This window comes from Neofelis nebulosa, chromosome 6 (genome assembly GCF_028018385.1).
Source record: "Neofelis nebulosa isolate mNeoNeb1 chromosome 6, mNeoNeb1.pri, whole genome shotgun sequence".
Classification (NCBI taxonomy): domain Eukaryota; kingdom Metazoa; phylum Chordata; class Mammalia; order Carnivora; family Felidae; genus Neofelis; species Neofelis nebulosa.
This window is the reverse complement of record NC_080787.1, coordinates 48,893,280-48,965,368: the sequence shown is the minus strand read 5'-3', so window position 1 is coordinate 48,965,368 and position 72,089 is coordinate 48,893,280. Positions and strand designations below refer to the sequence as shown.

General features: G+C 41.3%; 1 protein-coding gene across 5 annotated transcripts; it reads right to left on the bottom strand.

The window, feature by feature from the left end:
* Positions 1–46,589: 46,589 nt before the first annotated feature.
* Positions 46,590–71,514, bottom strand: LOC131514318 (adhesion G protein-coupled receptor F4-like). Of its 5 annotated transcripts, none has more exons than XM_058734198.1 (11): positions 71,256–71,514; positions 70,056–70,346; positions 62,926–63,023; positions 61,683–61,737; positions 58,805–58,956; positions 57,778–58,029; positions 55,539–56,918; positions 53,068–53,140; positions 52,625–52,684; positions 51,538–51,594; positions 46,590–47,002 (listed from the first exon to the last, which is right to left on the bottom strand). In XM_058734198.1, the coding sequence occupies exons 3-10, from the start codon at positions 62,998–63,000 to the stop codon at positions 51,563–51,565; spliced, it is 2,079 nt and encodes a 692-aa protein (XP_058590181.1). In that variant the 5' UTR covers positions 63,001–63,023; positions 70,056–70,346; positions 71,256–71,514; the 3' UTR covers positions 46,590–47,002; positions 51,538–51,562. The 5 variants fall into 5 exon arrangements, with proteins under 5 accessions (XP_058590181.1, XP_058590182.1, XP_058590178.1 ...); XM_058734199.1 differs by having other exon boundaries at positions 70,307–70,346; XM_058734195.1 differs by having other exon boundaries at positions 62,914–63,023; positions 71,256–71,513.
* Positions 71,515–72,089: the final 575 nt, after the last annotated feature.

Here is a 72,089-nt window from a genome sequence, read left to right as displayed (position 1 = left end):
CTTGCCTGCTTCCTAGGAAGCATTCCCCCCAAAAAAGCATATTGAGTTAACAATAATAATAATTTAACATTTCATACTATGTAATACACCAGGGTCCTCATTTCCATTCAACCCGATCTCTAAACCTTCACTGCTGACATCTACATATTGTACGTACATTATAAACTCATGGTCGGAACGCAAGGACCTGAGTGGTTAGGTTTTATGTGAAGAATTTTACTCTAATTGCCTTCTGCTGATTCATCTAATGTGCAAAATGGAAGTTAGCATTTGGTGTGCGACAACTTCCTTAATTTACAACCGTAGACCCCAAGACAATTATTAGCATGATGTCATGGGGGAAGCATTCCTGGAAAGTGATGTTACTCATTCTCATCACCAATTTACATTTAAAGGTTGAAATCTCAAGCTCATCATTATAGATATACTTCCCAAGGCAATCACCTTGGGATGTATTGACTTTGCCCTGTTCTCATTCATTCTCAAGTAATTCTTTTCTCCTAAATAAACTACTCAGAGTCCAGAGGGACATTTACTTACTTTTATTGTGGCAGTATTTTTTACATTAAAAACCTAAGATCCCATTAGCTGTTTGGTCTCTGTTGGTTCTGAGACAAATTCCAATATGTGGGTAGGAGGGTGACTTCCCCCACCACGTCACCAAGCAATCCACCAGATACCGACAAGGTGCCTTACAATTCAAACCAATTCTGTTAGTATCTATCCAGAAACAGTATCAGATTCCACAGGTAACGTGTCGCTCCTACAAGACTGCTGCTCCCCCATTGCCCCCCGCAACCTCAGAGGCCAGTTGAAAGCCAGGTTGTTATCTGCATGTGGGACCAACCCACAGCAAACTGGAAATCCCAACAAGGGGTAGTCCTGCTCAGGTTGGGTTAATTTGCTAGAGCCGCTCATAAAACTATGAGAGATATTTTACTTACTAGTCACCGTTTTATCATAAAAGGAAATAACAGCCAGATGGAAGAGATGCGCCTGTGCAAGGTATGGGGTGAGGGCACGGAGTTTCCATGCTCTCCCACAGCTCGCCACGCTCCCCAAATGTGCACGTGTTCACCAACCAGGAAACTCTCCAAATCCTGTCCTTTTGGAGTTTTGTGGAAGCTTCATGACATGGGCATGGTTGATGAAACACTGGTCATTCGCGGGGTGCCTGGATGATTCAGTCGGGTGAGCGTATGACTTCGGCTCAGGTCATGGTCTCACGGTTGGTGAGTTCGAGCCCCGCGTCGGGCTCTGTGCTGACAGCTCCGAGCCTGCTTCTGATTCTGTCTCCTCTCTCTGCCCCTCCCCACTTGTGCTCCACCTCTCTGTCTCTCAAAAATAAATAAATGTAAAAAAAAAAAAAAAAAAAAATTTATTTTAAAAAAAATTTTTTTTTTCCTCAACTTTTTTTTTTTTTTTTTTTTTTTGGGACAGAGAGAGACAGAGCATGAACGGGGCAGGGTCAAAGAGAGAGGGAGACACAGAATCGGAAACAGGCTCCAGGCTCCGAGCCATCAGCCCAGAGCCTGACGCGGGGCTCGAACTCACAGACCGCGAGATCGTGACCTGGCTGAAGTCGGAAGCTTAACCGACTGCGCCACCCAGGCGCCCCCCAAAAAAAAAAATTTAAACACCGGTCATTCGGGGCCACTCTCCTCTCCTGAGGCGGGGAGGGGGTTAAGACTGGTCGCTCCACTGGCAACCAGCCCCAAACCCTAAGTCAAGTCCAAAAGCCACTTAATTAACATTACAAAAGATATCTTTACTTGCTCTCATTACTTAGGAAATTCCAAGGTTTTTAGGAACTCTGAGCCACAAATAGGAATGAAGACCAAGTATATGTTTCTTATTTTAAATCACAATCAGAGGTCACAATTACCATTTCAATGAGAATCCAGTTAAATGAAGCTCTGGGTCCTTTTCATACCAGTTTATCTGGTATTCTTTTGGAACTAAAATATAAATTAATTTATTAAAGGAACTATACCTTCCTATTAAATTTCTTTTTTTCTAGTTATTATTCTGAACTGTAGAGATCATTTTTATCACTCTTTTGCAAGCTCACCACCCTTCCAAAAAAAGGGTAACCCATAAATCCAACAGGAGATAAATGATTAAACTATGGTACACCAATATCATGGAATACTGGGGGCTATTAATTGGTATTTATGAAAACAGGATACTTGCATGAAGAAATGCTTCGGATGTAATATTATACATACAAATTAAGCTTTTCAAGCTTAATAAATGCTCATATGTCACAAATACATAAATGAAACTTTGTGGAAGCAAATGTAAAAGGTTGATTCTAGGTGGTAAAATTATGGGTGTTTTTTTTTTTTTTTTCTATTCGTGTTCTATTTTCCAAATATCTTATACTCTCCTATTGATTTTTAAATCAAAGAAAATACTTGGTGCCCCGGTGGCTCAGTCGGTTAAGCTTCCGACTCTTGGTTTCAGCTCAGGTCATGACCTCACAGCTCGTGAGATTGAGCCCCGCACTGGGGAGCGGAGCCTGCTTGGGATTCTTTCTCTCCCTCTCTCTCTCTGCCTCTCCCATGCTCGCTCTCTCTCTCTCTCTCTCTCAAAAAGTAAATAAATAAACTGAAAAAATGTTTTAAATAAAATGTTTTTTAAAATGAGGATGGAGATTTCAGATTATTATTCTGAGAAATCAGAAGAAAGTAATTTCTCCCAAAATGATCCCGATAATTCCCCAGTTCTTGCTGCATTGCTGTCTTCTGCTATATGGCCTCAAATGTGTTTTCCAGTTGATTCTCACCTCCTATTGAAAACCTATAGTGCAGTCACCAGGTATCTCACCGCTTGGTAATTACTGACCCTTTTGTGCCTCTAAGCTTTCGCACATGTAGTTTGGTCTAGAGTTCTTTCTACCATTACCCTTATAATCCTACATGACATTCAAGAGCTACCTCCTTCATGAAACCCCTTCAGCTTGCCCAGCTGGAGATGTCTTTCCCCAGTCTTTATAACTTCCTGTGCATTGCCGCCTCTATGCCTCACTTTTTGCTTGCGCATTTTTCCTATGCCTTCCCCCCATTTCTCCCTCGTCGACCCTCGCACATCTAATGCACTGATCGTGGCAGTGAGTTTGTTCTGGGAGAAAGGCTGCTAGAAGAGTGACCCAGCAAGCTGACTTCTTTCTTAATGTGTAAGATGGTCCTACTTTGTTGAGGAGTAATGTGCTTATTCCAGGTGGAGGAAAACAGGTTGAAGTTACTCGGAATGAAATCAGTAACAGCAAAACCCATATGATTGTCTCAGGCTCCGTTGTTCATGGGGGAAAATCCAGAGCCCAGGCTGTGAAGCAAGAAGAAGCTCGCCGGAGCCCTCCTTCAGATTCTCAGGCTGCAAATTTCGGGAGCGTGTCGCCCTGATCTGCCACTCTTGCTTCTTCTCACCAACGCTGCTCTTTACCTCCAATTCTCTGAGGACTCTTTCCAGTGTCTGTTCCATCACAATCTGCTCTGTTTCTGTTGACCATTTCCAACTCCTCCCCTTCGTTCTGTCTGTCTCCAGCATTGATGACTGCCTCATTTCTTAGCCCCTGACAGTCTGCAGCAAAAAGTTTCCTCAGGTGATGCAACTCTTTCAGCCAGTTTTAAGTCATCAGGCTCTAAGTGGTTTTGTGCCCTCAAAAGGTAACCCTTAGCTTTGAACTTTGCATCTGTTCCCTTGAGGGGCAGTTCTCAGGTCCCATAGAACCTGAATCTGGAAACATTCAAAATGACATTTCCTAACTGACTTCTTCTAAGAACCTGGACCAATCTCCCAAATAAAATATATATCCCTTCACTCACACTTCCAGGAATCAGACCCAGTTCTTCCACAAGAACCCTTCCCCTCTCCTGTATGTATGCATCTTAATTCTTCTAGTTTCCAGGAACATGACCTGAGCCCAACATGCCCTTTCTATGTTTCTCTCTTCTTCTCCCAAGCCCTCTGGGGTTTCCAAGGAGAAATAAAATACCTGAGGTCCTGCTGTTACATTCTAGGGTTCTTGAAGCAGCAATGTAAATTCAGCCCTACAAATGTTCAAGGCCATCTGGAATATAGACAGCAATTGGGCTTCTAGAAGTTTGAGGCCGCTGTACATTGACAATATAAGAAATTAAAAAGGCAAATATTTGGAGTGGAAAAAAAATCCTAACCCTTCCTGAAGTTTCCTAACATGTAGAAATCAATTATTTATTTGCTTTTGAAATTAAGGACTAAATCATATTTTTAAAAGCTTACAGAAATGATGACACTGGGGGCGCCTGGGTGGCGCAGTCGGTTAAGCGTCCGACTTCAGCCAGGTCACGATCTCGCGGTCCGTGAGTTCGAGCCCCGCGTCAGGCTCTGGGCTGATGGCTCGGAGCTTGGAGCCTGTTTCCAATTCTGTGTGTCTCCCTCTCTCTCTGCCCCTTCCCCGTTCATGCTCTGTCTCTCTCTGTCCCAAAAATAAAATAAAAACCGTTGAAAAAAAAAAATTAAAAAAAAAAAAAAAAAAAAAAAAAAAAAAAGAAATGATGACACTGGATTCCAGGTACTTAGAAGTTCATTGTACTATTGTCTCTACTTTTTTCATATATTTAAAATTTTCTAGAATAAAAAAGTTTATATATGTGTATATTCACATACACATATACACACATAACTACTTATTTAAGAAAATTGGACGTCAAAGAATCTATCACGATGAAATATGAGAAATAGAAAAAAATTTATGCATATGTATGTTCATCATAGCATTACTTCAAATAATAAAAAAAGTAGAAAAAATCTAATTGGGCACATTCATACTCTGCAATTAGTAAGATATGTAGTAGCATATTATTTAATGAAACAAAAAAATATTTGATATATTGCTAAATTTAAATGAGTCAGATTATAAAAAGTATATATGGGATTCCATTTAGTCAAAAACCACGATATGTATATAGCAGAGATAATGACTACATGGATAGATAGATAGATAAATAGATAGTCAGCTCAGACTGTCATGACAAAATATTATAGACTGAGTGGGTAGCTTAAACAACAGAAATTGATTTTCCACAGTTTTGTGAGGCTGGAAATCTGAGATCAGGTTGTCCCAGCATGGTCAGGTTCTGGTGAGAATTCTCTTCCTGGCTTGCAAGCAGCTGCCTTCTCACTGTGTCATCACATGACAGGAAGAGAGACAGAAAGCTCTCTGGCATCTCCCTTAGAAGGGCACTAATCCCCTCAGACTGAGGTCCCGCCCTTATCACTTTACCTCCCAAAGGCCTCTGTCCAAATGCCATCACGTTGGGGATTAAGGCATCACATATATATTTTGGGTGGACACAAACATTTAGTCCTTGGAATACACGAATGTTAAAAGTAATTATCTGGAAGATGAATGACTTATTTTAATATTTTCTGAGTCTTCTACAGTGGCTACAACAAATAATGTATCCTTTATATAATCAAGAGGGAAAAAATCTATAGCAAGTGCTATTTTCTGTGGCTTAGAAAGGCTTTTGCTTCCAGCCATAAAGGTTTAACGTAGAGAAAACCAAATCTCCTACTGAGAATAACTAGAGACGTTTATCAAATACAAAAAAAAGAAGAAGAAGAAGAAGAAGAAGAAGAAGAAGAAGAAGAAGAAGAAGAAGAAGAAAGAAAGAAAGAAAGAAGAAAACTCTGAATGCAAGTATCAAAATGCTACCCAGACAGCCAGGATTTTATAGGCAGAGATCAAACCTTCTTCAATGTTTTTCCCTTCAAGGTATTTGCTGGTTCATAAGCAATACAGGCAAAGAGACAGAAGCTGAGCAAAACTTGGATAATAGAAGAAAATCTGAGTAGACTTTCCAGTGGTTGAAAAGACATATTTCGAGCTCAGGGCTACCAATTCAATCAGAACTTGAGCAACCAAAATGCTATAGAGAGGAAAATCTCAGAAAAGTGAACTTGACATCTATGGTCAACAAAGAGTACTTGCTAAGAGGCTGATAATCTCAGCACAACCATTGGCAATCTCATTGTGCCGAGCAGATAAAAACTGGAGTTTACATCTGTGCTTCCTTGAAGAGATAAACAATCCGAGGCTTCAGAAGGACTGCGTCCTAGAAATTAAGGTCTTTTAAAAAACCGAAATAAAACTTAGAATCAATTTAAGCCCTGGGTAAATTAAGATGATCTACTTTTTGGAAGTAGAAAATAAGCATCCAGAACCTCTGGAAGAAAGTAATCATCCAGAACCTCTACAATATTTCATACACAATAAAAAATCACCAGGCATACATATGCAGAGAAAAGAAAAGCCATAGGATAGATGATAAAAATACAGGGATACAGGATATTGGAATTAATGAACAGAGTCGTTTTTAAAAAACAACAACTGTGATTACATGTTCAAAATTTAATAACAAGATAAAGAACCAGAGAACTGGAATCAATAAGAAGAGGTATAAAATGGGAAGTTCTAGAACTGAAAATATAATAACTGAAATTACAAATTAAATAGATAGGGGCGCCTGGGTGGCTCAGTAGGTTAAGCGGCTGCCTTCGGCTCAGGTCATGATCTCATACTTTGTGGGTTCGAACCCCACATCAGGCTCTCTGCTGTCTGCTCGGAGCCCGCTTGGGATCCTCTGTCCCCCTTTCTGTCTGCCCCTCCCTCACTTGTTCTCTCTCTCTCTCTTTCTCTCTCAAAAATAAGTAAATAAAAATTTATAAAAAAATAAATGCAATAAAGAGCAAATTAGATACTAATATTGCCTCAAATATTTAAAACTGACAGAATTAAAGGGAAAAAATAAAGTTTCCCAATCATAGTGAAAGATCTTAGCATACTCTCTATTTTTTTTATTTTTTAAAGGTTTTTTTAAATTTCTTTTTAATGTGTATTTATTTTTGAGACAGAGAGAGAGAGCATGAATGGGGGGGGGGGTCAGAGAGAGAGGGAGACACAGAATCTGAAGCAGGCTCCAGGTTCTGAGCTGTCAGCACAGAGCCCGACGTGGGGCTCGAACTCACGGACCGTGAGATCATGACCTGAGCCGAAGTCGGACACTTAACCGGCTGAGCCACCCAGGCGCCCCAGCATACTCTCTATTTTTGATAGAACATGCAAAAAAATATATAGAACAACTTAGAATTGTGCTGTCCAATTTATTAACCATGAGCCACCTGTGTCCATTGAACACTTGAAATGTGGCTAGTATAGGTATTTATCCAAGGGATACCGGTATGCTGTTTCAAAGGGGCATATGCACCCCAGTGTTTGTAGCAGCACTATCAACAATAGCCAAAGTATGGCAAGAGCCCAAATGTCCATCGATGGATGAATGGATAAAGAAGATGTGGTATATATACACAATGGAGTATTACTCGGCAATCAAAAAGAACGAAATCTTGCCATTTGCAAATATGTGGATGGAACTAGAAGGTATTATGCTAAGCAAAATTAGTCAGAGAAAGACAAATATCATATGACTTCACTCATATGAGGGCTTTAAGACACAGAACAGATGAACACAAGGGAAGGGAAGCAAAAATAATATAAAAACAAGGAGGGGGACAAAACCTAAGAGAAATATGGAGAACAAACAGAGGATTACTGGAGGGTTTGTGAGGGGGGGGATGGGCTTAAATGGGTAAGAGGCATTAAGGAATCTACTCCTGAAATCATTGTTGCACTATATGCTAACTGACTTGGATGTAAATTAAAAAAAAAAAAGAAAGAAAGAAAGAAAGAAATGTGGCTAGTATAACTGAAGAATTGAATTTTTCATTCTATATATGATTTGAAATAATTTAATACAAGTTTTATAACCAAACGATGATAATTTTTGTTGTTGTTAAATACAATTGTGTTTTGGTAAAGCTGCATTTCACCTTTAACTTGCATTAAGCAAGATATTATTGCTGTATATAGTAAATGTGTCAGGTATTTGGTTCACTTCTAGTATAATACGTGAAGATATTGATAGAGTTGGGGTCAATGAATTGGTTAAGTTCAAATGATGGTTTTCTGTAGGCCAATGTAACATTTTAATGTGTTTATTTGAATATTTGATGGAGACAGTAATAATTATTATAGATTGCATCAGTAATTAGTTATAATGTAATTAAATTATTTTTTACTTTAAAAAAGTCAGCAAGAACAACTTTTTAATTTAAAATTAAGGCATCTTACAGGAGCGTCTGGGTGGCTCAGTCAGTTAAGCATCTGACTTTGGCTCAGGTCATGATCTCGTGGTTCATGGGTTCGAGCCCCACATGGGGCTCTGTGCTGACAGCTCAGAGCCTGGAGCCTGCTTCCAATTCTGTGTCTCCCTCTCTCTCTGCTCCTCTCCCACTCATGCTCTGTCTCTCTGTCTCTCAAAAATAAATAAACATTAAAAATTTTTTTAAATAAATAAAATTAAGGCATCTCACAGATGAATAAATGACTGTAGATGCAGAAACCAATGTTATAACTAATACAGTAACTTTTTTAAAAATGGGAAAACAGATGCTGCAAATTTCACAATAAATGGCAATTTTAACTTTTTATGACAGAACAAAGGAAAAAAGCTGTTCGTTGGATTTAAAAAAATGTTTAAAGATAAAGTGAAGATATTAAGAGACATGTTCAGCATTATATAAGAAGTTCACTTTCAACAGTCAAAAAAGAATTGGCAAAATTAGCCACTTGAAATCAGAATTGAATGTCCAATAAAAAGTGTTAAACGATTTTTAATAGGAGCTAGACTTGTAACTTTGTCCAGCTATCAAGCAGCTGAGATTTTGCACAAAATAGAAAATCATTTATAGAGAAATGAGAAAATAAAAATTTTAAATATGGAAATTTAGCTAGAAAGCTATTTACACAAAGTAAAAGATCTTTGATTAAGCCACCAAACCATTGCCCATAAAATACAAGACCATAAAATGCAAACACTTTTCTTTAGCTTTAGATGAGTGATACAACTCATATATAACAGACTCTGCCCAATTAATGTTTGGGCATGTATTGTCTCAAAGGACTTTCCAATTAAAAAAAAAAAAAAGTTGGAAATTCGCAGCCTAAAATTCTGTACTGATGGCATAGATATCCTTTTTTCTTAAAATGTTTTTAAATGTTTTATTTATTTTTGAGAGAGAGAGAGAGAGAGAGAGAGACAGAAAGTGAGCCAGGGAGGAGCAGAGAGAGAGGGAGACAGTAGATCTGAAGCAGCTCTGCTCTGACAGAAGAAAATCCAATGCGGGGCTCGAACCCACGAACTGTGAGATCATGACCTGAGCCGAAGTTGAATGGTTCACTGACTGAGCTACCTGGTCACCCCAATATTCTGAAATCTTTTACATCTGTCAAAGAAAATTTTCAATTCAGTTTTTAAAAATTAGTTTCTGCCAGGGCAGATAGTGCTCAGTAACTTTAGATCAAAAATCCATCTTTATTGGAATTTTAAAGAAGAGATTCACGCTTTCTTCACTTATTCATTTTAATAGCATACATATTGAAAATATTTGTGCTCACCTTTCTGAAAGAGTCTCTATGATGCATACAAGTTGTTAAAATTGTTCAGGGTGTATATATATATATATATATATATATGTGCAAATGGTAGGATTCATTTATGACCTACTGAAAGAAATAAAAGACAATGAATTTAATTATCTTGTGTTCTTTGCCAATGTTCATTGTGGAACACAAATGTTGATTGTATGATTAACTCTAATTCAAGATTTCCTTGAAACAAAAGGAATGCCTTTCAAATATCCCATAGTCAAAGACAAAGATTTAGGAGTGTGATTTATGTTTTCTCACTGATATCACACTGCATATGAATGAGCTAAATTTTCAGGTTTCAACGGAAGAAACAGCTTATTGTAATCTAGCTAAATAAGGTATGATCATCTCTGTTAGTATCACAACTTTACATGATACGAGTCACTAATAGTTTTACACATTTTTCTAACATGAATTAACATATAGAAGTTTTAATTGTAGGGGCGCCTGGGTGGCGCAGTCGGTTATGCGTCCGACTTCAGCCAGGTCACGATCTCGCAGTCCGTGAGTTCGAGCCCCGCATCAGGCTCTGGGCTGATGGCTCGGAGCCTGGAGCCTGTTTCCGATTCTGTGTCTCCCTCTCTCTCTGCCCCTCCCCCGTTCATGCTCTGTCTCTCTCTGTCCCAAAAATAAATAAAAAACGTTGAAAAAAAATTAAAAAAAAAAAAAAAAAGAAGTTTTAATTGTAATCAACACTGTTATATAAATTGGCTGCAAACACTAAAGAAAATTTGAATGATGCTTTCCTGGTGTTGATAAATTTTAAATTGCTTTTCAACTTTAGCAATATGCCTTTGAACTAATACTAATATTACTGAGCTGTCAGAAAAGTTAGTAAATTACTTATGAAACTTGAAAAGATACAGTTTTGAAAATTATATACTTTTACCTCAAAAGTTAAATCAAATATTCTAAAACAGATAAGCCAGTTTTGTTGAAATTAATATAAATATGAAAGAAAAATTATTTTTTGGCACTTAATTAAGGTATTGAAAACTTTTAAGTTTGGCTGGAACAACCTAGATATGTGAGTCTGTATCCATTTATTAAATAGTAAATTTGTGAAATCTAAATAAGGATCAAAATCTAGCACTTGCATTGAAATGTGCTATAAATATCAATATACATCAAATTGGAGGATAAATATGAAAAAAATCTCATTAATTTTATACTAATTACACATTTAAATTATGATGTTTTGACTATATTACATTAAATAAAATATATAATTGAAATCAATTTCACCTATTATTTTGTTTTGCAATGTGCTTACTAGAAAATTTAAAATAAGAATTATAAAGAACTTATCAAACTCAACACCCAAAAAACAAACAACCCAGTTAAGAAATGGACAGAAGACATGAATATACACTTTCCCAAAGAAGACATCCAGATGGCTAACAGACATAAAAAAATGTCCAGCATCACTCATCATTAGGGAAATACAAATCAAAACCATGATGAGATACCACCTCACATATCAGAATGACTAAAATTAACAACACAACACAAGAAGCAACAGGTGTTGGTGAGAATGTGGAAAAAGGGGAACCCTCTTACACAATAGGTGGGAATGCAAACTGGTGCAGACACTCTGGAGAACAGTATGGAGGTTCCTCAAAAAACTAAAAATAGAACTACCTTATGATCCAGCAATTGCACTATTAGGTATTTACCCAAAGGGTGCAAAAATACAGATTTGAAGGGGTACATGCACCCCAATGTTTATAGCAGCATTATCAACAATAGCCAATTACGGAGAGAGCCCAAATGTCCACTGACTGATGAATAAAGATGCGGTATATATACATATGTATATACACATGTATATATGTATATACATGTGTGTATATGTGTGTGTGTGTATATATACGTATATACACACACATGTATATACGTATATATATATACATATATACGTATATACATGTGTGTGTATATATATATGTGTGTGTGTATATATATATATATATATATATAATGGAATATTACACAACCATAAAAAGAATGAAATCTTGCCATTTGCAATGACATGGATAGAGCTCTAATGTACTATGCTAAGCAAAATAAGTCAATCAGAGAAAGACAAATATCATATGATTTCACTTATATGTGGAATTAAAGAAACAGAACAGATGAACATATGGCAGGGGCAGGAGAAGATAAGAAAAGGAAACAAACCACAACGGACTCTTAATGATAGGGAATAAACTGAGGATTGATGGAGGGAGGCGGGTGGGAGATAGGCTACATGGGTGATGGGTATTAAGGAAGGCACTTGCTGTAATGAGCACTGGGTGTTGTATGTAAGTGATAAATCTCTGAATTCTGCTTCTGAAACCAATATTGCACTATGTTAACTAAAATAAAAAATTAAGAATTATACACGTGGGCCACATCATATTTCTATAAGGACTGTGCTAACATAGATTTGAATAGCAAGAATGACCAACTTCACCTAATTAACATGTATAGAAGACCGCATTCACCTGCAGAACCCACAGATTTTCACGTGCATTACTAAAATTTATCATACACTGGGCCCTCACGCTAGTCTCAATAATTTTCCAGAACTGGAATTACCGGAAGTATGTTCTAAAGCTTATGAGTATACTTGCTGTACATTTATTATAGTGGAGGAAAAAAAGACAGAGAAAAAAATACCCAATGCCAATATAACGCTCAAGGAAACAAAAATATGCCAGGTGGACATAGATTATGCCATCATTAAAATGGAAAGTATGAAGAGCATAATACAAAGTTACATATGAGAAATAAATTTTGCATAAGAACGGAACTCAAAGTAATACATATACCTACACATATGTAAACAGTACGTGTTTTTCAAATAAATATTATACAAAAGGAACTTAAAGGGTGTTTTTGATATTTTTTAGGGAAATTGTTAAAGACTATTTTAAACAATTTTTTAAAACATGTTTTTGATTAGGTTGGAAAAATGGGATCTTACCTAATGGTATTCCTGAATCACACAAAAACTGAAAGACACTATAGCATCATGAGCAGCTATAATTTAAATGTTAAATGTTCCAATTAGACATTTTTTAAGTTCAACTTAATTTCTAATTGACACTGGTGAGACTTCTGAAATGACCATTCAGTATTAATCTACAAAAACCAGAACTTTCTACCCCTGGAATATAATAATGGGATTTGCTCTGTAATAAATGCATTCACAAAGTATCACGATTCATAAATAGATAAAATATATTTTCTTTAATTTCTGGGTCAATTGGTGGATAGTTGAAAAGGATTTTCTTTTTTTTTTCCTTTTTTATTTCTTTTTTAAGAAAATAAAATAGACGCTACTTTTAGGGAAAAAAAATGAACCATTCAGGTTCATTTGGGTTCAATACATGCAGAGATAGGATAGGAAACAAGCCATTATAGAAACTGACACTTTCCTTTATATTTGCACGTTCAGTACTTGTTTCACAAAGACCAAGAATGTGTGAATATTGTCCACCAGTTGGCTGATTTAGAAGAGCTGTGCTCTACAAAGTCACTAGTAGCCTAAACTTTTAATTGGACGCTAAAAAAATATCACTTGCAGTAATCAGAAAGTTCAATATTATAAGTAAAAAGGATAATAAGCAAGAAGCCATCAAAAAGCTATATTTATTTAAAGGGAAAAGATTAAATTGGCTTACTAGGGAGAGTAAAGTGAATGTCAGTAAACGTCCCCAGAGAACAGGCTCCCATTAACGCATTGGAAGAGTCTTTGTAGCAAGAACCAAAGAACACTTTTCTTCTTTCCCTGTGACTTCAAGATGGCAAAGAACATGGATTTCTCTGTTTTCTAAATTTCCCTCCAGCTGTCCTTGCTCTATTATCCATATTTTTCTAGCCTTGTTTTTTTTATGTATATGTTTCTTTTATTATCTTCTTTAGACTACCTCAAATCCTTTGTGGAATAGTATGGTCAATTAATGAAGAAAAATTTCACAATAAGTGAGTTGAATATATATTAAATTTGCCTCTTTTCCTTACTGTCAAGAGCCTGTAAAATAAACTATTAATTCTGCTTCTCAGGAAACATTGTTCATTTTTTTCTCTTCTTATCTTGACTTATAACTTATGTTACAAGTTTAGAAATATGGTGATCATCACCATTATGGCTGATGCCTCCTCTTGGATTCATTCATTCAATTTGTATTCACAAAGATAAGATGCTTAATTGGAAGGTAGGATGCCATGGAGAGTGCTGTCCTGGCCACTGTCTTCTGTCCCGGGAGGGTGCCAGCACTATGGCCGACTGGCCCTATGCATATCCCTTACTCTTCACTCCTTTTGGGGGGCTAAGCATTAGGTAAAGAGGCGAGGGTAGGGGTGGGGATCATTGAATAGGCAGTCCTCACAGGTAGACTTACGGAATTGGAAAATGTATGCAGAAGAGTTGGCAAAGAATGGAATGAAGATATGCTCACCAGCACATCACAACTGTGGATATTGTGGACGTGGATGTGGAAAACTGAACCAGATTTCCAGTGAAAGAATGAAAAAAAAAAAAAAATCACAGGGGAGACAAGAATCATTGCTGTTGACTTTCAATCAGAAGATAATAAGTGGAGGGGCACCTGGGTGGCTCCGTGGGTTAAGCATCCGACTTCGGCTCAGGTCATGATCTTGCAGTTCAGAGTTTGAGCCCCTCCTCGGGCTCTGTGCTGACAGCTCAGTCTGGAGCCTGCTTCAGATTCTGTGTCTCCTTCTCTGCCCCTCCCCCACTCATGTGCACGTGCTCTCTCTCTCTCTCTCTCTCTCTCTGTCTTTCTCTCTCTTTCTCTCTTTCAAAAATAAATAAAAATTTTTAAAAGAAGATAATTAGTGGAGATTGGTGTTCCGGTCAAGAATGCAGGAATGTCATATGAGTGTTGTGAATATTTTTTGTATATTCCTAATTTGTATATTCCTAATTTTGTATATTCCTAATTTGTAATTCCTAAATAATAATAGTGTTTCTGTTTATAAAATGGCCTGATCAGTGCTGCCTGGCATAATAGAAAGATCTAAAGGGACAACTCCGAACATCTTTCTGCCAGGGATGTGTGGGTGGCTCAGGCAGTTGAGTGTCCGACTCCTGATTTTGGCTCAGGTCGTGGTCTCATGATTCCTGAGTTTGGGCCCTGCATCAGGCTCTGCGTCGATGGTGTGGAGCCTGCTTGGGATTCTCAGTCTTTCCCTCTCTCTCTCTCCCTCTCTCTCTCTTTCTCTCTGTTTCTCCCAAAATAAATAAACTTTAAAAAATAAGTATCATGTTTTTAAAAAATATCTCTGCTAATGGCATGTACCAGTTCCATTAATTACTATCTACTCCTCAACCAGGATATTGTAGACTTCTTTTCTCAGTGGTTCCAGGAAGAGCCAGAACATCTCTTTGCAGTGTGTCATGTCTTCCTTTATGCCCTCAAAATTGACTAAAAAAGCCACTTTGTAACCTCTCTTCGAAGGCATTTGTAAGTCTAGAATTAGTACAGTAATCCTGCGTTCCTGAATCAGCGGATACCTGGGCCAAGTTATCATAGGACCAGCACTCTCATCCGTACCTTATTGGATTTCCATACAACTTGCTATGAATTTGAACAACTCAGCATGGACTGTTTAGCTGAAGAAAGCCCAGCAGACAAAAGATTTGACAACTGCATCAGGCTAATTGGCAAGATGCCCCCACCTATGCTCATTCATTGAAAGGCACAAATGCTTCTCTTAAATCTTTGATGATCATCTTGATAGCCAATAACCCGGCTACAAACCATCCATTGAGAGGAGATCAGAAGTTACTTTTTGAGCTTCACATACCTATGCTGAATACTAGCTAGATTTTTTCCAAAGTGTAAAATATATCCTCATATCATTTATAATAGCAAGAGCAGTATAAATAAATGAATTAATATTAGCAAGAACAGCTTAATGCAAAGAGACATAATTACACCAAATCACAGGACCAGAGTCAGATATGAGACTGAAGCCCTGCCTAATGCGCTAAGGAGGCACCTCGGAGTCACATATAAAACTTAGTAACTTCATCAGATCTGAAATGTTAAAGATCATTTTTCATGTGTTTTCTCTGAAACATACTAAAGTCATGGCCAACTACTAATTTTTGTCTTTAATGCTTTAAAGTAATAGAAGCGGGTGGGCTGTCCTTTAAGATCCCTGTAAGGTTTTTTTTTTTTTAATTTTTTTTAACGTTTTTATTCATTTTTTTGAGACAGAGAGAGACAGAGCATGAACGGGGGAGGGACAGAGAGAGAGGGAGACACAGAATCTGAAACAGGCCCCGGGCTCTGAGCTGTCAGCACAGGGGCCCGATGCGGGGCTCAAACTCACGGACCGCGAGATCGTGACCTGGGCCGAAGTCGGCGCTCAACCAACTGAGCCACCCAGGCGCCCCATGTAAGGTTTTTTTTTAAACGATGCTCTATGAGGGACACCTGGGTGACTCAGTCGGTTGCGTGTGCAACTTCAGCTCAGGGCACGATCTCACATTTCATGAGTTCGAGCCCCACATTGGGTTCACTGCTATCAGCGCAGAGCCTGCTTCGGACCCTCTGTCCCCCTCTCTCTTTCCCCTCCCCCACTAGCAAAAATAAATAAAATTTTTTTTGGAAATGATGCCCGATGAAAGGGAGAGCTATTTTCAGATATCTGTCCATTTTCATCCCATTATGGTTAAGCAGTGTGACTATTGGGTGTTGCTGGGTTCCCTATGTTCTGGGTTGTTAAAGATCATTTGAAAATTCTTAACCACGTCAAAATGCAGAATTTAAAAAAATTAAATACTCTATTCGACAGTCCAAAGAAGGTGAATAGGCTACCATCTTAAAAATAAAATTGGAGGGGCGCCTGGGTGGCTCAGTCGGTTAAGCGGCTGACTTCGGCTCAGGTCATGATCTCACAGTCCGTGGGTTTGAGCCCCGCGTCAGGCTCTGTGCTGAAAGCTCAGAGCCTGGAGCCTGTTTCAGATTCTGTGTCTCCCTCTCTCTGACCCTCCCCCATTCATGCTCTGTCTCTCTCTGTCTCAAAAATAAATAAATGTCAAAAAAAATTTAAAAAAAAATAAATAAATAAAATAAAATTGGAAAATATCCTAAAATAGGAAAGTTTGACTTGCATTCTTGTTTGGTGGGCAGCGTGTACCCAAAATTGACTTTAAAAATATTTCCATTAACTTTTCATTAAAATAAGCATTTGAGGGAAGTTGATACGGCAGCTCTTTTCCTCAAAAGTAGTAACCTATTCCTTTTTGGAATAGCATCATGTTTAGGTCCATGTTAGTGTCCAGGACTCTTACTCAGTAAATCTTGGTGGCAACTTTGCCTAAAAGATCTTTAAGATTGAGGTCTGTGTAGGTAATAAAATATGACCAAAGCCTACAGAAGTAATTTAAATTAATTTTACATGTTCTCTTTCATGACAGAGAACAGCACTGGTTCTGTTATTTGTTAAATGAATAAATGATTTTTGATAGCTTTAATATTTCTTCCCTCAGTGCTGATTCCTTTTTTTTTTTTAATTTTTTTAATGTTTACTTATTTTTGAGAGGGAGACAGCAAGCCAGGGAGGGGCAGAGAGTGAGAGAGACACAGAATCTGAAGCAGGCTCCAGGCTCTGAGTTGTCAGCACAGAGCCTGATGTGAGGCTCGAACCCACAAACCGAGAGATCGTGACCTGAGCTGAAGTCAGACGCTCAACTCTCTGAGCCACCCAGCTACCCGCTTCACCGCTGATCCCTGAAGAAAGAAACTATTCTTTATATTTGATGGACTATTTTCAGAAAAATGTTAAATGTACAATAGTTGTCTAAAATTATATGTTTAGAAGGGAGTAGCTTAAATACTAGCTGTCAGAAGTCTGAAAAAGAGCAGAGGACTGACTGGGTCTGGAAAGCCAGGTCTGAAAATTGCTCATCACATTCTGAAGCTGTGAAGAAGAAATATTTCCACCCTGGATTACAAAATCCCATTTACAATTTTAAAATACACTTGAAACAAAGTGCTAATAAATAAATAAATAAATAAATAAATAAATAAATAAAAATGGCACTCTATAGTTTGCATACTTACATGGACTTAAACCTTCACAGAAGTAGCTAATGGCATGAGAAGAATTATAAAACACTCTCTTGTTCCTGACCCGTGAAACCCACTGAAATCTGCTTTCTAGTGACTAACACATAGTCTTACCAGAAGTTTAAATGTATGAAATTCTTGAAAGGTAGATGATTTGTAAAGATAAACAGGCCAAAATACCTATTGACCCTGGCAGCCATGGATAGTTCCACTGTGCCCCTGCTACAGAGAAGCAGTGTGCCTGAACACTCTCTTGTTTCTTGACTGTGTTAGTATCACTGACATGACATAGGCTACTTTCATAGCAGTAATGAGACTGTAGAATTAGCTACTAACTTCCTCTACCTTTTGACATTGATATCAGTAGGGTTTTTTTTCCCTTTATTGAGATATGCAAACATTGTACAAGTTTAAGCTATGCAACATGCAACATACAACTTGATGTAGACATCATTCGTTTTTTGACTGAAGATAATGTAACCAAAATCAGATAAACAACCAAAACATGGTAATGAACTAGGAATCAGACAGAGGTTCCACCTTCCAACCATGTGACTTTGGAGATGCTTTATGATGTCACTAAATCTCAGTTTCCTCAGAAGGAATTCAATAAAGACATTCCCTTTTGCTTTACTTCTTCAACAATGCAAAACTCCTGACGAAAACTTTTCTGAACTAGCAGGACATGAAGATTAATACATTTGCTAGCAGTTCTGTAAACATGTTAGAACAGAGAGTCAAATGATGTTTTACCTTCTGTGATAGACTAAATTCTAACTTCCCGAAGATGCCCATGTTCTAATCCCAAGAACCTGTGGATATGTTCTCCTACATGGCAGAAGAGACTTTGCAGATGCCATCACTAAGATAAAGGATTTTGAGGTGGGAAAAGTATCCTGGATTAACCAGGCAGAACCAATGTAAACACAAGTCTTCTTAGAAGAGGGGGACAAGAGGATCTGAGAAAGAGATGTAGTGACAGAAACAGATCAAAGACAAAAAGATCTGAAGACGCTGCACTCCAGCCATTGACGATGGAGGAAGGGGATGCCAACCAAGGGAGGCTTCAGGCAGCTCTAAGTGCTAGAAAAAGCAAGGAAACAATTTTCCCCTAGAGCATCCAGAAGGAAGGCAGCCCTGCTGACACTCTCATTTTAGGACTTCTAACATCCAAACTATAAGATCAGACATTTGTTTGATTTTAAGCCACTAAGGCCCTGGTAATTTGTTACAACAGCAATACATCTTTCAACATTAATTCCATTCAAATAATTCCACACAGGATGATGCAACATTCTACACAGCTGATGAGGGAAACAAAGGGGGAAAAAAAACATGTAGTTTAAATTAAATCCCCTTGGGGCGCCTGGGTGGCTCAGTCTCCGACTTCAGCTCAGGTCGTGATCTTGCAGTACACAAGTTCAAACCCTGCATCGGGATCTGTGCTGACAGCTCAGAGCCTGGAACCTTCTTTGGATTCTGTGTCTCCCTCTCTCTCTGCCCCTCCCCTGGTCGTTCTCTCTCTCTCTCTCTCTCTCTCTCTCTCTCTCTCTCTCTCTCTCAAAATAAAATAAGAAACATTTTTGCAAAATTTAAATTAAATCCGCTTACAGCTTGCAGCCCACTGATAATACCTGCAGCGGTAACATTCCTCAATGAGTTCACAGATGCCTTAATGCCTTAATGTTTACATTTCATTAAAAAATAGAAGCAACCTTATCTTGACAATAGCTACATTTTCAGGTTCCTGTAAGACCCTGCTTTCGGCATACAGAAATTCCTTGGAAACTAACATGATCTCTATCCCCACCCTCCATCCCTCCATTAACTTAAAAGTATATCATCAGTCCCTCCTCACAAGCCCAGTGCAGCTCCGTCTGCCCACGGGTCCTCCCGTGCTCTCATCAAGTCACGTTTTTGCACCAAAAATGTCTCAAGAATTCTTTCTTAGCCATTTGCTCACAAACCCCACTTCATAATTTCATCACTCGTGGTTAAGTTGTTGAAAGCAATTGGCAATATATGTCAACAGAGTGAAAATCTTTGCATTATTTGACTATTTGACCCAGGTGTACCACTTCTAGGACCCACCCCAAAGAAATAATCATAAATTTGGAAATTTTCATCATGGCATTATTTATAATTTTTTTAAAAATGGAAGTAACATAAATATTCAATGATGGGGTGTGGTTACATAAATGATGTAGCATGTAAATTGTATATGAAACATTATACAGCAATTTAAAATATATTCAAAGAAATGCTAATGACAGGAAAATAATTATGGATTATAAGAAACATAATAACAATACAAAATTTTTTTTAATTTTTTTTTTAACATTTATTTATTTTTGAGACATAGAGAGACAGAGCATGAACGGGGGAGGGTCAGAGAGAGAGGGAGACACAGAATCTGAAACAAGCTCCAGGCTCTGAACAGTCAGCACAGAGCCCAACGCGGGGCTCGAACTCACAGACCGCGAGATCGTGACCTGAGCCGAAGTTGGATGCTTAACCAACTGAGCCACCCAGGCGCCCCAACAATACACAATTTTTATGAAGAGTACATCCTCACAGCATCTTTAAGGAAATATCTGAATAGGAATAAAATGACAATCAGTAGAAAATACAATAAAATGTAGAAAATACAATAAAATGTAGAAAACAGTTATCCTCTAGCTGAGTAATTTTTATTTTTTAAATAAATATCTTTGTATATTTTCCAAATTTGCCATAATGAGCATGGATTACCTTTACAATTAGTAAAAATAAATGTAACATTATGTTGTCAACCCACGCCAGAATTCAATATGGAAACAGATGACTAATGAGAAAAGGACCCCCTGACATATAACAAAAGGAGCCAATCTGAAGGGAATCAAGGGGGTTCACTCCAACAGTAAACACCGGTCACAAACATCTCTCTGGAAAGAGGTTGTACACGTTCCTGACACCCCAGCTTCCACAGCTGTCATCTGCGGAATGGGCCTCTGGATTGCCGAGCTTCGGTAGCCAATAGGGCTTGCATTCGTGAGTCCCATTGGACTGTAATAAATAAAAAAGCGGTTCTAACTCCAGGCACGTACAAGCACTTGCGGAAGCCATGCCTGTAGGGCTCAGTGTAGAAGCAGCAGGCAAAAACACCAATCTCCCAATCTTTCCCTGAATGAGGTTTGAATGAGGTTGATTTACAGGCAGCTGCCTGAGGGTCCACTTCTAATCTAGCACGCATCATGGGGTTGGCCATGATTCTCTCCGGAGCCCAGAGGAGCCAGTGGACATGTCTACCACCTGCTCACTCCAACAATAAAACCAAGTTGCCAGTATCTCCCTTGAAGGAGCTTATTCACACACCTAGCACCCCAATTTTTACAACTGCTGCCCAAGGTACAGACCCCCAAATTACATAGCTCTGATAGCCAATGGGGCTTCCATTTGATTCTTCCGGGTCTGTAGCAAACAGAGAAGCAGTTTCTCAATAAAAGAAGGAGCACCTCCTGTGGCTATACACCGGGGCCAAGCCCAGAAGGAGCAGGCAAAAACACGAATCTCCCAGTTGCTTTCCGGAAGCAACTTAACTATCTACTTTTCCAGCTGCTGCCTGAGGGTGTGGCTTCTAATCAGCCTGCATTGAGGTGCTGATTGAGATCCTTCCCTTCGGAACACTGGCAGATCTTGACTTATTCCCAAATATGGGGAGCCACGAAGAACAAAGGATGTAGCTGGGACCATCACAAAAGTTTGAGAGACAACCAGGAACTCAGTCAGGGGTGACGGACAAGGTTCATCTCCTACATGAGACCAGTCTGTCAAGATTGAGAGAGGTGGCTGTTTTTGTCTAATGCTCAGAAACCGATGCAGTGAGTCAAGGAAAACACAGAAACAGGAGAATATGTTCCAAACAAAAGGCCAAGGTAAATCTCCAGAGACTAATCTCAATGAAATGGAGATAAATGATTCACTCAATAGAGAATTCGAAATAGTGAGCTAAAGACGTTCACCAAGGTCAGGAAAACAACGCATAAAAAAGTGATGATTTCAACAAAGAGAAAATATGAAAATGTACCAAACAGATATCATAGAGATGAAGAATACAAGAAATGAACTGAAAAATCCAATAGAAGGGTTCAACAGCAGAGCCGATGAAGTGGAAGAAAGGTCCAGCAAATTTGAAAACAGGGCAGTAGAATCCATCCAATCAAAGGAGGAGAAAAAAAAAGAATGAAAAAGAATGAAGGTAGCTTAAGGGACTTATGGTACACCATCAAGAGGACCAATACAGGCATATGTCACAGAAAGAGAAGAGAGATGGGGGGGGGGGGGGCAGAAAGCTGATTCAAACATATAATGGCTGAAACTTTCTTAACCTGAGGAAAGAAACAGACATCCAGATCCAGGAAGCACAGAGTTCCAAATAAGACGAATCTAAATATACTCATAACGTAATGCATTATAATTAAACTGCCAAACGTTAAAGACAAAGAGAGATATTTATTTATTTATTTATTTACTTACTTACTTATTTACTTATTTTTGAGAGAGAGAGGACAAACAAGGGAGAGGCAGAGAGAGAGGGAGACACAGAATCCAAAGCAGGCTCTAGGCTCTGAGCTATCAGCACAGAGCCCAACACAAGGCTCAAACTCAAGAACTGTGAGATCATGACCTGAGCAAGAGGGGGGGGTGTATAAAAATGTAGAGCTTTTGTGTGCTAAGTTAAGTTGTTACCAGTTTAAAATAGACTGTTATAACTATAAGGTGTTTTATGTAGTCCTCATGGTAAGCACAAAGCAAAAACTTATCATACATGCGCAAAAGATTAAAAAATTTAAAAATAAGTAATAAATAAATGAATAAATAAATAAATACTCTAAGGAGAAAGGAATCTAAGCATATGACTACAGAAGATAAATCACCAAGGAAAATAGCAAGAAAGGAACAAAGGAACGAGAAAACAATTAACTAAATGACAATTGTGATTTCATACATATCAATAATTACTTTAGATGTCAGTAGATTAAAGGGGGAAAAAAGAAAGAAGCAAATCATGAGAGACTGTTAAAGATAGAGAACATACTGAAGGTAGGGGGATGGGCTAGATGGATGACGGGCATTAAAGAAGGCACTTGTTGTGATGAACACTGGGTGTTGTACGTCAGTGATGAATCACTAAATTCTACTCCTGAAACCAGTATTGCACTCTATGTGAACTAACTATAATTTAAATAACAATTTGAAAAAAAATAATTTTTTAAGAACAGAAATTAAAATATACAAAACAGTCAATGGATTAAATTCTCCAGTCAAAAGACTTAGAGTGACTGAAATGGTTACAAACAAAAACGAAAACAAAACAAAAAACAAAAAACAAGACCCAAGTATACACCAATAAGAAATTTGCTTCCGTTTTATAGACACACATAGGCTTGAAGTGAAGGGATGGGAAAAGGTATTCTATGCAAATGGAAACCAAAACAAAGCAGAGGTAGCTATACTTCTACCGGGCAAAATAGACTTTAAGCCAAAAAAGAGATCATGATATAATGATAAGGGGTCAGTTCATCAACAGGATTTAGCAATTGTAAACATTTATGCATCCAACATTGGAGCACCCAAGTACATAAAGCAAATGTGAATAGATTTGAAGGGACAAAGGGACAGCAATACAATAATCGTAGGGGACTTTGGTGCCCTACAGGGGCAATGAATAGATCATCCAGATAGAAAATCCAGAGCGAAACATTAGACTTTGGTCAAAGAAGAAATCAAAAGGGAAATTCAAAAAAGTACCTTGAGACAAATGAAAATGGAAACAGAGCATAACAAAACTTATAGGGCGCAGCAAAAGTAGTTCTAAGAAGTCTATAGTTACAAACACCTACAGTAAGAAACAAGAATAATCTCAAATAAATAACATAACTTTACAGGTAAAATAAAATGAAATGAAAGGAACCAAGAAATAATCTCCACATTAAGAATTACAAAATAATTTGAGGGCACCTGGAGCCTGCTTGGGATTCTCTCCCTCTCTCTCTCTCTCTTGCTTTCTCTCTCTGTCTCCCTCTGCCCCTCTCCCTTACTTGCGTGCTTGCTCTCTCTCTAAAATTAAAAAAAAAAAAAAAAAAATTTACAAAATATTTTTAAAACATAGTGGCACCTTATTAGTCAGGGGACTAGATAATTGAAGACATTCAATTTATATTCTTACTACTTCAGAGATATTAATACATTTGTGGTGGAAATATTTGGATGATGTATTATGCATTTCTACCCATCATTAGATTAGGAGTAAAACAAATGATTTGTAGGATTATTTGATATTGGACACATCATTTGAGATTTTTGTATTTCTGATTCCTTACCTATAACCTTACAAATAAAAATTTATACTCTGGCTACCATTCAAGGTTTTTGTGAGAGCCAAATACATATTAAAGCATTTTCAAAACTGGAAATTAACAAACAGAAATAAGGAATGTTAACTCTTAGCGGTGCCTGGGTGGCTCGGTCGGTTGGGCGTCTGATTTTGGCTCAGGTCATGATCTCCCAGTCCGTAGGTTCGAGCCCCACATCGAGCTCTGTGCTAACAGCTCAGAGATTGGAGCCTGTTTTGGATTCTGTGTCTCCCTCTCTCTCTGCGCCTCCCCTAGTCATGCTCTGTCTCTCTCTCTGTCTCTCAAAAATAAATAAAGGTTAAGAAAAAAAATTTTTTAAAGGGAATGTTAACCCTTATATCCTAGGTGATTCGGGGCTTTTGTAAATACCAACATTTTTTGGATACTGGCACGAATGACGTCTCATGAATTATCTAACTGCTCAGTGCTTTCTTGTTCTTCACTTCATAGGCCAACACACCATGGTTTTGTGAGTTCTAGAAGTCTTCTTTTTAGAATCTAGGCTCTGGTTATTAAATACATTTTAAAAAGGATCAAAATTAATCTCAGCAAAGGACAGTAGGTTAGTTTTACTCATTTCACCAGGAATTGCCGACAGCCATTGGACAGTGGGGAATGGTTCAGGCCTGGAGGATAGGTGATAGGCAGCAGGTAGGAGCTGAATACAGAGAATTGCAGTTTATATGTACGTGTGTGTATACACATACACCCTTCGTTTTTGTTATCAGCATTCTAACTATATTTCAAAGGGAGCGGTGGTCTCTTCTTTAAAAGAGTAAATGCTCTAGGGGCACCTGAGTGGCTCAGTCAGTTAAGTATCCGACTCTTGATTTCAGCTCAGGTCATGATCTTGCAGTTCATGAGTTTGAGCCCCACATTGGGCTCTGCGCTGACAGTGTGGAGCCTGCTTGGGATTCTCTGTCTCCCTCTCTCTCTCTGCCCCTCCCGTGTGCGTGCTCTCTCTCTTTCAAAATAAACAAATAAGCATTTAAAAAAAAGAATAAGTGTTCTATTTTCTGTATACTTAAAACTTTGATTGCAAATTTTAAAATAGCCTACCCTGTATTCTCATGTCAGAGAGAAATGTAGGCCCCGATTTAGTGTCCTGTGAGACTCTTCTCTTTTCCACCCAAGTTCAGGTCTCTCGTGCTTGTGTTTCTTCTACACAGGTGGACTCAGTTCTGAGAAGGGCAGCTATGAGAAATATAAAACCGTCACTGACTCCTTGGAATATTTTATTTGCACTTTTCTGAGTCATTTTGATTCACACAGGTAAGAGTCAGGGCTTAAATTAGGCAATTTCTGGCTGGGCAAGGTATACTGTTCCTAAAATGGAACCTGGAGAACGGAGGTGTGACCGTAGTGTAAAATGACTCATCAGCAGCCACAATTAGACTTTCTCAATCGCCTGCCAAGTGCCCGACAGGCCTGGGCTCGGCGGCACACAGCCCCTGTTAAAGGCTCCCTTGACTTCTGGTAATCTTCTTCAGTTACTGAAAACTATTGATCCGGTTTCCACAAATCTCGACGTTAATCGGCTTGTCCTCAAGCATCCCCATGGACACCACAGACCAACTCGACCTGTTAAATAAGCCGAGTTGATTCCTATTAATATTTTCTCTCTTCTAAGTTAAGGGGTTAGACACCACCAACTGAGGCAACTTTTAATTTGTTCTAAAATAGGACAAACGTTGCCAGATGACCCATTCATATGAGTCCCTACATTTGACAGTGATTCAGCAGTATAATTGGCATTAAGAGAGGTTGGCGGTACAGGGCAAGACCCAGATTGGGGAAAAAAAAAATCACAGGAGACACAAAATGGGCCATATGGGTTTTAAAATCAATGAATTTAAATCCCGATCGATCACTTTTTAGCTATTCGTGATGGTCTCTCAATGGACGTATAAAATACAACTATTCAGTTCTCAATATATTAATCTTACGGATGCAGGAAGAAATTTCCGTTATGGCACATCGGCGTCTGGCTGCTGTGTATGTATTACCCGCATAATAATGATAAAATTAAAACTCAAAAATGCCTCCGGGAAAACGATACAAAGAATCAGAAATCAATCTCTGGGTTTTAGTTTTGTTTTCGGCTTTTGACGTGCTGATACTTTATGAAAGTCAGACTCTAGGAAAATAATAGAAGATAGATTTCAACAATATCCATTGTAGCCTGCGCCCCTCAGGACAACACTGGCTTTATATACGATTCTTTCCATTGCTTTCTAACTGAGTCGGCTTCAAGGGCAGACAGTGTTACCCCTTTGTTGTGTGTCCTCCAGCATCCTGAACAGTGCTAGGCATGTAGAGGACCCTCAGCATCACTTGTCGAGAAGGAACTCAGAGTTCTCTCGTTCTCAGTACCTTTGAACGCTTCTGATGACAGTAATGTAAATTTACTCCTTTCTGCAGATACCATCACTTGGGTGGGCCCTCTCTAAGGGAGCTTAACTCTGTCTCCTGACCTGTGGCTACTCAAACTTCATACTTTATTGTTGTGGAAACAAGATGATGCCTTCAACCCTTATTATTATGGGTAAAGAGAGTTGCAGTTGACATTACACCTGCTTCTCCAGGAATCTTCCAGGACATCAGTAAGGAGGCAGACCGAACAGATACCCTTGGGGTAATGGTGGAGTATGGGAGAACTGACATACTTGGTCTAAGAACATGCCTCCCTTCTACCTACCTACCCACCCCCATCATCAAGGAGAAAAAGGCAGTTCCAGACACCCACCTTCTCCAACCCTACATGGTGAAAGTCTCCCCCCAATCCCTCCCTTGGGTCCACACTATTCACTTTATCTCTGTTTATGAGAATTGTCTCAAAATCCCCAAACCCCAAGGTCACCTCTCATCTCCCACACTAAAGTTCCATAAGGCTCTGTGTATCCCCCGTTCTGTCCATCTCTGTCACCTCTGCTCTGATCCCAACATCTTTCCACCGTGCTGCCGAGATTCATGACAAGTCATAGAGAATAAATCCTCTCTCTTGTCATTCTCTTCTCCAATGTTTCCTCGCCTTTTCGTTCCAAAACAAACCTGGTCCTCGGGGAGATATCCTGAGGTGCTGCTCCCTGCCGAAAACTCCAGCATTGGCTGCTTCCCCCAGACCTGGAAGGGAGTAAGTGTCCTCCTCGCCCATGCCCCAACCTCCATCGCTGCCTTCTGGCCACTCGCGTCTCTTCAATTCTGAATCTCATGGTCACTGTCATCTATTGATGCCATGTCATCCGTCATTGTTTTCCAAGGATTGGCTCGCTGTCTTGGTCCTAATCCCTAGTAACTTTAATTCACGTGTAGTAGAGAGGTCCTTTCCCTGGGTCACTCCCATGGCAGAGCCTAAGACCTCAGCATCACCATTATTTACAGAGCTGTACAGCCTCAGGTGGGTATCTCTCATCTCTGTCCCCTGATGCTTTGTGTCAACCATCTTCCACCCCATTGACAACTATCATTAATTGATTCTTTTTTTGTCTTTTTGAGAGAGGGAGTGCAAGTGGGAGAGAGGGGCAGAGGGAGAAAGAGAGAGAGAATCCCAAGCAGTCTCTGCACTGTCAGCACAGAGCCCGACGTGGGGCCCAAACCCATGACCTTGGGATCATGACCTGAGCCAAAATCAAGAGTCAGACGCTCAACCAACTGAGCCACCCAGGCACCCCCAATTCACCGATTCTTAAACCTCTTTAGTATTCCTCATCCTCTTGATGGTTTCACTCCCCTCCCTTCCAGGCTGACATGCCACAGTCCATCCTTGACCTACACACTCTGCTCCCTTCTCCATCTCTCCCTTGCTCCCGCGTGCTTGGCAAGCCACAAATTTGATTAGAGCCCACTCACTGCCTTCTCTGCCCTCAACCTCTTTCAGCGTAGGACCATAAAAAGCAAGTAGCCCCTGTATGCTGCCTGGCAGCCAAAAGACACCCCACTCGCTCTCCAAAATGAAAGCGCCGTGCATTCTCTCCTCCCAAATTCCCACACCTTCTTCCCCATCTTCCCTCTCACCCAATGACCTTTCTTCCTCTTCCTCTGAAAAACTTGAGGCAACCGGGAAAGAACTTACATGAAATCCTACCATCCCTGCTGCCCACCCTTCAGCATCTATGGTCAATGATGCTGCCTTTGTACTTGCTATCAGATCTGCTACTATCTGAAGTCAACCCCAATCTCTACATACTGGATCACACCTATGAGAAGTGTTATATTTGCCACCCGCATTGATATTCCCCAAGTGCAAGAAGCTTCTGAGGGAACTCCCAGTGGACGTTTCATAGCATTTTGGCAGACAGGAGATTTTACTATTATTCTTAGTAGAGACAACAGATCGAGGAGAGCCAACACTTGTGTGAGCCTTGCAAGTGACCGTGGGCAGCTGTAGTGGAAAGAACATTTGTTTAGAGTTTAAATGTTAGTGCTGAATCACCTTGGGAAATGTTCCAGAGTCAGAACAACTTGAGCTTGAATCATAATTCTGCCACCAATTGGGAAAATTATGAAATATTTTCCCAATTATGGGAAAATTATGAAATATTTGAAAATTATGAAAATTATGAATATTCCCAATTATGAAATAGTGAAGGTTTTTTTTCAGTGTCATGTACATGATTGCGCTGCCTCGTGTATTTTATGGAATGATGCATTGAATCACATAAAATGTGCCTAGTATGTGTTCCTTTCATGTTGGGTTTCTTTTTCCTGTTTCGATTTTTTCATTTTTTTAATATGGAAAATATTTACGTGGTTTAACTGCTACAAAAAAATTATAATATCATTTCCGCGCTGTGGGAGGCAAAAGAATGCTCACTCCCACACCTGTCACACACACCAGAAGATGTCCATGTCTCAATCCTTGGAAACTGTGAATGTGGCACTTACACGAAGAAAAGGCATTACCCATGTGATTCAACTTTTTTTTTTTTTTTTTTTTTGAGACAGAGAGAGAGCGAGAGCATGTTTGGGAGGGGAGGGGCAGAGAGGGAGAGGGAGAGAGTGCATCTTAACCAGGTTCCATGCCCAGCACAAAGCCATACACAGGGCTCGATCTCACGAATGTGAGATCATGCCCTGAGCCAAAAATCAAGAGTCAGAGGCTTAATGGACTAAACCACCCAGGTGCCTCATGATGAAGGCTTTTGATACAGGGAGATCATCCTGCGCTGTCTGAATGGACCCAAGGTAAACTAAAGGTCTTAAAAGTAAAAACACAAACAAAGAAACAAACAAACAAAAAAAAAAACCTGCAGTCAGAAGGAGGTATGACTACAAGAGAGAAGGTCAAAGTGACTCCATGGGACAAAGACTTAACCCATCCTTGCTGTCTCTGAAGATGAAAGAATGTCTGGGATGTGGGAGCCTTGGGAAGTTGGAAAAGGCAAGGAAACGTATTCTCTCCTAGAGCGCCCAGGAAGGACACAGCTCTGCTGACATCTTGATTTTAGCCCCTGGAAACCCATTTCCGGGGGGAACCTGGAACCAGGACCCTGGCCCCCAGAATTGTAATATAATAAATTTATGTTGTTTTAGGCAATTAAATATGTGGCAAATTTTTATAACAGCTACAGAAAAGGAATACACACGCCTGTTAAATTCAACCCATTCCTCACTGCCACCCCACCTATCAACCGTATTTCCTACTTTCTTCTTTATCTTTCCCATGGATATATTTTTTTAAAAAACAAATATATATGTGTTTACTTTAAGTTTTCCTTCTTCCTTATACAAAGGACACTGAACTATATAGAAACTCTGCCTTTTGTTTTTTTCTCACTTCTATATATTCTTGGGGGCTGTTTTCCCCTGCACAGTTGTCCAGGGAGAGGGTGTGCCGTAGTTCATTCAACCAGCCCTTTATTGATTAACATTTGGGTTGACTCCAATCTTTTGCTAATACAAATGGAGTTTCAATTAATAATTTGGTAGGTATGTTGTCTGATATTTGGGGAAGTGTTTCCGGGCACCTGAGTGGCTCAGTCAGTCGAGCTTCTGACACTTGATTTCAGCTCAGGTCATGATTCTCACAGTTTGTGGATTCAAGCCCTATGTCAGGCTCCATACTGACAGTGAGGAGCCTGCTTGGGATTCTCTCTCCAGCACCCCCCCCCCTCCCTCTCTCTGCCCCTCCTCCACTTGTGTTCTTTCTCTCTCAAAATAAATACACTTCAGAAAAAACATAGTTGAGGAGGTGCTTCATCACACTAAATTCCTCGAAATGGCTCTACAGGGAAAACAGTAAACACACAAGTACTTTTGTCAGATATTGCCTGATCTTCCGCTACATCCAAGTAGAGGTCATACTATTTTTTTATTGCAGCCAGCAATGCGTGAGAGTGCCCATTTCTTTACAGCATCACCAAGAACATGTGTTGTCAAACATTTGTGTGTTTGCCAGTCTGATCTTTGGGAAATGGTATCTTAGTGTAGTTTTAATTTGCATTCCCCTAATTATGAGTGAAGGTAGGGCTCTTTTTCTTATGTTTATGGACCCCAAGTTTCTTTATCTGTAAATTGTCTTTTTTTACATGTTTGTTTACTTATTTTGGGAGAGAAAGAGTGAGAGCATATACAAGCAGGGGAGGGGCAGAGAGAGAGGGAGACAGAGAATCCCAAGCAGGCTCTGTGCTGGGCAAAGAGGCCAACATGGGGCTTGAACTCAGGAACTGTGAGATCATGACCTAAGCCAAAATCAAGAGTCAGATGCTTTCTGAGCCATCCAGGTGCCCTTATAAATTGTCTTCTTAAATATTTATCTCATGTCTTTATTTTTTCTTCCCAATTAAAAAAAAAAAAAAGTCTTTACATATAATGGAAGTTAGCCTTGAACAGAACTATCTTCTATTCAGTGAAGTACAATTTCTTTAATAAATCATGTCCTTTTTATCTACCTTCTTCTGAATCTTTGATGCTCTTTTGTTTCATTAGAGACTTTTGTTCAATCGATTCCTTTTTTCCCTTCACCTCTAGGCATCAGGAGACTTGTCTCACCGCTATGTTTCTGTGTTTCCCCCAGACCAGGGCCTTCCTGAGATTACTGTTCCAAGTCACCTTCCAGACTCTTCCCTTTGGCTGACTCCCATTTCCCATTCTCTGCTCACTGGGCTTCAGGCTAGTTGACCCCTGCCCTTTGGGGTCAAATCCTAGTTGACACAATCTGTCCTCTTCTACCACTGAGACCCACTGCCTGTTGGTCTCTTCTGTGCAAAGCCCTCTTAACCAACCTTTCTAATGCATGCTCTGGAAACGCCTTGCTGTTCTTGAATGAATATTTCCCTAGTGGTACATAAACTGAAGATTTGCAGTACTGTCTCTAATTATGTGATAAATGCGGGGTAAGAGGTGATTTCATTTGGCCTCCTTGTGGATCTGTATGATTTGATGGTGGGAAGGGGATGTGAAAAGACATTGATATTTACACCAGCACAAACAAGACCTCTGTGTGTGTGTGTGTGTGTGTGTGTGTGTATTAAGATCTAAATAAGTGTGAGCAGTTATCATTAATTGTATTAAATAGAAAACACATGGAAATCTGAAGAGTCAGTATGGGGAAACCTGGATTGCTATGGGCAAAAACAAATAAAACTGGATTCCCACCTAACATCATATTGCTCAAGAGTGAACTATAGATCAGAGTTTCTTAACCTTGACACTATTGACAGCTGGGGCCAGGTAATTCTTTGTTGTAGAGGCCATCCTGTACCTCTAGACGCTAGTAGCACGCCCAACTCACACAAATCATGGCCATCAAAATGTCTCCAAGACCTTGTCGAATGTCTCCCATGAGGCAAAATCACACCCAGTGAAGAACCACTCTGATAGGTGGAATAAATGCCTGAAGGTAAAAGAACACCTTTTTGATCTAGAGAGACAAAATAATTTCTTTAAACAAAACTTCAAAAGCACAAACGTAAAGCAGAGCATTCATCAATTTCATAACATCACTCAGGTTACTTTGTTGGCCATTAGACTGTGCGGGGAAAAGAACCAAATCCGAAAGGACCATTTTAGGCAGTTCTTAAACTAACTGAGGTGTCCAAATTCACACAGCAGGCAAATGGTGGAAAGAGGATTCAGTGGTGGAAGCAGGTGTGTTGTCTGACTTCACACAGATCCTCTGCACCTCCACTTGCTCCTGGTTTCTGGAAAGTTAATATAAGGAAGGTCATAGGCTGGTGAAAAGACGAAGAGAATTAAATCTGCTCAAATCCTGAAAGGTTTCCTTAGAATAGGTTAACATGATTAAGTTCAGCCTCAAGACTCAGGGGTCTTTATAAAAGTTATAATAAAATTATAATAAATTATAATAAAAGTTGTAAAAGTTATAAATAATTTGAAAAATTATGATGGAAAGATCTGAGCATAATGTGACCGTGTATTTATACCAGCAGGAAGTGATCCACGGCCAATGGGAAATTGGACTTTTGCAATGACTAGCAGAAAATCAGGTTAGAAGATAAGAGGGTTAAAGCTATGCTTTTGCAGTTGAGTCATATAATCTTTTTTTTTTTTAATTGTTTATTTTTAAGAGAGAGAGCACAAGCAGGGGAGGAGCAGAGAGAGAGAGAGAGAGAAGTAGACAGAGAATCCGAAGCAGGTTCCAGGCTCCAAGCTGTCAGCCCAGATCCCAACACTGGGCTTGAACTCACACACCGTGAGATCATGACCTGAGCTGAAGTCGGATGCTTAACCGACTGAGCCACCCAGGCGCCCCTGTAGTTGAATCGTGTAAAAATGGCATGAGGGAAGCAGCTCTTGGGACCATCTGAAAAGGGCCCACTATCCGAGATATAGGTCCTGCTCAAATGCCACAGCTACCAACATACCTCTCCAGCCTATAGGGACCTTCACGGAGCCTCAGCCAAAGACCTGCATGCCCTGTGGGAGGGTGGATTTGCCCTCCATCATCCTCTGCTCTGCATGCCCCACTACCTTGCACTTTCCTTGTTGTAGTAAAAAACACACCTCATAAAATTTATTATCTTTTACCATTTTAATTTTTAACTAAGATTTTATTTATTTTTTTATTATTTAAATTATTTTAATGTTTATTTATTTATTTTTGAGAAAGAGCACAAGTGGGGAAGGGACAGGCAGGGAGAAGGAAACAGAGAATCCTAAGCAGACTCCAGGCTTTGAGCTGTCAGCATAGAGCCCAATGCGGATTTCGAACCCACAAACTGTGAGATCATGACCTGAGCTGAAGTCGCCTGCCTAAGTGACTGGGCCACCCAGGTGCCCCTAAGATTTTTTTTCTTCATGTTTATTTATTTTGAGATAGAGACAGCATGAGTTGGGGAGGGGCAGAGAGAGAGGGAGAGAGAGAATCCCAAGCAGACTCCACACTGTCAGCACAGAGCTGGATATGGGGCTCAAACTCATGAAACCATGAGATCATGACCTGTCTGAAACCAAGAGTCAAAGGCTTACCTGACTGAGCCACCCAGGTGCCACATCTTAACCATTTTTAAATGTACAGTTCAGCAGGGTGAAGCATATTTACATTATTGTGAAACAAATCTCCAGAACTTTCTCATCTTGCAAAACTGAAACGCCATGCCCGTTAAATAACTTCCTTTTCCCCTTCCCCCTAGCCCTGATGGGTGCTTTCAATTCTTTTCACATTCCCAGTAACACTAATGTTTCTGGGCGTTTTTAACAGGAGCCACCCTAACAGGGTGGTTTTTAACTCAGCCGTGCATGCTAATATGGGTCCAGATTTTCCCTATAAGAAAGGTTAAGGAGTGCTTTCGGGTGGAAACAATGCTATATTTTCACCATATTTTATATGAGTTTGGAAAAGTGTTAGTTGTCTATAACTAATATCGGGAGAGTCAAGGTCTGATAGACTTCATGGAGTAAGGTTTGAGTGAGAGAAAATTACCCCCAGCCATCTGCTGGCCCCATCACTGGCTAATGCTTCCTAGGAAGGTCTCAATAGGCTGCCTATTTTCTGTCACATGTCCTTGCAATAAAATGCAAGTTGAGGTCCTTTTGTCACTGTATTATTTGGCAATCCAATGAATCATTTCAACCTTTTTAAAATCATTTGACCAGAAACCACAGCTTAGTGCCACGCTTGGAGCACAGCACTTGTATTCTCTTTAGGAAATAGCTATAAGCTGAGGTCATTTCAAATCATTTACTGCAAGATTTCAGCCACCAGGTGGCACCTAAGTGTTTTATTTTTTTTAATTTATTAAAATCCATTTTCTGCATTGTTGGTTTGCCACATTTTAAACTCATTTACATTCATTCATGACTATACAGTCATTATATAGTCATTATTTATGATTATATGGTTACAGCTACCATATTAGTTTTTTATTGTTGCTATAACAAATTACTACACATTAACTGGCTTAAAACAATACAATGCATTATCTTACAGTTCTGCAGGTCGGAAGTCAAAAATGGGTCTCACTGCGTTAAAATCAAAGTATCAGTGGGCTGCATTCCTTCTGGAGGCTCTAAGAGAGAATTCATTTCCTTGCCTTTTCCAGCTTTTAGAGGCTGCCTATACTCTTTGGCTTGCAGCCCCTTTTTCCATCTTCAAAGCCAGCAGTCAAGAATCTTCAGATCTCTGATTCTGACCTCCCCCTTCCACTTATGGGAACCCTTGTGAGGATCTGGATATTCCACCTGGATAATGCAAGATAATCTTCTTAGCTCACCTGGATTAGCAAATTTCATTCCATCTGCAACCTTAATTCCCCCTTGCCAGGTAACCTAACATAATCTCAGGTTTCAGGAAACAGAACATAGATCTCTTCAGGGTCCTTATTCTGCCTACCACAGTTAACATATGTTCTGAAATTTCTTTTTTTTTTTTTATTTTTTTTAATGTTTATTTATTTTTGAGACAGAGAGAGAGCATGAATGGGGAAGGGTCAGAGAGAGGGGGAGACACAGAATCCAAAGCAGGCTCCAGGCTCCGAGCTGTCAGCACAGAGCCCGATGCGGGGCTCGAACTCACAGATCATGAGATCATGACCTGAGCTGAAGTTGGACGCTTAACCGACGGAGCCACCCAGGTGCCCCATATGTTCTGAAATTTCTAATATGCCTTCATTTTTCATATTTTGCCCTGTCATGCTCAAGTCAAACAGTATGGTCCACATCTTTTCTGGAGTATTCAGAGGATCAATGGATAAATGAATGGGTGGATGGATGGATGGATGGATGGACAGATGGATAGATGGATGGATGCTTGGAAGGACATGCAGACAAATGTAAGACAAGTGTAGTCAATGTTTTTTACACACACAAACGCCTTTTAACTTCATGACCTGTCCCCTATCTCATTTGGACTTACAGACATGAATCATTACCATGGAGTCAAACATCAAATTCTTAGCTTTCAGTTGTGAAAAACCTAGTCTGTGGATAAAACCAAAAGATTTAAAATAGTACATGAAGAATTTATTTTCCAATTTCAAAATGGGTTTATTCCATCCACAGAGTAAATTAGGATTCTTCTGGGCCTGAGAGAGAGAAGAGATGGAGAAGAAGGAAAGTCATTCATTCTTATAAGATGTCTGAGTCCTAGGCCCTGAGGTTAAGTCCTAGATTGACAGTGTGGAAGAAATCAAATGATAAGTTTGGGGGGTTCAAGAAAAGAAATACTTTGTCTATCGTCCCACCTGAAATCTTGGAAATTGAAGACTCACAAACATTCCCTCTGCTATCCTGGCAGACAGTGTGGAGAAGACATGGCTATGAAGTTGTCAGAAGGGAGGGATAAGGCAACCTCTCTATGTTTCCCATGACTTCAGAGAGTCATGGGACAATAACTAAATCCTCTGCACACAACTGAGGAAAGGGCATGGAAATTAGAAGAAGGAGAAGAGGAGAAAGAAAGTGGGACAAGCCATATGGCCAAGAACCAGATATATTCACAGAAGTCTCAGCAGATGCCAGCATGGAGGATGACTTATGCCCAAGGACCAGATGGTACACAATAGAAGCCAATATATGATACAGCATGCCTAAGAGTTCAAGGTTTTCTTTCCATTGATGTATGAAGCTGATGGAAGTTTCTAGAACTTAAATGCAATCTCAGGAAGATAGGAATGGGGATGGGATAAGGAGAATATATCCTGAACTGATTGAAATTGGCCTAGAGGGAATAGTTTACCTTAAATGGATATACATATATAAATATGGTTTATATGAAATATAAACTATATACAAATCATGTGTAATATATAATAACATATATTTTTACTTAAGATGAGGCAATGCCCAAAAGGAAGATTAAATTGTGATTTTAAAAAAAGCTACTTCTGGTGCAGTTGAGTACGTGGGTTGAAACTATATGTCTATTAGATGTGAATATATATTAGATAGGTAGACAAACATAACTATCAAGTCATACATCTCAATTTTTTTGTTCAAAATTATGCAATCACATTGGCATGCTAAGTGAAAAATGATGTACTGGAAAAACTTTGTACTAGTTAAAAAAAACCTGACTTTTGATCCTCAGTCACTATCCCCAGCCTTCTTTCTGTAGCCCTTACCCTCTTCTTCACTGAAAGAAATAATGATGTTTTTTTCCATATTTCTACTGGTCAATAAACATCAGCCATGAAGTCAAGAAGTTACTTTGAGGAGTACATATCTAATGTCCATAAACCTGAAGATTTGAAGTATTCAGCCTTATACTCTATGAGTCTTAATCTTATATATTTCCACTATTGCCCCCACTAATACTTACCCAGGTTTATTTTTTCTTTAATTTTTTTTTATGTTTATTTATTTCTGAGACAGAGACAGAGCACGAGTGGGGGAGGGGCAGAAAGAGAAGGAGACACAGAATCAGAAACAGGCTCCAGGCTCCAAGCTGTCAGCACAGAGCCCGATGCAGGGCTCAAACTCAAAAACTGTGAGATCATGACCTGAGCCGAAGTGGGTCGCTCAACCGACTGAGCCACCCAGGCACCCCACTTACCCAGGTTTAAAAAGAAAACAACAGGAGCACCTGGGTGTCTCAGTTGGTTACGCATCCAACTCTTGATTTCTGCTCAGGTCGTGATCTCATGGTTCGTGAGATCAAGCCCCGCATGGGGACACTGTCAGTGTGGAGCCTGCTTGGAATTCTCTCTTCCCCTCTCTTTCTGTCCCTCCCCCACTTGCTTGTGCTCTCTTTCTCTCTCTCACACAAAATAAATAAATAAATACACTTTTTTAAAAAAGGAAGAAAAAACTAAAAAGTGAATATCAGGATTGCCATATAGAGTAAGGCATCAGCATTAATGCTCAACTAAAGACAATCTCAAGGAGAGTATTTACTAAGATAAATGATAGTGTGCCTTTCTCTGAAATGGGGGCTGGGTGCTACTTTGTAAGACCCCAGAAATTCTGACCTCTCCAGCCTAGTAACAAAGTGAGCGTTGGATTTACCCAAAGTTAACCGTTACTTGATTCTGTAGCCCCTATGGGAACTATATAGGCCTCATAGCAGCATAGAGGGGACACTAAGGAGGTTCTCAAGGTATTATGGCAGTGTTGACTGCAAAAAAGAGAAGGCTTGAGAAAGCTTTTTAACAAATGCAGTCTCTCTCTCTCTCTCTCTCTCTCTCTCTCTTTCTCTCTGTCTCCCTCCCTCCCAGGACCCTCCTTCCCTTCTTCTCTCTCAAGCTTCTGAGATGTTGTCTGTGCATAAAGGAATAAAAAATAAACACAAACTGGTGCTAACAAGTCTTCTGTGACCTATGCAGAATAGAACGAAACCCTTACTAATAAATGAGTCATAGATAGAAGCTCTCCTATAGCTACACGGATCCAACTCTTAGCAACTCTGGATGCCACCCACTCCTAAGGCTGGCTGACATCAGAGTGTAGGCCGCATAAGGGCCACTACTGAACAAGACTCAGTTCTAATAAGGTAAAGACAACAGAAACTTGTGAAATCAGTCAAAGTGTACCCTATGACACCCTAACTATGCTTCATTTATTCAGATAATGAAATAATACGAAAACAGTAGGGCAAGAAAAAGAAATAAAAGATATAAGTATTAGAAAAGAGGGAGGCTGTCTTTATTTGCATATAACTAGATTGCATACGCAGAAAATTTTAGAAAAAATCTAAAGATAAGCCATTCGAATATGTGAATACATTCAGCAAGGATTCTGGATATAAGAGTAATAAATCTTTTTCAATTCTTTCAACTTCAATTTTTCAAAAAGATGCAAGATGCCTACACAGAATATTATAAAACATGTAGAGAATTTAAAGAAGACCCATGGGAGCTCCTGGGTGGCTCAGTCGGTTGAGCATCCTACTCTTGATTTCAGCTCAGGTCACGATCTCATGGTTCATGGGTGCAAGCCCCACATCGGGCTCTGCACTGACAGTGCAGAACCTGCTTGGGATTCTGTCTCCTTCTCTCTCTGTCCCTCCACTGCTCTCTAGCTCTCTCTCAAAATAAATAAATAAATAAATAAATAAATAAATAAATAAATAAAATATTAAAAAAAAAAAACTATAAAGAAGATCCATGGACCAAAAGCCTAACATGGGAGGATGAACTCCGCTAATGAGTTAGAAAGCACCATCTTGCAGAGCCACTAAGTCTCTCCCAGGTCAATGGAAGTCCAACCAGAAGTCAGTCGGTTGTTTCCGTGTGAATCAACACACCGTACTTAGACCTGTGGTCGCACAAGATGAGGGTTACTAGTACGGCAAAGTCATGCTGACCTGGGCTCTAAACCCAGCTCCACCCCTTCCTGCCTGTGTGATCCGGACCAAGTTACTTAGCCTAGCTGAACCTTACCTTCCAAATCTATAAAGTGGAGACAACGTCTCCCTCGTAGGGTTTCGAGAATAAAATGGGCCAATGTAGATAACATCTTTTGCAGAGTTATCCACTATTAATATATTCTAGTGAATTATCTCTTTCCTTTAGTATGCGATAAGCTCCTTGCAGGTGGAGACTGGGTTTGTTTTTTTTCCCCGCAATCATAAACACAGTGGAGATGCTCAGCAAGAGTTAAAGTAATAAATGTATTTGGAAATATTGAAATGGGAAATAGATGGCACTTCGAGCAAATACTGGGCAAGAAGGCGTTCCTGTGGAAGGTCAAGGAGGTTTCTGGGTAATGGGCAGAATTAGTGGTAAAGAACATCTGGAAACAGACATTGGCTATGGTCAGGGAGGAGCTAGAGGAAAAGAGAAGGTTGGAGAAGGTTTGGAACTAGGTGGAGACCCAGCTTTATGCGGGCCTAAGTTCAGAGAAGTCTATCAACACAGGGCACAGGCTTGTTATTAGGCCTGCTACACTGTGGAAAGTAGGTCTCAGGAGAAATGTGGACCCCAGGTGCCACGACTGGGGCACATGGTCAAAAACAAAACAAAACAAAAAGACCTGTTTAGTTACTATTGAATCAGCTTGTTCACACAAGGCTTCTTTCCTCTGGATTAAGAACAAAATCAGTCCTAAAGCCTAAAGCCTGTCTGATCCTAAATTTTAAGATCAGGGGACCACAGCTAGGAGAAAACACCAAAGTCCAAGTAGGTCCATCATGTACCGGAGAGCCTTGTTACCAACACTGATTAAGACATAAAATAATAGGGTCTTCTTCTGTTTTTCAAAAAAATCTATTGGGGAGAACTTGTTATTTTTAAGAACTTCTCTACCGAGCTCCGTTCTGGGACAGGGCTAGAAAGCAATAGCAGCTTGTGAGGTGGTAGGGATAAGGATTAGAAGGAAGAAAAAACTCTTTCTTGCAGTATTCTGAGACCTCAGTAGAGAAAGCTAATGGCGAAGGATAGGAAACAAAGCTGGGCTGGACCCACAGGGAGTGAGCAGTCATCAGATTCCCAGAGTTCACAGGGGCTGGGTAACAGGTGCTTGACCTGGACGGTGAGCCCTAAGGAGTCTAGGATACTACAGGGGGCAGCAGCCAAACATGCCTGGCAAGGACGATCGATCCCAAGTGGCTGACCAATGAAGCAGGGCTCCAGCCAGGACAGAGGAACTGTCCAGAGAGGAAGTCAGGGCTCTGGTCCTGCAAGGTGGACAAGAGAGTAGGGAACAGTCACGGCACGACAGATGTTCGGTAAACCTGACACCGCTGATCTAGGGGATAAAGGAAATAGAACAGGCTAAGACCCTCAGGACTCAGGACTCATCCTTGGCATACCTAACCCAGACTGATAGCTGCAAGTCCCATGCCCTAAGCCCCAGAGTGCATGATTCTCCGAGCGTGCTTTCCAAAATGGTTGGACTTAGCTTAGACGTGGGCACAACTGAACTGAGAAGTAAAAGGTTTCAGTATCATAGCGACAGAGGCTGGAAGGCTGGGGCTGGAGTGGAGATCCTCTACAGACGGCGCAGGTCAGAGGTGGCCCCACTGACCCCAGTGGTAGCAGAAGTAAGGAACCTGGAGCCTGCAGCTTGGGCCACCGTTCCAAGGTTGAAAGGCAAATATTTGCTTATATTTGAGGCGCTTGTCTCCGAGTTCCTTTTAGGCATTGAGAGTCAAGATTAGAGGGGAAAGAAACCAAAGACCTGCGGCCTTGGGCCAGAAAAACAAAAGGTGTCTTGAGGCTCCCAGTAACATGGTCCAGCCCACTTCCCGGGTCTGGCTTCCCTGTGGGAATATTATTGGCCATTGAAGTTCTTGTGAGGAAGGGCGCTTGGGTGGCTCAGTCAGTTGGGCGTCCGACTTCGGCTCAGGTCATGATCTCGCGGTTTGTGAGTTCGAGCCCCGTGTCGGGCTCTGTGCTGACAGCTCGGAGCCTGGAGCCTGCTTTGGATTCTGTCTCTCCCTCTCTCTCTGGCCCTCCCCTGCTCACATTCTGTATCTCTCTCTCCCTCTCTCGCTCTCTCTCTCTCTCAAAAGTAAGTAAACATTAAAAAAAATATTAAAAAAAAAGAAGTGCTCATGAGGAAAAGAAATAGCCAAAGCATTCCCCTTGCTTCTGAGCCTCTGACAATAGTCGGTCAAAGAAATGGAGATTTGGGATCACAGCCAACCTTCTTTCCTCTTTGTCCACAGTGACAGGTGAGGAAACAGATGAACAGGAAGGTTGACTTTTCTTAGGTCCCATGCTTCATAGCACACGGGTGCTCTCAAGAGTTCATAGCAGGTTTGAGAGCCTGAGTTTTTCCTTGTTTGTCTTTAGTATATAGTTGCTCTAAAAATCAAGAAAAGCACTAGACTGCTTTCAAAGCGGCCTCACTCCTCGGGTAAGCAACCACATCCCAAAACACGTTGGGTGGCCACACTCAAGGTCAGGAGCCAGGCTTCCATGTTACAGGGTCCTAGAGCAGCCTGCAAGGTCATTGACTGGCAGCTCTCTAATTATGGCTGAGGAACTTGAAATGTGTGGATCCCAGGTGACTTTGGCTGCCGTGGGCTTATTAAGAAAAAGTGACACTTCCTTTCAGAAGGCATGACATATCATTAAATGTTAAAAAATTTTCCCCATTCATTCCCTCAGTCTACCTTGCGGAAGGCTCACACCGGCAAATACTTCAACTTCCTCTTCACAAAGAACAGCATTTGTGCATCAGTAACAATAGGAGACCGTATGTGATGTCATTGGTCACATGTCCAGGAACACAGCCGCTGAGACGGACGTTCGCTTGCATGAAATTTATTGGGGAACGTTCACAAAAACACCCATGAGGGACTAAGGGGAGCTAGAGAGGGCAGAGAGAGGATCAAACTGTGGTGCAGTCACAACAGAGGCCTCCGCTGATCCCACAGGAAGTCTGGAGGTAGGCAGCCCTTCAAAACGTTCCCAGTTTAGGCAAGGGGGCTGGGCCATGCAGCATCACTCAGTCTTTAGATGCAAGCGGATTCCTGCATGACCTCCGGGGAGGCAGGGCACCCTTTGCAGGGCACCGTGAGAGAGGAACCTGGCTTCGAGCCATCAGCCAGCAACACGCCTGGCGGCTAGAGGAGCAAGTGTCTCTCTCAGTCCTGAAGGGAGAGTCCCAGCGGTGCACCGCGGCATCCACGACAAATGCTCCCTTCAAGAAGGTACATGGACGACCCCTTTTCACAGCCAACCTTTTGCAGAATGGCCTCACATAGCCTTGGTCTATACCCACTCCACTAGCTGCTCTGATACTCTTCCCCAAATATTAGGATTAGATTTGTCTTAAGTAAAATCTGCCCCATTGTTGGCACTTTGTTATATTAATACTTCATTCTCCGTATGACACTATAACGATGGATACATCTCATTGACCATAGGTCCAAACCCATAGAATGTACAACACCAAGAGTGAACTTTAATGCAAGCTGTGAGCTTGGGGTGATTATGATGTGTCAATGTAAGTTCATCCGTTGTCACAAGTGTAGTTCTCAGGTTGGGGATGTCAGTAATGGGAGAGGCTGGCCATGAGTGGAGACCAGCGTGTATGTGGGAAATCTCCATACCTTTCTCTCAATTTTGCTGTGAATTTAAAGTTGCTCTAAAAAATTATCTTTTTTTTTTTTTTTTTAATCTCTGGGCATGTGTATTAGTTTGCTAGGCGTGCCATGATACAATATCACAATATATATGAGGCTTAAACAACAGAAATTTATTTTTTTCACTATTCTGGGGACTAGAAGTTTGGGATTAGGGTGTGGCAGGGTCCGTTTCTTCTGAGGCTTCTCTCCGTGACTGGCAGTGGCCGCCTTCTCTCTACATGTTCCCTTGGTCTTGCCTCTGTACTGATCGGTGTCCTAATGGTTTCTTCTCATAGGGACACCAGTCGTGTTCGTTTGGGCCCACCTTTATGACCTCATTTTAACATAACCATCTCTAAAAAGGCCCTATCTCCAAGCACGGTCACAAACTGAGGAACTGGGGGTTAGGACCTCAACGTAAGAATTTTTAGGGGTGGGGCGCCTGGGTGGCTCAGTTGGTGAAGCGTCCAACTTGAACCCAGGTCATGATCTCACGGTCCGTGAGTTCAAGCCCCACGCCGGGCTCTGTGCTGACGGCTCAGAGCCTGGAGCCTGCTTCGGATTCTGTGTCTCCCTCTCTCTCTGCACCTCCCCTGCTCATGCTCCATCGCTCAAAAAATAAACGAACATTTTAAAAAATGTTTAAAAAAAAAGAATTTTGAGGGGACGCAACTGGCCCAATAACAGCATGTGGGAAGGGCTCATACTTTTACTACCATCCTGTAGCTAGAGAAACTGAGCCTAGGCTATCGATAGCTCTGCACACAGCTCATGTTACCCATGAACTTCTTAACTGTAATGAAGTGTAAAGCCGCCTCTCCCTGAAGAACCCTCAGTGCATTCATTAGTTTTAGCACATGGAGTGCCCTTACCGCTAATCTTCCACAAAGCTCGCTTTGAATTGTGGAATTAAGTGACTAAAATCATTCAAGAATGGAATTTATCTGGGTGGCTCAGCTGGTTGAACTTCCGACTTTGGCTCAGGTCATGATCTCATGGTTCCTGAGTTAGAGCCCCATGTCGGGCTTCCTGCTGTCAGCACAGAGGCTGCTTCAGATCCTCTGTACCCCCCCACCCCTCCCCCACTCATGCTTGCTCTCTCTGAAAAATGAATACAACATTTATAAAAATTTTAAAACAAGTGGAATTTATCTTCTCCATTACTCTGAAAATTATTGATAGCCATAATCCTTCACTCTCTTGCACCGGGCTCCAGATCTAATTTTGATTTTTGTTCCTGAAGCAGATCACTTGCTCTGAAACCCTGCCCCATTCTTATCCTATGACTGGGCCAACCCACTAGAAAGACGTTTGAAGCTCTCTTCCAGCTCTTGCTCTCGAGTCCAGTGAAAATCCTAGCATACAAGCCCTTGATTCCACTTCTCCAGTCCACACCCCCACCCCACCTGCTACACAAAGCCAAAAGCACCTTTGGAGAAAAGGCAATGTACTCACACTTCCATCCCCAGATGAATAGAAGGATGGGGAAAGGGAACTAACTTTTCTGAAGTTCAAGTCTCCCATCTGTTAAGACACTGAGGAAGGTACTTTCACAGACATCACCTTCTTCGCTGTCCACGATACCATAAGGTATAGTTTAGATTACCACGGCTTTAAGGATAAGCATTTTATGGAGACCCCTGAAGGCTAAATAACCTGCCCATGTCACCCCTTAGATGTAGAAAGGACAGAATTGAAACATACATCTGGTTGTCTTCAACACCTGTCTTCTTTCCACTGGTCTACTCTGCATATGTGTAAAGGGCATCCCAGAGCCCCAGTCCACACCTATTCTATCCAAAACTCCCCAGGCCAAAGGCTGAGATATTTACAGTCCTTACTCCCTGAAGGTCACAGCCCATGCCTGTGTCTGAACAAAGGTTCTATCCACTGTCTTAAAACATCTTCTGTACCTTGATTGTTTCCTGTTTAATGAGTTTCAACATCCTTCGTGTGTTTTATCAGCTAAAATCTTTCCTGTGCTGGCTTCTCAGGTCCTGCCCTCAGAGCTCTTTAATCTTAGCAAGTCCCCTCCCATGGGAAGTTAAGGCAAAGGGACAGGATATGAGTTCCATTCTCTGGCTGCTCCTTTTAGTGCCACTCCTTGACCGACTATGTCCCAGAGATTCTGTATCTCTCTGGAAACCAAGGCCCCAGTCCCTAAACAGATTGCTACCTTTTGAGGAGCTGGGATGGCAAAGCAAACACCAAATAAAAGCCACCCCTTCTGTTTGTCATGCAAACTTTCAGGCACACTTCTAAATGAAATGAATGGGATATGGGAAGGTGGGAAGAGATGATAAAATATCACCCGGCCACATAATGAAGTTGAAAAATGGATTTCTCAATGGCAGTAAACCATTTAGTCACTGAGTTGTGTTCAAAGATGAGCATTACCAGGAGGGGAAAATTCCTAGGAGAAAATCTGTCTTTAAGCTGTGTTGCTCAGGGCTAAGATACTTCTGCCTAAGATTCTGCCTGGATGTTGCCATATTATATCCCGAATCTCACGTTTCCCGTAAGTTCTGTGGGTCTTATTGCCAATTTTGCTTAGTGTGGTGATTTTTCGAAATGAATGTGTTCTGTTATTGCACAATTGGCTACTCGTACCACAGTTCCATTAACAAGATGGAGAGCTTGGGAAACTAGGGAAAAGAAAAGAGATTAAATGCTACTATCATGAGGAAATTATTAATTTGACCTTGACACAATACCAAATAAATCTACCAAACTAAAGGCAATCATTGGGCTTGGAATTACATGAAGCTCTGGAATTCCTAAATCTCGGGGGGTTGAGAGAAGTAAGAAGTTGTTTCCATAATGGCTAGAGTCAAAAAGGAAATATGGTCAAAAAGTTAATATTCAGGAAATTTTATAAATCTGGAAGTTAGGTTCATGCCCCTCATTATGAATAATTTATTTTAATTTCAGGAGAGGGGTACAATTTCCAAATGACTGAGATTTTTCATCACTAAAATAATTGCTGTTCGATTTGAAACTGTTATGCCCAGATTCCGTGATCCCCAAAGACCACCAGGGAGCCGAGTCCGATGCAAAAGCAAAAGAGCCTTTATTCGAGCTAGCTCGAGCTCAGTCCCCTACCTGCACCGACACAGCGGTGAGATACCGGAGAGAGAGCGAGTTTCAAAAGCACAAAGGTTTTATAGGGGTCTAGGGGCAGTTGGTGAGGTAATGGCTGTGGCCTCAGCTGATTGGCTGGGGAAGGGTGGGAGTCCTGTTACGCAGGTCGCTGGGCATGTTTTGATCAGGAAGTTTGAACGGGTGAGCGGGAGGTTACTCAAGGGGAGGAGGCGTGGTCTAGGTGACGGACACAGAACAAGATGGAGTCAGCCGGCATAGGCCCGCCCTTTCAAAACCAGTCCCTGTCCCGGTTCCAAACTACCAACACTAAAGGCTCTGAAAGCAGGCCTGCAAAGAGGTACTTGTTTGTGTGTGTGTTGTGGAAAAACAATGACTTAACAGGCCTTTATGACTTCTGCTTTGGTCAAATTGCACTACTCATGTCCACGTGGCCAGCTTCAGACCTATTGACTAGTTGACTGTTTAAAACCAAAATTGGTGATAAAAATATCACTGAGCATGTCTGAAAGACAGTAATGCTGTTTGCCAAGTTTTCCCGGGTTATCACCTTGTAAGCATATGGTAGGATTACATTCCCGGGTCTCCTGTGTGTCTGATCAAAGGGCTGAGGTCAATTGATAAAAGGGCTGATACCCAAGAATGTTGTGGTACACTGGGGCCATCTACCTTGAGTGAACTCACACATGAGCCAGCTGTGAAAAGTAAATGTTTTTTATTTTTATTTGTAAAGTAACAACCAGAATCCGTTTTATGTATAGGGGTTTAAATACACACACACACACACACACACACACACACACGCGCAAATAACAATACCTACAAGAATATTTTTTTTAAGTTTCACAAATGAGGAAACTAAAGCCCTAGCAGTTAAACTATTTTATTCAAGGCCTAAAATAGACTAAAATAATAAGCACGTTTAAAAGACCTTTTATTTTGCCTCTGTTGCCTATCTTTAGGAAACCTGCCATAACTTAACTGTTTCCAAAGTACTTCAGTATTTCTGCTGCCACCCCACCCCCAACACCCATGCCCACCCCCTACCCCTGAAACTGGATCTAACTCCCGTCCCCCAAAGTGCCCAGGATCTCTCCAGAGTGACAATGACAGGGCCTATGGAGCCACAGAGCAGGCTTTAGGAGTGAAAGCACACAATGTCCAGTAGAGCCCCAGGCGTGTTCAGCAGGTCAGAAAATGTCTCTTTGACTTAATCTTGCCAAGGCTGATCAAGAAGCCGGGCTCTTGCAAGTCATGGGCAGAGTCAGTGGTTCTACCTCCTTGAAGGCCCATCACCAAACGGTATTCTTTTTCCTCAGCAAACATTTTCACCCTGACAGCTTAACTGTCACGTCTGGCAAGAAGAGAAAGTCTTCCGGGAAAGCACGGGTTGTCCCTGCATTCCAGTCTCCCTCTCCCAGACCTCAACTCTCAGTCCAAGACAGGGAACGTCCATGAGGAATGGAGCGGCCTAGGCAAAATGGTCAAAACTCGTGTTAACAGGAAGAACAACAGGCAATTACTGCTCATTCAAATCAGGAGTTATTTTGAGTCCTTAATATGTTAGCTCATGGAGCCCTGAAACCATCCTGGGAGGTATGTGTTATTACTAGCCTCATTTTACAGGTGAGGATATGCACCGAGGCACGAACAATCTCCTCAAAGTCACACAGTAGGGAGGCTGTTCCTCCCCCCCACCCCCCACCCCCACCAAGCTTCATTTTTTCTGCACCCTCTGTCTTCTCCATGCTGCTCCCTTAGCCCTAAACTCGGGGCTCGGTGCCCTTTCTTCCTCTCCAGCTATCTAAGCTTGGTCTCTGGAATGGCTGCTACTCTGAATGGACAACTTAACACAGAAAACGCTGTTGCTTTCCTCGGGGTATTTGTTCAGTCAGTCTCATTTCCCACTGCGGAATGAAGAGTTCTGCATTCTTTGAGGTGAATTCAGGCATAAACAAATATGTGGAAGAGATTTTACAGGAACCGAAGAGACTTCCTGGTGACCCTGGAATAACACTGGGTAAAAACAGGCTCCATTTGGGTTGTAGCAAAGGCCCGCCCTTCCTATGAACAGCAGAGGGCGCTGTGCAGCTGGCTTCATGGGAAGACCGTCTTCTCCCTCCCTCCTCAGCCTCCAGGATGGGATTTCCCCAATTAGAATCTATACCTGAAGCAAACTGCCGGGTCTCCACACCTCTGCAGTCCTTCCCTGACCTCAAGACCTCCTGACAAAACTTGCTGGACCTTATTTCCAAGAGCAATAAAACCTGAGGTCACTGGGATATGAGGAGCTGCCCCCTAGGCTCAGGGTCTCAAATCTTTGCAAGTCCCATTATGACTTCCGGCCCCCTTTCTCAACAATGAAATCCTGCCCATCTCCTCAGACTGCATCACTCTTTGATTCTGTATTCTGATCAAGGCCAGAAATACTACTCTTCTCCTTGTGATTGGGCCCTGCCTTGGGCTGCAACCTGACTCGCACTTACCAAACACCCTGCGTTGCTGAGCTGTAACTCTGCCCTTAACCCATGGCTGCAGGCCCTCTGCTGACAGAACTCCCTGGTTCTGCTGGGTTTCCATTCACTTGCTGTAAATTTCCTGTCCCTGACCTCTAACTTGTTAGGCCCCTAAGACGGCCTGCCCCAGTGACAGCTGCTGTTCCTGATCTTTCTGGTTTCACATCCATCCAGATCTAAAAGGCACAGCTCCAATTCCTGACAAAATTCAATAGGCACAGAGCCACCTGTGGAGGACACACTGAAAGAATGCGATCCTCGGTTCATCCCCCACCTCACAGGTTCAAAAACAGAAGTTGAAGGGGGAGCCTGCATGGCTCGGTTAAGCACCCAACTTTGACTCAGCTCATGATGTCACAGCTCATGAGTTCGAGCCCCCTGTCAGGCTCTGTGCGGACAGCTCAGAGCCTGGAGCCTGCTTCAGATTCTGGGTCTTTGTCTCTCTCTCTCTCTCTGCCCCTTCCCTGCTTTCTCTCTCTCAAAACTAAAGAAGCATTAAAAAATATATTTTTAGGGGCGCCTGGGTGGCTCAGTCGGTTGGGCGGCCGACTTCAGCTCAGGTCACGATCTCTCGGTCCGTGAGTTCGAGCCCCGCGTCGGGCTCTGGGCTGACGGCTCAGAGCCTGGAGCCTGCTTCCGATTCTGTGTCTCCCTCTCTCTCTGACCCTCCCCCGTTCATGCTCTGTCTCTCTCTGTCTCAAAAATAAATAAAACGTTAAAAAAAATATATATTTTTAAATAACAGAAGTTGAAGAATCATATGCTGAGGATTTCTTTGGGGAGCTGTTAGTGCATTCCCATCTCCTTCCTACACTTCCCCCAAGTACCAGTGGAAGCTTTATGCACCTCCCCGATTCCAGGAAGTCGTGCAGCCCAGATCCTGGATTCTACTGGTTTTCTCCAGTTTTTACTACAGCCAACCAGGTATGCCCAACTGGCTAGAGATTAGACTTCAACCATGCCTGTCTTCTCTAGGATGGTTAGATTTAGTACCCCTAAGGAGGCAGAGCCTCCTCCCCTTGAGATATCTAATGAACTTCAGAAAACAGGTCAAACTGGGACCTTGATGGAAAGGTCAGCTTTTACAGGTCATCTGAATCACCTCTTGATTAGTGACTAATCAAGAATGTTATAGTCATGTTCCACTATGGAGGAACTTTTTAGACTAGGAAATGAGCAGAGGTGGGAGAGTTAACTTTTTAAAAACTCTACAATATCCCTCCTTCCCCCCTTTAAAGTTCTAATACAAAAACCCAAATGTAAGGAAGATTAATTAAGAATAGTATGGGGGCACCTGGGTGGCTCAGTCGGTTAAGCGTCCGACTTCGGCTCAGGTCATGATCTCATGGTCTGTGATCACGTTCGAGCCCCACGTCAGGCTCTGTGCTGACAGCTCAGAGCCTGGAGCCCGTTTCAGATTCTGTGTCTCCCTCTCTCTCTGTCCCTCCCCTGTTCATGCTCTGTCTCTCTCTGTCTCAAAAATAAATAAACGTTAAAAAAAATTTTTTTTTTAAAAGAATAGTATGGTGGTGTTTTCCCGGCCCCCCACACATGCCTGTCAACGTATATGACAAAGCCCTCTTTCTCTCCCACCCTCTCCCGGGACTGTGCACCAATGTCGCACAGCAGCACAACGTGGGTTTGTGGGACCTGTAACACAGCAGGTCCCTTCATGATCCTACCAACTTAGAATGTCTTTGATGCCATGCGGTTGTTTCAACTCTTTGCTTTGCCCCATTGTTCAATAGTCGGCTGTGACTCAGAAAGAGAATGAAATGTAGAAGGAAATGTGCCTGCCGCCAGATGGTGTTTAAAAAAAAAATCTGAGGGGCGCCTGGGTGGCTCAGTCGGTTAAGCGGCTGACTTCGGCTCAGGTCCGTGAGTTCGAGCCCCGCGTCGGGCTCTGTGCTGACAGCTCAGAGCCTGGAGCCTGTTTCAGATTCTGTGTCTCCCTCTCTCTCTGCCCCTCCCCTGTTCATGCTCTGTCTCTCTCTGTCCCCAAAATAAATAAACGTTAAAAAAAAAAAATTAAAAAAAAAATCTGAGACTCATCTATATCCATGTACAAGGGCCATGAAGACCTTACCAAGATTGATCACCCCTGCCCACACCCCGCTACTACCTCTCAGACTTCTGGCTGCCATGCTGCGACTAATTGCCCTTCGTGGATGCCTAATATTTGTTTTCCTTCCATTTCACCTGTGGAGAAATATGTCTTATAGGTTGGCTGTTAGACAGCTAACTTGCTACAGTTCTACCCACACCCCCTTAGGGATGATTTTGGGCTCCCACTTCATTAGGGAGAGACAGGCTTGCTGCTTTGTGATTTCAATCAATTAAGGCTTCCTTCTAAACAATGAGGTTATTCTAAGTGTCACCACTCACTGACAAGATGAAATTAGGGTGTGTGGAGTGCCGTAGACAGTAAGGGTGTTGCTACATCAGTACGATGCGATGATATCATCCTCTCACTGAGGAAAGAAATGGATTCCTAAGATTTGGTCATATAAGAATGCAAAAATAGTAACTCAAAGTGATACATGCACCCCAATGTTTACAGCAGCATTATCTACAACAGCCAAATTACAGAAATAGCTCAAGTGTCCGTTGACTGATGAATGGATAAAAAAGAAGTCAGATAGACAGATAGATAGATAATGGATTACTCAGTCATAAAAGAGGAATGAAATTTTGCCATTTGCAATGACGTGGATGGAGCTAGAGAACATTATGCTAAGCAAAGTAAGTCAGAGAGACAAACACCATATGATTTCACTCATATGTGGAATTTAAGAAACAAAACAAATGAGCAAATGGGAGAAAGAGAGAGGGAAGCAAACCAAGAAACAGACTCTATTAGAGAGAACAAAATGAGGGTTACCAGAGGGACGGTGGGTGGAGGGATTGGCTAAATAGGCAATGGGGATTAAGGAGTGCACTTGTGACGACACTGGGTGTTGTAAGGAAGTGTTGAATCATTGTATTGTACACCTGAAACCAATATTACACTCTATGTTATCTAACTGGAATTTATTTTAATTTTTTTAATGTTTATTTATTTTTGAGAGAGAGAGAGAGCATGAGTGGGAGAGGGGCAGAAAGAGAGACACAGAATTTGAAGCAGGCTCCAGGCTCTGAGCTGTCAGCACAGAGCCCGATGGCCGATCATAACGTGAGCCGAAGTCAGATGCTTAACTGACTGAGCCACCCAGGTGCCCCATGTTAACTAACTGGAATTTAAATTAAAACTTTAAAAAAAAAAAAAAGATATGGTCATGTAAACTGAGATGACAGAGGTTTTAAATATGTGCATATTTTCATTTATGCGCTGAGCAATGAAGAAGTTTTTAATCTCTGAAAGATATATCCTCCTGCTCCCTCCCCACCTCACTCCTGCATCACATCGTAGGCAATAGTGTGCTCACAAGGAACATTAAGGAGTTTGTCACAACTTGCAAGCAAAGCTTCTCCTTGAGTTTTTAATACTCACCTGTCATTTTCACCGATTCATTAATTTAGATCCATTGGTTGGGCTTAATGATGCATTCTAAATAGGAGGGAAAAAGGAACACTGATGTCAGTGAATAAGGGCATTGACAAAATGTATTCATATTTATGTATATGCTTGTCTAGAGATATAAATATGTAAAAATGGAAACATGAAAAGAAGTACCCAAACTGACACAGCTACACAGAATTAAATTATCATATTTCACTGAACCTAACATTGTAAGCCACATCATTATTTTTTTATTCCACTAAGAAAAAGAAAGGAAAAAAATCTTACCAATTAAATCATGACATGCCACTGATTGTAAGACACATTCCAATTTTAGAATTGTTACAAGGTGAAGAAAATGCCTATCTTAGAATTGATGGACTATGGTACCAAAAGTCACACTCAGTAGTAGCTAACTGTAAATGCTGACTCTCAATGTGTGCAGAAAAATTTTTGTTTGTTTATTAAGAAAGTAGCTCTTATTAAGAAACTGTTGGTTGAGTAAATGGCTTCTTTCTAACTAATATAACAATGATGGTAATTTTAGTTGGTACCTTACAAGACAGACAGCTTGGTCAAAAATCATCTTCAAGATCAATATACATGTACTTCAGCCCAAGAATGTGGCTTACTGAAGAGTCTTGAGAAAGGAGCACACTAACTCCCATGATTCTCTGGGAGACTTCGGGCAAATCTCATAAGTACACTGGGTCCTGGTTTCCTTACCTATGAAATGACTAGGTTGAACTAGAGTCTCATTTCTAACTCATCTCTCATTTCCCAGCTCTAGGGTTTTATGAGTCTACGACCCTGGTTTCATGTTGTCCCATCTCAACGATCCAGATGTCAAGTTGAAATACATCCAAGGTGGAAAATTCTCTTGAGAGGGATATTCTACTGACCTGAAGCTTTAGCAGGATACTCCAAATTTGTCAAGTGAAGAAATGAATGATTGAATGCATGTCCTAATAATTCTCTTTGCTAACAAATCCTGAATACTAAGCTATAATGTTTGTCTCTTCATGACTCTGCTGAGGACACTGACCCTTAAGTATTGAGACTGAGAGGAAGGGCTTACCTCTACTGCCCTTGATCTCCCCTTCAGTGAAGACATCCTCATCCGCAAAGCATCTCTTATCTGAAGAAGCAAAGACAGTGAAGGACAACAGCCCCAAAACCCAGAACTTCGAGACCAATAACCCTGGCAGAAGCAACGTCAGAAGCACTATGCTTAGCCAATAAAAGCTGAGGTGTCATTATAATTGGATTTACGATTAAAGTTAAAATTCTGGTTATGGTTTTTATTCTTCTAGATACACTCATACACAACCTCCTGCTGACTTGATTAAATGCAGGAAAGGAAGGAGTATAGTTCTCTGCTTTCCTCCTCTAAGCTGATGCCTGAAGCACCCCCATAAAATTCACACCCAGGGACCAGGCTTTCTTCTCAAAGCTGCTTCATCCCCCTGCTACCTGAGCCGTGTGAAAATGTTTACAGTGAGTGAAACAAATTCAAATTACCTTGTGGTCCATGATGGTTCCAAACAGCAGGATGAAGAATCCCTGTGGCAAAATTCAACCGAAGTATGAGGGACTGTTAGGCAGACAATATCCCAACTGTTATTTTAATATCACTCTTCTAGATGTCTTCAAGGACAGTTATTGGGTACTAGAAACTTCAGCTTCTACTGATGCAGATAAAAACGCATTGGCAAGTATTCTCTGTGATTGTACCTCAAAGAAAAAGGATCACCTTCATGTCTGTGCATGAGAGTTATTGATATTTATTGAGTGGCTACAGATGGAGGAGAGTATTTTCTACATTATTGTATCTGTTTACTTTCCAAACCTTAAGTAGCTGATCTTACTCATAATAACAGCAACATGACACAACATGACATGGAATCTTGTAGTTCACAGTGACAATCATGGAAGGTGTCTTGAGAAATGAAACCTGTATTATAGTTTACTTTCAGTTGGAATTAAAAGCCAAGAAATAGCAAGGCCTCTGAGCTGGTGGAATAAGTTTATATATAAAAGAGAGAAAATCACAGAAATATAAAATGCCAGGGTCTCTTCAAGTTTAAATTCTTTGGTTTCCTATGAAGTCATAATAATCGATAGTCAATCTTTCTAAATGGTGGAAGTTGAACTTTAAGAAAATTCTGCATCCTTCCATGAGAGTGGAAGGAGCCTGGGTTTCTGAGGATAGTTTCATGGCAAAGAAACACTACTCAGAAGACTGAAATTTTTAAATGTGAGTCACAGGAAAAGCTTGCTAAGAAAAGTTGGAGTGTATTTACCTAAAAGTTTTTCAGTGTTTTTCTTTTGAAAAAGAAACAGAATAAAACGTTCAGGGTTTAATTAAGTTGCAAAGTCAAAAATAAAATAAAATAAAACGAGATCATCAGTCACCAAAGTAACTTCAAGAGTTGGGGAGATTTACATGAGTCCAAGAGCTTTTGATTAAAAAAAAGAAGACGAAGAAAGCAAAAAACAAAAAAACCATAAGTCAAAGGTTTCTCCTTAAAAGCCATGCAAGCGGGGTGCCTGGGTGGCTCCGTCGGTTAAGCGTCCGACTTCGGCTCAGGTCACGATCTCACGGTCCATGGGTTCGAGCCCCGCGTCGGGCTCTGAGCTGACAGCTCAGAGCCTGGGGCCCGTTTCAGATTCTGTGTCTCCCTCTCTCTCTGACCCTCCCCCGTTCATGCTCTGTCTCTCTCTGTCTCAAAAATAAATAAACGTTAAAAAAAAAAAATTATTAAAAAAAAAAAAAAAGCCATGCAAGGGAAAGAGTGGAATGTTCTCCACAGTTATTGAAGAACGTATGAGTAAGATATATAACTGATCTGAGCTGGCATTTCTTAAAAGCCTGCTTTCTGTTTTATATAACGTTTTAAAATAGGGTAATAGGGACATGCCATAGGAATACATTGTTGCTTTACTAAGCAGTTATATTTATATATTTAAAGCAGTGGTTGGAAATTTTTTTTTCTGTGAAAAACCAGGTAATGCATATTTTGAGCTCTACAGTTTCTGTTACAGCTAACCAACTCTGCCATCGCAGCTCAAAAGCAGCCATAGGCAAAATGCAAACAAACGAGTATGGCTCTATTCCAGTAATACTACTTACAAAACCAGGCAGCAGGCCGTAGTTGGCCAAGCCCTGATTAAAAGCCTAACTAAGGATATGAACTTGCCCAATTTGCTATTATTCGTAGGTACAAAAAGTGGTCTGGCTAGCGACGGCTTCCCAAAAGCACATGCACAGTAGTCACATAGAGTACAACAATTTTTAGAGGGATCATTTTGCCAAACCAAGTGTGGTTAAAGCAAGATAAAGACAATATAGAGGATTTTAGATTCATATCTTTATCTTACTAAGGAGAAGGCCGAGGCCCAGAGAAAAGTGACATCTCTAAGATCAGGCAACATGTGCAAGATCCATTTCAGGGAATCGCAGCCTACATTTATTTCACAGTGAAAGCAGGGAAGAGGTGTAAGAGCTCCTCACTCGTTAACATTCAAAGAGAATGGCAAGGGTTCTCTCTCCATAGTATGGAAAACGACTGTTTCACTGAATCCCTAAACTCCTTGAAAAAGGATAAAAAACTGTGCTTGTTTTGAGGCATTAGATGTGAGTGTAGACTCACACATCTTTGGCCAAAGACAAGTCTTTGATAAATGAAGGTAACCTTCTTCTGACATTGAACCGTTAGGAGGGATCAGGGAGGACGGAAGGAAGGAGATGCCCACCTAACCAGCCTGATCAGCTAAATCCAACTTGACAACCAAGAGGGTAAGGGAGGCCACAGCCAAATGTCACTAAGACATGGAAAGAGTTAAAAAGAACATTTTGTATTCTATATTTTTAAATCATAGTCATAGCTTGTTGTATAGCCAGAATAAGAAATTATGAAATAAAAATATCTTATGAGTAAGACAATTAATAATAATAATTAGTAAAAATAAGTCTCCTTCTTGGAACTTACCTGGAAGGCATTGAGCAGGGCAAAGATTATATGGAATATCAAGGAAGTGCCTTCTATAAGCGTGGCTATTCCAAAACCCCAGGTCAGTCCCAGCAATGGGGTAAGGATGGCAACATTTTTGCTGATCCTCATAATTATGGCCAGATCCTGAGCCTTGGAACTGCCAATAGAGGGCCTCTGAGTGTTGACAGCAACAACCAAAACCACCACAAGGTTCACGGCCACAATGACCAAGGCTGGGATGGCAAATGCCAAAAGGGCTTTGGTGTTGTCCCAGTTAAGCCAGCAGGCGTCGGGTCTCATGTAGCCTTTCTCCGGGACTGTGATAGCAACTGTGGTGCCAGCAATGACCAACGGGCACCCGTAGCCAATGGCAAAGCCGATGGCCATCATGCGGGACTTCATCATCCTACGGAAAACAACCAATATCCCATAGATGATAAGCAGTGCTTTGAAGAACATCCAGAAAAACAGAGAGAGGTAGAAAAGGTGGCTGAAAAATGTCAGTGCGACACACCATTTGGAGTCCTGGGCCTTTTTGTGAAAGTTAGAGTTTATGATGAACCACACGTTAGCAATCAGGAGCGACACAGCTATGTTGACGATGCACACGTGACGCATGTAGGATATCTCCGTCACAACCACCCGGGACCACACAGCGGCTTCAATGATCAGGCAAAGAATCAAGCTAAAGATGGAGATGCTGAGCCCAATGCAGGTGATGTAGTCCAGGACTTTGCTGTCAACAGATTTGGGGGACATCAGAATGGAAAAGGACATCACCATGCCGGTGTAGTTACACTGGCATTTTACTTTGTTCATGATCTCCAGCGTGGTTTCACACACATTTTCGTCCCACCTCCTTTTCCTGGAGTGCCAGCCAACACACTGGGCCCGGGCATTCTGGGATTTATTGATCTTCTCAAAGGTGAGTAAGACTTGCTTCAATCTTTCTGGTAAAATCACTGAAAGGACGAGACCATTTACAGGTCTAGGAAGACTCACGTTCGGCAGGTGGACTTCTCTCAGTATGGCCCCCAAGGTGGGAAAAGCTATGCTAATGGCTTGGGATGCATTTGGTGGCAACTTCCACAGCTCTTGCCTGGGAATTTCTATCATTCCTATGATACCCTCTGTCATATTGTTCATGCTCGTAGAGAAGTTGAACTTTTTCTCTGAGGTATCATTGTTGATGTGAAACCCCTTTGTCTGAATGAAGAGTTCATCTGCAATGTTCTCAGAATCCTCGTGGATGTGGAGTTGCCTTGCAAACAGATTCATTGACTGCAAAAAATCCGAGCTGGTATTTTTGTCTGGAATGAAAGCCCAATTTGAAATGGCTGCTGTATCGAGGATGTGGTTGGCCACTTCACTATAACTCTGCAATGGACAAAAGTGGAAATTTACACTAAGGATTTACACATTATTGTAGAAAGTCAATTTCTAAAATCTGAAACTTGTAAAGATCAAACGATCTGATCTTATTTAACAAATTTTTCTTCAAATTCCCTGTTTATTAGAATTTCATGCTAATAAGCCTGCAGAGAAGGCAAAAAAGTGAAACAATAATTAAACTCAAGTAAAAGTCACAGGTATAGTTTACTTGCTTTATTATGTGCCCTGGGGCAGCATTTGTAAACTGCAGTCTCTATAACCCAAGATTCCCGTGAGATAGCAATGATTGTTTAATGGAGGGAATTGGGAATAGATTCTATAAAAACCTAAATTTCGGAAATACTGTGTGCCACATCCCGATATCCCCTACTCTTATAAAGAGGGCCAAACTTCGTTAACATATAAAAGGTTCTAAAAAGTCCCACCATAAGGAAACCTGCTTAACTTTGTTTAACCCAGACTTCCTACATCTGCTATGTACAGAAATCTCCGTTAACATTTCTCGAAATAATTATGTTCTACAGAATGAAATTTGGGCAACACTAGAGTAGACACAGTCTTGTTCACAGCCATCCTTTTGTGACATTCCCTTGAAAATAGTCTGTACAAAAACATGTATTAAAAATGCGCTAACTTCTCGCACACTTCCATAAACTAGAGTGAATTGATACACCAGGCTGAAATAAAATGCCCATCATTGTTATGGTTGCCGTGGTTGGCATACCTTGTACCCTGAAGAGTACACTTGAAACTGTTTAAATGCAAGATTTGTTTTAAAAAGAAGAAGAAGAAGAAGAAGAAGAAGAAGACTGTCAGTGTTTTCAATGAAACGAACAAAGAATACCTTCATCTTCTCTGGGGTAACATTGTCGGACAAATCCGTAGAAATATTTCGTAATAACTCCACTATAAATGCAATGTTTCCAGACGTGGCTTCTGATGATTTCACAACATCAATTATGCAGGCGTAATCAACTGGACAGTTCCTGCGGATTCCTTGGGCTACACTCTCCAGGGGCTCTGGAGCTCGGAAGTCAAGAACATACAGAGGGACGGATGCTGCGGCTACGGAAAGGCGTAATGCACTATTGAAGTCCTGTTTTTTTTAAAAAAAAAAAAAAAAAAAAAACAAAAATAAAAAAACACAGTTGCTTTGTTCAAATGTGATTAAGAACCTAACATATATCAGAGTAAAGGAGCTAAAGGCACAATAAGCCACATGGGGAAAACAGAGAAGCAAGTGGTCCTGAAAAGTCGTTGGGATGCCAGAAAAGACCGAGAGGAAGGTGGAGTCACGCACAGACCAGAGGTTCCACCAAAATTGCCCCAGAGATCAGGATACTGACCTGTTGCTTCCAGGACAGTGATTTTAACTCGAGTATGATAGCAAGACAGTTTTCTCCAGAGATGTGGAGAGATTCTAAAAACAAAATTTGCCTTTTTGATTTTTTTAAAGGGGGGGTCCCATGGAATTTAGGGGTGGGGTGGGGAATGGGTTTTTGGAGGTTGGCAGGTCAAACAAAGAATTGCTAAAGTGTCATTTCAAGAAGTTTCGAGTTCACTAATTAGGAGAAAGTAAGCACAAATCCATCTTTAGAGCTCACTCTTGAACCTGTAAGCATTCACCATTGTGTGAATGAGTTTCAGATCTTATTTTTAGAAAAGATTCTGAGAGGGAGAAGAAGGGAGCGGGGGGGAAGAGTAGCAGAGAGTTTGGGTAAGGAAGGAGAAGAGACAAATTTCACCCACTGAACCATTTTCCCGAGTCCAGATATGAGATTTATTGTCGTGCTGACCAGAACACATGAAGAGTGCCTTTACCACATCCTGGGCTATGAGCCCCAGAAGCCAATAATATGCAAATGCATCACCTTAAAGAACGTTTCCACAGATAAGCTTGTACACGTTTCAGTTGATTTTTGCCACTTGTTTTGATGACACGTAAATCCTATTTCTCCGCGAAAGTGCTGAGCACAAGGCTGGCTGCAGTTGGAAGCAGTGAGGCAAGGTCCACGGCATTTCTCTGAAAAGGAAAGGGGAGGGGGCTACTCAGCATTTCTGCACTCTGACAGAGGCAGCTAACATTCCAGAGATTGGGGGGTTGCTTTTCAGAGGAGGTGACATTGAACAGTGTCCTCAGCACCAAGTAAGGCTTACCAGGCAGACTGCAAAGCTGATGTCTAGGCAGAGAGAACAGCACATAGAAAGTAGAGATCAGGGGCGCCTGGGTGGCGCAGTCGGTTAAGCGTCCGACTTCAGCCAGGTCACGATCTCGCGGTCCGTGAGTTCGAGCCCCGCGTCAGGCTCTGGGCCGATGGCTCAGAGCCTGGAGCCTGCTTCCGATTCTGTGTCTCCCTCTCTCTCTGCCCCTCCCCCGTTCATGCTCTGTCTCTCTCTGTCCCAAAAATAAATTTAAAAAAAAGTTGAAAAAAAAAATTAAAAAAAAAAAAAAAGAAAAGAAAGTAGAGATCACAGGTCATACAGAAAGGCTAGGTCAGAGCATCTGAGTGGGGTGAGGCAAGAGATAACAATGGGAGAAGTAAGCAGAGGTCAAGGCATGAAGGACCTTAAATTCTGTGCTAATATGGGGGTTACCAGAAAACATGATTGGCGTTGCTTTTGAAAGATAATTAAAGATAGTGTAGGCAGCCAAATTTTCTGTAAAGGGCCAGATAAAGTTGCCAGATAAAATACAGGAAGCCCAGTTAAATATTGATTTTATTTTTCAGATACACTCGATTCTCATTATTTGCGGTAATTATGTTCTACTGCCACAAGCATCGAATGAGGGGAAATCAAGGCAGGTTCTTACGAGCTTCTCCTCACAGCCTTTTCATCAACCAGTCAGTATATGGGCTTGTTTTGTGTGTTTCTATTTAAAGACACCTTATTTATGTCGTTGATTCATTAGCATTGAACTCATGGTCAATAGCATCATCTCTCATAACAGCACAGGAACCAAGTTTAACTAACACATGCATTTACTCCTTAAGACACACGACAGGCTTCTTAGGAACACCAGAACTACCCTCAGGAGCCATTTTAAGCTGCACCAATCACCAAAAAAATCACCAACAAAAAGCGCAAAAGGCAAAACATAGGGCACTACATACATCACAAAAAGAACACTTGTTTAGAGTAGGAGACCTGGAACAAGAAGGCAGAGAGCCACCTCGTTTGACTCGGAACTTGCACCTTAGCTAACTCAAATTATTTTTTTTCTGTCTGTGAATGATCCAGAAAGCATTATGAGTAGAGATTGGGGGGTTACAAATGAATTTCAATGAGCAAGAGAATTTGCAAATACAGAATCCACAAACAACAGGGATCCACTGAAAGCATTCAGTTACACAATGAATAAGTTTTTAATATACACATGACCCATGCAATATCCTTCATTGTTTGTCTGACACGAAAGCTTAACGAGGCAGTCCATATTTTTAATTGCTAAATGACAACTGTGGCCAGAGAGTAAATATTTCCAGCCTCGAAGGCCGTGTGGTCTCCATCAGAACTACTTAACTCTGCCTTTGTGGCATGAAGGCAATCAAAGACAATACGTAAAATAAATGGGCATGGCTGTGTTCCAATATAACTTTATTTCTAAAACCTGGTGGCAGGCCTAATTTGGCCCTGGGGCAAAGTGGATTGACTTGCTGCAGGGAGCCCAAGAATGAAGTTGTTGAAGTAGTCCCAGGAAGAATTGCCTTAGGAGAGTGGTAGTGGAATGAAAAGAGGTAGATCATAATGAGAGCTGGTAAGGTGTTGAAATCAATAAGATGTAGTGAGTAATTGGCCGTGAGTCAAGGGATGCATCTATATTTGCGGCTGGGACAGCTCCATGGTTGACTCCATTCATGGAGAAAGGAAACAAGTAAGTTTGCATTTTTCTTTACCATCTACCCAACTGCCTCTGGTTTGGCAAGTTATTTAAGCTGAGTGCTTCTCAATTTCTTTATCCAGACAGTTGGAGGCAATGCCACAGTCTTGTTACAAACATTGAAGGAAATAGCATCCTGCCCAGCACTTAGAATGCTGTTGTCATAAATACTCAATGAAGGTTACCTATCTTTCTCTCTCTTTTCTCAATTCTGCATCTATGTAGAGATGTGTTTGGGCTAAAAATATAGTTGGCCATGTCTGTGGAGAATCCAGGTATCTCTACTATTTGGGGGAGAACCACATGTTTGCACTATCATAGCATGATTATCTCCATAGTTTATCTCTGACTTCTTGAGAGCAACCAGTCTCACCAACATGATACCTATCTTACATCACTTCAGTAGACCTCTCAGAACCAGTGTTACATACATTTAAGCATTCTGAAAATATCTTTGTAGGAAGGAATGAATTCTGTCCTGTTCCCTCTTCTGCTTTGTGAGCTCATTAGTTCAAACACATTTCCCTTTGGGGTTTTAAAGTGAACACTTGCCTTCTACTCTAGAACACACGTGAATATTTGCTGAATTGCATCAGTGACTATGTCATAGATAATGTACAATTGTCAGTGAATCTATCAATACTGGTAAACAATGAGAACTTGTTAGAGACTGTTATTCTAATTTTTTTTTAACGTTTTATTTATTTTTGAGACAGAGAGAGACAGAGCATGAGCAGGGGAGGGTCAGAGAGAGAGAGACTGTTATTCTAATTGAAAGCTTGTGGTCTGGGACATGCTTGGCCACAGCCAAGTCTTCCTTTACTCTGTCCAGGCTCCACATGGAAGAAGACTGTTCTGTAGACACATACCTTGTATCGTTCCAGTCTTGAGTTTCCCTTCAGGATGTTGATGTTTATCTCCATCCTGTAAAACATAAATTCCCAAAGGTCCGCTTTACTAGACTCTCCTCTCTCATCTCAACATAGAGGCTCCATGTGGATATGAAGTAAAAACGTGTTCAGGACTAGGCCAGAAAACTGGCATCCATGTATGACATCATGGGAACTTGCAGAGGGAAGCATAGAGGTGAGCACAGACAAAGAACAAACTATTTTCTTATGAGAGCTAGAAGCTTGCCAGTGGTCACTTGGGCTCTGAAGGTCAGGTTAATGGGCTGAATCCATATTTTGGAAAGCTTTAAAAAAAAAAAAACAATGAACATTACTCTTTTTTTTTTTTTTTTTTTTTTAGTTTATTTCTTTTGAGAGAGAGAGAAAGTGCAAATGGGGGAACAGCAGAGAGAGGGAGGGAGAGAGAAAGAATCCCAAGCAGGCTCAGCACTGTCAGCACAGGCCCAGTGCAGGGCTTGATCTCACAAACCATGAGATCATGACCTGAGCTGAAATCAAGAGTCCAATGCTCAACCGACTGAGGCACCCAGGGGCCCCTGGAAAGTTGAAGTACCCAGGGAGAACACAGATGTAGCAATTGTAACACTAAGCTGGTCTCCATCTGTATTAACTGTAACTATGAAATGGAGCTTATATGACCCTCCAGATACCATTATATCCCCCAGAAAGGTAGAGATGAGCAGATGCTAGGAATAATCAGTAGGTGACAATAATAAAATCACAAACTCTTTTGTAGCTATAAAGGGCTATAAACATTATCTAAAAGAAAAAAAAAAAAAAACACCCTGTAGGTTACAGATAAGGAAATTAAGACTCAGAGAAGGAAAGCAACTTGTGCAGCTAATGAGAAGGAAAGTTAAGGTCTGGAGCTGAATCAGTAGCTGCCAGGCTGGTACTTCCTCCTCCCAATGGCTGCCTGTCTACATTCTCTGGGGCTTGAAAAGTCATTTTCCTACTCTCCTATAGTTCCATGTCACACCCTGCAAATATACTGTTGCAAGGCCCAGCCACCTCTCAACGTTTCTTTGTTCCCTTTAAAACAAAAAACAAAAACAAAAAACTATTAGCAAGACTAAAACTGTAGTCATTTGAACATTTATTTAAAATCATGTCCTGTATCATAAATTTAGCTATCTGGGAGAACTGACAGATTTCTCTACGGGACCACGTAAGAATGGATCAAACTTACTTTGATGCGCACCTTGGATCTATAGTGAGAACATTCTGTGGCCAGGAATAACATTAAACAGCAAAGTATCGTTTCCTGGGACTTCATTTTTCACACATTAGGATCTTCACCTGCAGGAGAATGAAGGTGGATCCAGCTGAAGGTGATAAGGCCGAACAATGCAAAACTTAGCCGACTAACTAACAATGGTGACCCTACAGGATACTCTGAGATATGCACTCCAAAACGTCCTGCTCTAAGAAAGAACACCAATATCTACTTTCAAGTTACCTAACATGAAGAAAGAAAGAAGAAAGAAAGAAAGAAAGAAAGAAAGAAAGAAAGAAAGAAAGGGAGAAAGGAAGGAAGGAAGAAAAGAAAAAAAGAAAGACTTTTTCTCAAATGTTAACTTTTCTACAAATAATACATGGGAATGATGGAAGCACCAGGAAAGATACATGTTCACCAAGACATCATTTCTGGTCATTTAATTGATAATTTTCTGCAATAGTAACATTTCTTAAGAACTTTTATTTCTTAGTCACTGTTCTGAGCGCTTCCTTTACTGTCTTCATTGTACCTGTGGAGAAGCTAAGGTACAAAGAGTTGAGCAGCTGTGAGCCAAGTTCACTCAGATAAAAAATGCTGGAGCCCAGAGTTCAACCCAGAGGGCGCAGCTGGAGAGCAGAGTCTCTCGGCAATGGTACCATTGACATTGTAGGCTGGATAGTTCTTTGTTTTGGGGGGGCTGTGCTGTAAATTGTAGGATATATAGTAGCATCTCTGGCCTCTACCCACCAGATGCCAGGAGCAGCCTCCTCTTTAGTAGTAACAGCCAAAAGTGTCTCCGGATATCTCCAAATATGCCCTGGGAGAGAAAATCACCCTCTGTGGAGAACAACTGTTCTACAGTGTACTGTCTCTCTAGGCATATGGAGTCAAGTAACTTAAAATGAAATGAATATACACTATTGTCTGCTAATGGAGCAAGCACAGAAACTCTCTCATAGATAGATCAACTACTACTCAGAGAAACTAGAAGCACTAGAAGATAACTCTCTGTTCTCTATGTCTGCTTCTTGCCTGTTTGTTCTTTTTTTTTAACATATCATTGACGTGTAACATTACATTAATGGAAACATATCATGATTTGATGTTTGTATTTTTGCGACATGATAGGTAAGTCTAGTTAACATCTGTCACCACACATGGTTACAAATGTTTTTCTTGTGGTGAAGCCTTTTTCTTGATAGTTCCACCTTGCCAAGACAGATCTCCAAGAATGCATCTTTACAACAGTTGGAATTCATGGACACCATCATGATCATCACCATCATACTTATAGGCTAGTGGAAACTAAGACCATTCATTGGAAACAAAGTTCCCTAGAATGATTTTCCTGGTAGTACAAATGCAGCAAAGTGAAAATACCATGGGTCTTAGAGTCAGCATGAGTTAAGTTGTTATCATATTTATGCTATTGATGAACTATTTGACCTTCATGGATCCCATTTTCTTTCTCACTCATTTCATAAAATGTAGGGTGATTATTTATTCTACCAATGACCCTTTTACAAGTGCCTCCTATTTGCCAGGCACTGTACCAGCCGCTGGGGTATGGAAATAAAGGTTGCTGTCATTTCCATTAAGGATGTCCAGTGGGGAATACAGACACGTCAAAGCAATAGTGAGAAGAGAGATCATCTACATGCTGCACATGAGGCAGAAACTGAGCCTCAGCAAACATAAATCCCTTTATGCTCCAATGGAGATGAACGAATTCTGATCCATCTAGGCCCACCAGGCAATCTGTAGCCAGGGAGCAAACAAAACTCAGTGATCAGGGATCAAACCCTTCCTAGGTGGAGTCAAGACTAAGATGGACTTTCACGACTCCAGTGAGCCTTTGCATGAGACGATGAGCCACAGGCATTTACAGGAAGGCTTCCAAATTATCTTTGAGTTTAAAATTCTTTGAGTTCCTAACCAATGAACATATAGGGAAAGTATTTTGACTTATATTGTCATCTTGCAGAGCAAGTCTGAGCAAGGGAAAGGAAACATGGCAGAATGACAGGCAAAGTGCGGTAATGGATTTGCATAGTTGTTGGGATATGTGTGTGGAATTCATGATCTTACAGGAGTGATTGAAAGAAGTTCTCATGTATGCAGCAAATTGGTGGATTAATACACTAAGCAATTTGCAATATTAATATTGTTTAAGGTAGATTTTTAACTGTCATCACAAAAGGAAATACCAGAAGAACCAGAATAAGTTGTCTTAGAAGTATCCATATGTTTCACATATATACTTGTGGATTTCAAAATTTTTTTTATCCTGGGGGCGCCTGGGTGGCTCAGTCAGTTAAGCGGCCGACTTCAGCTCAGGTCATGATCTCCCAGTCCGTGAGTTTGAGCCCCACGTCGGGCTCTGTGCTGACAGCTCAGAGCCTGGAGCCTGTTTCAGATTCTGTGTCTCCCTCTCTCTCTGACCCTCCCCCCGTTCATGCTCTGTCTCTCCTTGTCTCAAAAATAAATAAAATGTTAAAAAAAAATTAAAAAAAAAAATTTTTTATCCTGACACAATAAAAAAGATCTTACATCATGACTCATTGTGTACAGACACATATATGTAGAGATGCCTACATAAAACTGAAAAATACATAATCTTTATATTTCAAAAACTTTTATGTAAAATTACTTATCCTTCCCATCTATGAGCAAGATACTCTGCTATGTCTGTGATTTTTATCTTGCATTCCACTCTACCTGACATTCTTTCAGGAATTGGTTGCCACCCACTAAATTGACTCCACAACCCTCTCATGGATTGTGACCTACAATCTTAGAGGCAGAAATACAGACTAAAAGATTCATTTTCATTATCAAATCGAAAATCGTTCACTTCTCCCACTGAAGTGGTCCCTTTGGTCTATTCTCTTTCCTATTTTTCACAATTCTGTCGAAATCTCCTTCCCAAGATGCATTCATCGGGGAAAAAAGATACCTACATTGAGGGTCAAATAATAGGACTGGTGCTGAGAGTAAATGCAATTCTCTTCCACCTGGAGAGCATGGTTTGGAATGCACAGCAAAATGGGTGAAGGCAAGCCCACAGGAGGCCACTTATAAATAAGAACGCCTGCTATCTAAGGCTTCAGGAGGAAGATTTTACTGTGTACAGTTTTCAATATAAGAAGTTTGCTTTAAACTTAATCTTGCTGGGAGAAAATCAGACATCTGGCACAATGATGTGATGTGATTTAGGAAGTCCAAAACTGTTTTCCCAACCAGTGCTAGGACTTCTAAGTCCACAGCTCCCAAAAGTGTTCAGAGAGGAAAGCATCCAATAGTCACAGCCTTTTCTGTAGATCATTATGCTCTATGTGGAACATTATGAAATAATACATTCATTTTTTTAAGAAAAAAATTACTAGCAGACAATCCATATGCAGTGTGAAATCACAAGCATGACCATAAGAAACATAAACTTTGAACTGAGCACAACTAGCTGTTTGGAGAGTTTTGGTTGATAAACTTGCTATTCCATCAACCACGTTCTTGTAGTCTGATGTACGCAACCCATCTACCATTCTGTCTGATAACTGTATGGTAAATTTCCTTCAATTATGACAAATGGGAAGGGGGGGGATGTTTAATAACGTTACCCAAGAGGAGTCACCGCATTCTTATTTTTGTCCATTTTGATTGACAGGGATGGGTCGGATGGATAAATGTTTTCAAGTTAGCCCCAACTGGATTGTTTCTCTTCTCACCAGAAAGAGTAGAATGGGATCCATCTTATCACAATTTGGATAGCCAAAGCCAAAATCCAGAGCATTCTGCACGGAATACTATGAGCCAGAGCTTTACGGCTCTGAAAATGGAGACTTAAAAAATAAAAAGAAGCATTTCCAGAATAATTCATAATCCGAGGCTGATATTTCATAGGACAAAATGGAAAAAACATACTTTCTGAGATTCACCATTGCTAAAGACTTAATTAAAGTGAACTTTGAGTTTTGCGTAATGCCAAGCTAAAAATTTTCCGCAAATGAAAAGTACTTCTCCAATACCCAGCACAGTGTCTGCATGTGATAAGTGACCTCTTGAAAGAATGAGGAAAAGAACAAAGACACAAAATCTAAATATTAAATGTGACACGAGTGGACTGTCCAAAAGAACATCAGCAAAAACGCGGACAGTACCGAAAGAGGCAGCTTTCCTGTGTGAATCTATTCAAGGACAACTTGCCTGGCCCAAGGGTCTGCTAGTTCCTAGAGAAGAGAGCCTGGAGTCAATGCCAGGTCCTATCCTACCTGGATAATCCAGAGTTATTCTATCTCCAGTATGCTTAAATTACCTTCGTACCATTTATTGACTTCTGGTTTTACAGTGTGTTCAGTTTAACGGCAAAATCGTGTGTTTTCATAAAATCCCTGCCTCTTTAAACCCCTTGGGTATGGCGGCAGGAAAACACTTTGTTGGGAAGATCTGTCACTGGCTATTTACATCAAGATCCTAGTCCCTGGTGGGGGAACATAAAAATAGTGAGCAGTAACTCTGACAGAATAGCGCTATAACAACGCGTATTTATGCCTAGGGTTGACTCACATCATCCCCCGCTTGCCTGGCAAGTTCATAGCAGGCACCAAAGTTGAATTTTAAAAGAATGGAAGAAAAACCTGACGCTGAAGGCATTTTTATACACTGACTTAAGTGTTCTGTGATTTCAGGAAATCTGCCTGTTTTCTTCCTAGTAGGCAAACACTACAGAGTTTCGTGTCAATTGCGTTTGGCCGGGATACTGCGTCCTGAAGTGGGTTTCTGTGGAACGCGAGTCTCATAAAACACCAAGGGGTTCCATAGTCAAATGGTTTGGAGAACGTGCCAGCACCAGCACCCCCAACCCCTCACACATACATATATGCATGACACGGTTTCTGGGCATCCTTGTGGCAAAAAGACCTGTTTCATCCCGATTGGACCAAATTTATGCTATCGTCTAAAGTGCTCTGGGGGAATTTAAGGCTGCTGTTCGAGGACCATATGTCATCTTGGAACACGTTAATTCACCCAGACTCAGGCTCCACGAGCATTTGTTGGGCATCTACCACAGGCCAGTCCCTATGCTAATACCTTCATAGAAGTTCATTCACCGTGACCCAAAGTAGCGCAGCCGAGAGGAACAGACCTAGCCTTCAGTGAATCCTGAAAGAAGGAGGCGGTGGAGAGGTCATCTTCAACAGTGAAAAGAGTCAGAATTATCCTGAAACATAATGCTCCGGCTGGAGAGCTGAGGAAAGGCAGGCACAGATGGGGTGGGTGGCAGTCAGATGTTGGGGATGATCACAGGAAGGGGAAGGCAGACTCAGAAACGGATAATTAAAAAGAGGAGGAGAAAAAAGATGCAGAACTTGCGCCTGAGGCCTCCATGGTAATTAGGTAAATAAAGGGTCATCTGATGCTTAGGAAGAAACAAGGCCTGCATCTTGTTCCCAAAGTGCCTGAAAGATGACCTATTTCAGAGGTGGAAGCAACAAGCAGCCTGCATTGGCAGCTTCTCAGGCTCTAGAAAAGTAGCATCCCAAATTCCTCCCCCCCTGCTTCCCCAACCTGCCTCTCTTTCCCTGTGCATCCTTATAAAAGCATGAATTACCGGCTACCATCCACTTCTGTCTTTCACTTGAGAATAAACAGCAATTCTAGGCCACTGAATGGAAGCCAGACTCTCTGCTCTAACAGAGCGATCACTTCAAAGAGAGAGAGCGAGAATAGCCTTTGCTGGCCCCGGAGGCTGATGACAATGTAGTTAGCTAGACCCAGTAGTCCCAGTGGCTCAGTCACATCAATAGATGCCTCCCGCACCACTGTGTGAGCTCGAGGCCCTGATGACAAGGGGTTAGCAAAGCACAACACTCGATCCTCCCAGCCCCAGAGCCTGAGAGAAGTTAGCCTGCATTTGGCAGATTAGGACCAAAAAATCAGGTTGTCATTAGTCAGGAGGCGAACACAGAAGGATAACTTCTCTGTCCCCAGCACCCCGCGGACTGTGAGATGCATAAATGATACCCAATAAACATGTGTTGGATAAATGGATGGATCAGTGAATGACCCATGCAGAGAATGATGCCAATTTCTGAAGCTTTTGTTTAAAAATCACAAGGCAACTTCTCTATCTTAGAGGGGAAGATGAGCATATTTGCAACTCTAGATGCTTTTGAAACCTGGTGATTTAAGTAGAAATGCTGCCAGGGGTGCCTGGGTCACTGAGTCGGTTAAGCATCTAACTTCGGTTCAGGTCATGATCTTGCGGTTCGTGGGTTCGAGCCCCGCATCGGGCTCTATGCAGACAGCACAGAGCCTGGAGCCTGCATCAGATTCTGTGTCTCCCTCTCTCTCTGCCCCTCCTTGCTCATGCTTGCTCTCTCTCTCTCTCTGTCTCAAAAATAAATACGCATTAAAAAAACTTTTTTTAATTAAAAAAAAAAAAAAAAGAAAGAAATGCTCCCAGCCTACCTCTTTGTTATACTACCTGGAACCTTATGTGACGCAGGATGGTGAGGTCCCATCCAGGTGCAGCAAAGAACAACGTCCTGCCAGATTAGTGATGTCTGCCACAGGCATGGCAGGCAGCCATCCTTTCTGCCCAGTCTCCACAGTCAGAACTCACAAAACACTTTCTTGAACAGACCTAGGGGACCCCAGCTGTTCCGAAACACCGTCTCCTATCTGTCCCACCTCCCTTGTCCTAAGAGCTGAGTTTCTGAATGACTTGGAATTAAATAATACAATTAGTCTGCCTGGGTCCTAGGGCTTGTTTCTGATATGCGCTAGCATGGGGTGGGTTGTGGGGAATGACTCATGAAACGGAGGCACCCCACACCTGCCTGGACACGCCGTGCGAGGGCTAGCATCAGGACTCTCAAAGCAAATTAAGAAGGCACAGCCTGGGAATGGTAACCACAGTCAGCCAGGAAGGAACGCGCTGAAAGCCGTGATCTCTCAAACGCCTCCACACAGAACACCCTAAGGTGAGCTGGGTGGGAATATTTGCAAACGAAGTGGACCCTTTCCCAACGGGTTCCCCTCCGTGAACTTCACCCCAAGGTGAGAGGGAGGGCCTACCCACTTGTTGGCTAACCTTCCAGGCAGCAACTCACCTCACACTCCTTGGCCAATCCCTTTGATGGGAAGAACCAGTTCGGAAAGGTTAACTGAGGGTGAGGACCTTAGAGTCTGCTGACCCACATGTTGGGGTGTGTGTGTTTTGTTCCCCTCAGCTGAATTTCATAACCGTGCATCCCATCTACTGCGCTGGTGTAATTAGAACTCTGGTTATATAGTCGGATGGCTAAACAAGTTGTTTGCGCGTTCTTGCTCTCAGCAATCAGATGGATTCAGTCACTCTTACCAGCTGTCCCTTGCCATGGAGAAGCTGTTTCATAAGGACCCTTGGAGGAAAGAAAGATACAAAAGATCTATTAGAATCAGAAGCATCTTATCCCCGCCTATTTTAGATGGCTTCCAGCCCATCTCTTTGTAGCCCAGTATCTTTCCTGAGAGTTGCGGTCTGGATTCAAATGCTGTTCAGTTTCAAGAATCACTTGATTTCAGAGTCCGGAAGGGATCTAGCATCTGGCCAACTATCTTGAGATTTATATGATTTTAAAGTAATTGACAGACGGGGCAATTGCTCTGTTCCAGGAAGAAAGTTCGCTGGAGTACTGCAACACACACAAAATAGCACCTTAGGACGCACACTTGAAAGGCCACACTTGTCCTCAGAATATAAAGAAGATAGGTCATCAAAGGTACTATAGACCACTCAAAACAAGGGTAGATGCCTTTGCAAAGAGGTTTCAGCAGTAACTGAAGGAAATGTCTTAAGTTGGTATAAAGACAGCTTTATCAGCCCCATTAAAAGAAGAAACTACTAAAGAATGCTTAATTATATATTTATTTATACACACACACACACACACACACACACACACACACGACTTTACAATGAGCCTAAAGGAAGGCAATCGAAAGCTGCTTTGCTCATCCACTTTATCCAGCAAGGGACAATCAGAGAACAGAGAGTCTAATCGCCTGGTGCTTTGCATTTTCACTCCTAGGAGTGAGCAACTGGACCCTGACAAATGTTTTTTGAAAGAAAAACAAACACAAAAGAGATCTAGGAAATACGTTAACCTTGAGCTAGCCAACTTGTAAATAATGTTAGGGAAGTTTCCTGCAGCAATCAAGCATTCCAGACAATACCACCATAAATCACACATTTTCCCCATCCCGGAATGCATGCCAAAACAATCCGGTCTTCGGTAGGAGAAAGATTTTGTTGTGACATGTGTACTCACCGCATCCAGGAAATCTAGCAGCCCAGCAGGGAAGTCAGCACTGAGCTCCCCACCGCTGTGCCCCACCATCATGCGTGCCTGCCTTTGCACCTCTCATGGTCCCCCCTTCAGTGGCTGTGATCTCTCTTCTCCATTTTTGAAAGGGAAATCCAAGAGGCCCCGGTGCAAACCAGCCACCTGTTGTGAGAAGCCTATCTGAGAAGTAAAACCGCCCGGGGTTTCAAGGCTTGTGTAAGTGTGTGATTCACTCCACAATGGGTGCATCAAGCACGCCTAAGAGAAATTACAGGTTTCTCTCGTCTGAAGCAAATCCATTAAAATGAGTCACTTGTTTGTGCTTTAATGCCTCATCTTTATCTCGGATGATCACATGAGGCTGTGTTGCATCTACTGCACTGGTGTAATTAGAACACAGGGGACAGAAGGCGAAGTTGTGCCACTCTTGTAGATGATTCTAGAAGGCTGTCACATTTTTGCCTGTATTGATGGTGAACGTGGGGGAAAACTGGCTAGGAAATGGATGGGTAAATCATGATCTAATCCCTACCTTACGCCAAAGAGATTTTTGTTTTACTTATTTATTTTTTAAATGTTTATTTACTTTTGAGAGAGAGAAAGACACAGAGTGCGAGTGGGGGAGTGTCAGAGAGAGAGGGAGACACAGAATCCAAAGAATCCAAAGGCACAGAGCCTGACGTGGGGCTCGAACTCACAAACGGTGAGATCAGACCTGAGCCAAAGTCAGATGCTTACCCAACTGAGCCACCCAGGCACCCCTGTTTTACTTTTTTAATAACCGGGCCAACAGTTGTTACTGAGCCTCGGGCCACGGCC

Coding starts and splice junctions, on each gene's coding strand:
- LOC131514318 (XM_058734195.1), bottom strand. CDS start 63,000: ATGAAGTCCCAGGAAACGATACTTTGCTGTTTAATGTTATTCCTGGCC. Junction 61,738..62,913: donor GATCCAAGGTGCGCATCAAA/GTAAGTTTGATC, acceptor TATGTTTTACAG/GATGGAGATAAACATCAACA. Junction 58,957..61,682: donor CAAGACTGGAACGATACAAG/GTATGTGTCTAC, acceptor TTTCCTTTTCAG/AGAAATGCCGTGGACCTTGC.